Consider the following 72,089-nt stretch of genomic DNA (forward strand, 5'->3'; position numbering starts at 1 on the left):
TAATATTATAAAAATGTAATGAACATATATTTATAGTGAAAAAAATACTATTAAAATTTAATGTAATGAACATATACTTAGAGTATAAAGAGCAACATATTTGCAACAAAAAAGAGTGAAAAGAACATGTTCATGTTTTTTTATTGTCAGTGTAATGTACTTTTAAATGTCACATAATGTCCATTGTTTATTGTGAAATAACTTCTTGCCTCTCTTTGCTGAGACACCCATCTTGCACAAGACTACCCCTCTTCCCGAAAGCTTCCCGGAGACTACTTTACAACGACGGACGACCGCCCGTAGGGGGTGATTACTGCCACTAGTAACAAAGCTCAAGGCTATAAGTAGGCCGTTTTCTATTGCTATAAGGGCTGCTCGCCTAACCGCTCAAATCTTGTGCTCAAAGAGGTTCCGATACCTTATTCTTGAAGCTAGGCTAAAACTCGCGGTGGCTTGATCCTTATGTTAGACAGTGACCTAGTCGATCACTTCTTCCACAAGTCTGTCATAGTTGCCCCTGTCGCTCTTTGTGACCCTCAGATTGCCACATCTTCTAGAGCCTTGAGGAGTACATCCGGAAGGTAGTTGGAGAATTTCTTCTTCCACTTTTCCGGAACGGAGTTTGCCATGAGTCGAGAGACTCTCTTGCAATCATTCCACTCCTCATGAGCCTCATCGCTCATAACCCCTTTTGAGTAGAAACTCGGGATGGATGTATCCAAGATATGCTCTAGGTAGCCATTGCGGAGGGTCAAATGGAGTTCTTCTTCCCATTCCTTGAAGTTTACAAAATTCAAGCTAAATGGTAACTTCTAGGGAAGTTCTGGGAATATTAGTGTAGACACCCATTTGTGTCTCCCCAAAACAAAACCCAGTGATGAGTACCTTTCACGTCAAATCACAATCGAATGAAGCGAAAGTGTGGAAAGTCTAGTGTTGCGGATAAGTTTTAATTTCTTTTCTCTTCTCTCTGTTTTTGAAAACTTATTTTAAGAAAACAGCCAATCCAGTTTTGTTGGTCTATGATATGGGTCCAATAGTAGTGTAGTTGGATGGGGCTTGCAAAGACCTTTCCAACGATATATTATAAGCCCAACTCCGATGAATATTGAGGAAGTTATGGCCAATTTACTAAACTAGGCCCGGTTTGAGCCTTATACGCGGCCCAATGATCTAGGGGAGGGCCTAATATGATTTATCATTCCTAATGCAATTAGGAATGGTTTTATTCTTCTAGATTCTTCTAGAAGGTTCTTTTCATTCCTAATTCAATTAGCATTGATAAATTGACTTTTGTTGACTTTTCAGAGTTTTAATTAAAATCAAATAGCATTTTCGAGGAAATTATATGATTTTATCCTCCAGTACGGCAAACTTATCTGATTTTCGAAAACGCGTTAAAAACAGGCTTGGCGCCTGAATTCAGGCATTGGTGCCTGGAACCAGGCCTGGCGCTAGCCATTGGCGCCTAGATTCAGGCCTTGCGCTAGCCATTGGCGCCTGGCGCTAGTGTTGGTGCCTGGCGCTAGTTAGCCAGGGTTTGCGCCAGCTCTGTTTTTTATGCGTCAGACTCTGTTTTGTTTATTTTATCTTTTTTGGCTGATTTCTCTATAAATAATGTTGTAAAACTCCGTTTTCGATAACCATATTTCGCCAATTCTCACGAATATTCATCTACAATCAGTTTTCATTCATCAATTCTCTCTCATTCTCTTCTATAATCATCTGTTTTCTTTCTCTTCTCTTCAACTTGCTTTTTCATACAAAAATTCCGCATTCGTAAGATCTAGAAACACCTAGCCATATTCGAAGTTGCATTCGTCCTAGACGTGAAAGGTTTAATTTCTGAGAGTTTGGTCCCAAATCTCTATTCCAATTATTTAATTTAATTGTTTGTTTATTATTTTCCTTGAAGTTACTAACGTGTGTATTTTGTTATTAGAAAGAGGTACGAGGCATCAAAGTAAGTACTTTAATTGATTAATTGATATTATGATGTAGAAATCATGTTTACATTGTTATTATGATATTCCTAGTATCATGTCTAGGGTAATTTTAATATTATATATGATTGTTATGATGCTTCCTATGTTCTTTCTAATACTTATGATTGTTAGTATCATGTTAGGGCTAAAGATTTGATTGTTATTGCTTAGTGACATGCTAGGGTTTGTTATTAATCTTGTTAGTATCATACCTAGGATCTTGCTATTTTTATTATGCTTTAATATTAACATGAACATGATTATTATTACAATTGTTATGATTTATGATGATTATGAATGTTATTATTATTGTTATTATGATGATTATAATTTTATTGTCATGATATTGATGATTATTTATGATGTTGCTTGATATTTATTGTTATTGCTTGATCACACCTTTTATGCATGTTTAAAGGGAATTAGTACTTGTAATCATGCTTAATAAGATAATTAATAATCATGTTAGGGTTAATGTGATTATAATTCAAGTGATCGCCAATAATAGTTTTATTTGTGCATTAATATTCAACCAACATAGATAAACAGGTTTAGGGTTAATCCTATTGATTGCATGTTAGTCAGAAAGCGCACATGAATACGATCAGAATAAAGTAGAGGCCTATTATTAGGGCAGGTTCAATCTCTTTTAGGTTGGATTTGTACCTTCATCCCCGAACCCTTATTTGGTTCTAGACCTTATGGAGTTGACGATTTCTTGGATCGTTAATTAAGGGGTGTAACCTTCATCCTATGAACGGTTTACAAGTTCCTAAAACTTGTTGGCGACTCTTTTGCTCTATCTTCTTCCCTTTTGGACGCCACCGTACTTTAGTGTATGATCACAGTGGGGTTCAAGCTAGGGGTTTAATGCTGTAAATATTCCCTACAATTAGATTGTTGTCGATAGTTGAAGACATGATTCTACAATTGAAAGAATTTTAATGAAAAACCATTCATAATACTTAAATAAGATTGAACTTAATTCATGCATATTTCAAACTTATTTAACGTCTTATTCACACTTAAAATTTGTCCCCTTTTAGTGAAAATAAGTCGATTCCAAGATCCAAGGAAACAAAGAGTGGCTAAGCATGCTTTGGCTTGTCTTAGCACTGAATCTCCCAAGCTAAGCAACGCTTTGCTAATGGCTCTAAGCCACTCTTGGTTTAATAAATCGTCTCATCTAATGCTCTCTCAACAATTTATCCACTTTGCCACGACATGTTAGGACTCCATCACTCATATCGTTGAGTACAACCAAAACCAACTTGCATACCCGGTATGCCTTATGAGTCTAGGGAGTAGTAGTGATTCCTCGCTTTGGCGTAGCCCATCACTACTCTCAATAGGTCGATAAGTGTTGTTCTAGAATGGCAATTTTTCTCAATATTTAGGGACCTAAGGTTTCTATGTTGGTTGATTTAAGTGAACTTAATTAATCATCACAACATTCAAAATCCTAAACATGCATCTAACATATAATTCATATATAAATAATCATGAATATGTAAAGCATAAGCATTTTGATGCATATTAGCAACTAGCATGACCCCTTGAATTCTTCAAGTCTTCAAAAAGTCTTATTTTGCAACTTCATGGCTTTGTCTTCCAAGAACCTCTGTCTTCAAGACTTGACCATAATTATGCAATACTAGTATCTACAATTAGGACTAATATAAAAATTAAGGTACAAAAATACTCAACGGTACGCAGACCGTATTTAGATTTACAAAAATACATTACGGATCGCAGTTTGTATTTTCTATCCTAATCGGGCCCCACTAGTTGCCATTTTTATTAAACCAGTGATAAAATATACATTCTATTCATCCATTCAATATTTGTAAATGGCCCTTGCATTTTACAACGATAAAGGTCTATAATGCAAGACTTAGACCCAGGATGCCACTTCAAGCCCATGTGAAAAAATGACAAGGTTATTTAACCATCTGGAATCGATTGGTAGACCGGTGGAAGATGAGCAAGCGGCTCATATGCTTTTAAGCTCACTCCATTCAGGGTACGTTGCAATTAAGATGCAACTTACCAACAATCTGAATAAACTGTCCTACAAGGAAGTTGTCCAAGAGCTCCAGAAAACCTATTCTTACAAGGCGGCTAAGTTTGCTCTAAGGCCCAAGAAGAAGGATTTCAAGAGAAAGGATAAGATGCGATGCTTCTATTGTAGTAAGCAAGGTCACTACAAAAGATAATGTAGCGAGTATCTGGAAGATGAGGCAAGAGGAAGAGAAGCCTCAATCTCAGGTATCATCTTGACACTTGAATATAAGTAATTTGTAAGGTATTAGATACCAAAAAATTGACTCACTTTATGCTCCTATTTCAGGAACAAAGTGAGCGGCGCTTTTCAAGTGGATATGAGTACACAAGTGGAAGATGAAGAAAATCTATCCGGAGAAAGCTTGTAATCTCATGTATTTTGTCTAAATTCTTAAACTTGTTGAGTTTTATCTACCATACTTTGATCTTGTGACGTTGGACGTTATTTTAACGTTGATCACAAGACTTTTGTTTCATGTCTTGATTATATTTATGGAAATGGCACTTTTGTGTGTTTAGACAAAATTGTTTATTATGATACCAAAAGAGCTAAGACCATGGATTCAAATCAAACTTACTTGTGGCATTGTCGTCTTGACCACATTAACATCAAAGCATCAAGAAGCTTCATCAAGAAGGCGTTCTTGACTCTTTCGATTTAGAATCTTTTGAGAACTGCGAAGGATGTTTATTAGGCAAGATGATAAAGCAGCCATTCTCCAAATTGGGAGAAAGATCAGGTGACTTATTAGGTCTAATACATACCGATGTATGTGGACCAATGAGCTCCGCCACAAGAAAAGGACATCGATATTTCATCACTTTCACAGACGACTATAATAGATATGGCTATGTCTACCTAATCTCGCACAAATCTGAATCGTTTGACAAGTTCAAAGAATTTCAGAGTGAAGTGGAAAATCAGCTTGGCAAGAAAATAAAAGCCCTTCGATCGGATTGAGGTGGTGAATACTTGAGCCAAGAATTCGATGACCATCTGAAAGATCATGGTATACTTTCTAAACTGACACCTCCACAATGGAACGGAGTATCCGAACGGAGAAATCGAACCTTATTAGACATGGTATGATTAACCATGGGTCTTAGTGATCTTCCTATCTCTTTCTGGGGACACGCACTTTTAACTGCGGCACTAACACTGAACCGTGCTCCATCGAAAGCTGTAGAAAAGAATCCATACGAGTTATGGACGAACAAACCTCCTAGGTTGACTTTTCTAAAGATATGGGGATGCAAGGCATATGTCAAGAAATTGATTTCTAACAAACTTCATCCCAGATTTGATAAGGTTTACTTTTTGGGCTACTATAGACACCCAAATGTGTCTCCCCAAAACAAAACCCAGTGATGAGCACCTTTCATGTCGAATCATAATCGAATGAAGTGAAAGTGTGGAAAGTATAGTGTTGCGGATAGTTTTAATTTCTTTTCTCTTCTCTCTGTTTTTGAAAACTTATTTTAAGAAAATAGCCAATCCAGTTTGGTTGGTCCATGATATGGGTCCAATAATAGTGTAGTTGGATGGGGCTTGACAAGAGCTTTCCAACGATATATTATAAGCCCAATTCCGATGAATATTGAGGAAGTTATGGCCAATTTACTAAACTGGGCCCAGTTTGAGCTTTATATGCGGCCCAATGATCTAGAGGAGGGCCTAATATGATTTATCATTCCTAATGCAATTAGGAATGGTTTTAGTCTTCTAGATTCTTCTAGAAGGTTCTTTTCATTCCTAATTCAATTAGCATTGATAAATTGACTTTTGTTGACTTTTCAGAGTTTTAATCAAAATCAAATAGCATTTTCGAGGAAATTATATGATTTTATCCTCTAGTACGGCAAACTTATCTGATTTTTGAAAACGCGTTAAAATCAGGCTTGGCGCCTGACCCCAGGCTTTGGCGCCTGGAACCAGGCCTGGCGCTAGTGTTGGTGCCTGGCGCCAGTTAGCCAGGGTTTGCGCCAGCTCTGTTTTTTGTGCGTCAGACTCTGTTTTGTTTATTTTATCTTTTTGGCTGATTTTCTCTATAAATAACGTATTGAAAACTCCGTTTTCATTCACTTATTATCATCATCATTCACCAATTCTCACGATTATTCACCGATAATCAATTTTCTAATTCTCTCATCTCTGTCTCTTTCTCTTAATTCTTACTTTGCTTTACATACAAAATTCCGCATTCACAAGATCTAGAAACACCTAGCCATATTCAAAGTTGCCTTCGCCCTAGACGTGAAAGGTTTTAATTTCTGAGGGTTTGGTCCCAAATCTCTTTTTCAATTATTTAATTTAATTGTTTGTTTATTATTTTCCTTGAAGTTACTAACGTGTGTATTTTGTTATTAGAAAGAGGTACGAGGCATCAAAGTAAGTACTTTAATGGTTTTAATTGATGTTATGATGTAGAAATCATGTTTACATTGTTATTATGATATTCTTAGTATCATGTCTAGGGTAATTTTAATATTAAATATGATTCCTGCGATGCTTCCTATGTTCTTCCTAATATTTATGATTGTTAGTATCATGTTAGGGTTAAAGATTTGATTTTTATTGCTTAGTGACATGCTAGGGTTTGTTATTAATCTTGTTAGTATCATGCCTAGGATCTTGCTATTATTATGCTTTAACATGATTCATGATTATTTTTATAATTGTTTTGATTATGATTATATTTATGATTATTATTGTTATGATTATAATTTTATTGTTATGATTATTATGTTGCTTGATTATATTTATTTTTATTGCTTGATCACACCTTTTATGCATGTTTAAAGGGAATTTGGTACTTGTAATCACGCTTAATAAGATAATTAATAATCTTGTTAGGGTTAATTATGATTATAATTCAAGTGATCGCCAATAATAGTTTATTTGTGCATTATATTCAACCAACATAGATTAAACAGGTTTAGAGTAATCCTATTGATTGCATGTTAATTAGAAAGCGCACATGAATACGATCAGAATAAAGTAGAGGCCTATTATTAGGGCAGGTTCAATCTCTTTTAGGTTGGATTTGTACCTTCATCCCCGAACCCTTATTTGGTTCTAGACCTTATGGAGTTGACGATCTCTTGGATCGGTAAGAGGTGTAACCTTCATCCTATGAACGGTTTACAAGTTCCTAAAACTTGTTGGCGACTTTTTTGCTCTATCTTCTTCCCTTTTGGACGCCACCGTACTTTAGTGTATGATCACAGTGGGGTTCAAGCTAGTGGGATTAAAGCTTGAAATTATTCCCCACAGCTACCCAAAAGGAACCAAAGGGTATCACTTCTACAACAAATTGGAGAACAAAGTGTTTGTTGCTCGCAATGGTGTCTTTTTGGAGAAGGAGCACCTTTCCAAAATGACAAGTGGGAGGAAAATCGAACTCGATGAAGTTCTTGAGGATGAGCAACAAAATCAAAATGACAGTCAAAGTGCTCAAGCAGCATCTGTTGACGAAGGTCAAAATATGCAAAGTCGAACAGACAATGCAAATGCTCAGTCCATTACCCTACGTAGGTCTCAAAGGCCGATATCTTAACCTGATAGATATCTTGGATTGTTTTTAATCGAGAATCAGGACATCCTAATCATGGATGGAGATGAGCCGGTAACTTACAAGCAAGCGATGGCAAGCACCGACTCTGCTAAATGGCAAGAGGCCATGAGATCTGAAATGGATTCCATGTTTGAAAATCAAGTCTGGGACTTGGTTGACTTACCCGAAGGCTACACACCTATCGGATGTAAGTGGATTTTCAAGTTGAAAACCGACAAAGATGGAAATGTATTCATTTACAAAGCTAGATTGTTAGCAAAAGGTTATAAACAAGTTTATGGTTTTGATAACGATGAAACCTTTTCTCCAGTCGCAATGCTTAAATCCGTTCGGATCCTCCTAGCGATTGTTGCATATTACAATTATGAAATATGGCAGATGGACATTAAAACTGCCTTCCTAAATGGTATTTTGGAAGAAACTGTGTATATGACACAGCCTGAAGGTTTTGTCGACCAAAACAACGCTGGAAAGGTATGCAAGCTTAAGAAATCCATTTATGGATTAAAGCAAGCAAGAAGAAGTTGGAATCTGCGATTGTATGAAGCCATTAGTGAGTTTTGTTTTATCAAGAATCCAGATGAGTCTTGTGTTTACAAGAAGGTCACTGGGAGTGACATCGCCTTCCTAGTACAATATGTCGATGACATTTTTCTCATTGGAAACAGCATTCCATTGTTAGAGTCTGTAAAGGCTTGGCTTGGAAAATGTTTTTCAATGAAAGACTTGGGAGAGGCTCAGTACATACTAGGCATCAAGATCTATAGGGATAGATTAAAAATGATGATAGGATTGAGTCAAAGTACTTATATTGATAAGGTACTAACTCGATTCGGCATGGAAGGAGCCAAGAGAGGCCACCTACCCATGTCACATGGCATAACCCTAAGCAAGAAGCAGTGTCCAAAGACACTTGATGAGCGAGAAAGGATGAATCAGATTCCATATATATGCTTCGCTTATTGGATCGATCATGTATGCCATGATATGTACTAGGCCAGATGTGTCGTATGCCTTGAGTGCTACGAGCCGATACCAATCAGATCCAGGAGAGGCGCATTGGACAGGGGCCAATAATATCCTAAGGTATCTGAAAAGGAACAAGGATAAATTCGTGGTCTATGGTGGCAGAGATGAATTAGTCGTTGAGGGTTATACCGATGCAAGATTCCAGACACATAGAGACAACTTCAAGTCACAGTCTAGGTACATATTCTGTCTCAATATAGGAGTGTTTAGTTGGAAGAGTGCTAAGGAAAGCACAACTGCATATTCTACAACTGAAGCCAAATACTTGGCAGCATCTGAGGCAGCTAAGGAGGTAGTTTGGATTCGCAAGTTCATTGGTGAACTTGGTGTTGTACCCTCCATCGAGGGACCAATAGATCTCTATTGTGATAAAAATGGAGCTATTGCTTAGGCCAAAGAACTGAGAGAACATCAAAAGGTCAAACATGTCAAGCGGCGGTTTCACATGATTCGAGAATGGAAATCAGAAGGTGAAATCAAAATTTTTAAAGTTTGAACAGATGACAATGTAGCTGATCCACTAACTAAACCATTGCCTCAAGTGAAGCACAACAAGCACGTTGAGGCAACGGGATTCAGGCACATTGGAGATTGGCTTTGATTTCCTTATTTTAGTGTTTTAATTAATTTTGGACAATTTCAATGTAAAGCACTATGATGAACCATTCAGTTTTTGGAGTAATTAAATTTTTCACGCAATTTAAATCACTCCGTTGACTATATAATTGTGGTTTAGAATTAAATAATGAGTCCATTCGATTTTTGGAATATTCAAAATAGGGTATCAAGACCAGTCTTGGTAAGGAAACACCTATTAAGTGAACGTTGAATATTATAATCGAAAATTATCCCTAATCGAGGACATTTAAACGATGGATGATTAATGACCAGTTGAGATTAGTGTGTAGTTTTATTTATAGCACCGTTTCATGTGCTACAAGTACATGATTGTCATGAATCATTTGCACAGGTATTGGTTTAGAACCATACTGGATCGACCTGTGAGAATACTTTAAGAGATTAAAAATCGTCATAAATATACTTCTCATTATTGCTATCAGAACCTTTTTCCTTGACCATGAGTATTGTGAGCTTTCTTGTTTGAGTACTAGTCCGCTTTGATGATTGTCAAACGTCTTTCGTAATAGGGGATTATAACGGCATCACTCGGGCGGCTAGGTCCTCTTAGTAAGAGAAGCTACATTACTAAAATAGGGAAGATGTCTTTGTTGTTTACAAGGCCTCTCGTAGAGTGAGACTGTAAAAATGCATGGTCGTGCTCGGATGGATTTTAGAAATCATTTTTTTATTGACAGTCGGAATCAGAATCGAGAAACACTTCTGGACGTAATAAGGATGACAAAATAATCTTACCTTATAGTTCATGAAGAGGCATTAAGCGACATAAGAAAAGGGCTATACGCTAAAAGCACACTTGTCCGGAAGGACAAGTGGGAGATTGAAAGGAATAGTGTCCTTCGAACAAATGTATTATTCTGATAGTGGGTTCAGAATTATTAGAAAGCTAATATATTCAGTAAGGTCAAGTGATCGGAATGCCTGGGTGGAGGCCGCTTCCGATCAGTAATATTAATGCATAATTAATATTACAGCTTAATCTTGACTTAACCCTTCGGGTTACACCCAAGCAATCAACGAGCCGAAGCGACGAATTAATTCGGAAGGAATTAATGAGTCAACCGAGTAATATTTATTTAGGCGTCGGAATTTCGAGCTCAGAGCGTCATAATCGAGCGTCGGAAGTCGAGTCGAAAATAATTGTAGACGAGACGTGCAAATAGTAATAAATCAACATAATTCCCAAAATACCCCTAGCATCGGAGGGCCATGAGTAATCCGAGTGCTAGGGGCATAATGCATAGCATGGTGGCTAGCATGCGCACCAAGCCGAGCCTTGGCTGGCTAGTGCGTGCTAGCGCACCATTGCTAGCAGCCAAGGACCAGCCTCGGCATATAAGGGCACAAGCTGCAGCAGCCCGCACTCGGAGTGCGCAGCATACTAGCAGCGAGCAGCAACAGCCGCACTCGGAGTTTTACCATCACCTACAAGACGGGCTTTATGCCTCTCAAAATCACCGTTAGACTTGACTTTATGAGTAAAAATCCACATAGAATGAATAACATTCACATTAGGTGGGCGGGGCACCAACTCCCACGTCTTATTTTTAATAAGAGCAATATATTCATCATCCATGGCCATTTTCCAATTAGGATCATGTAAAGCCGTGATCGGATTACGAGGTAAAGGAGACCTCGTGACAACAACATCGGAAAAATACTTTTTATTAGGCTTAACAATGCCATTTTGACTTCGAGTTACTATGGTTGGCTTTTGGACTAGAATATGGGAAGGAGTAGGTGCATTAGGGCCGTGTTGTATCTGGGCCGAGGGATAGAGAAGAGGTGAGGCAGTATGTGGGCTGGTAGGTGAGGGAGGCCCATGCGCCTCATGGGAACCCATGGTAGAAACGACAGGGGAGGGAGTGGGTGATTGGAGCTGGGCCGCAGGTGAGAGTTGGGGAGAACTGTGTTGGGCCGTAGGAGAGGGTGGAGGAGAATTGGGCTGGGCCAGAGGTGTCTGCTCACTAGTTTGGGTTAATTGGTGAATAACCAAAGGATGCAATCCATCCCCTAAAAAATCATACGAGGCAGAAGTTTGAGTATGAAGTTTAGAAAAGGGGAACACATTCTCATCAAACAATACATGACGACAGATAATGATTTTATTAGATGATAAATCAAAACACTTGTAGCCACGATGATTAGAAGGAAAACCTAAAAATACACAAGGAGTAGACCTTGGTTGTAATTTATTGATAGTGGTAGAAGGAATAAGAGGGTAGCATAAACACCCAAAAACCCGTAAGTGTGAGTAAGAAGGAACCCGTTGATAAAGGATCTCTAAAGGTGACTTATTACCCAACAACTTACTTGGAAGAATATTAAGGAGGTATGTAGCCATTTGCAAAGCATGATGCCAAAACGATGGCGGTAGGGATGCATGAGCAAGAAGAGTTCTAGTGACATTGTTAATAGTTCTAATTTTTTGTTCGGCTTTCCCATTTTGAGAATAAGTATGGGGGCAAGAGAGACGAAAAGATAGGCCATTGCGTTTGCAAAATTCCCAAAAAGGACCATTATCAAACTCCCTCCCATTATCACATTGAATATTTTTGACATTTCGTTCAAATTGGGTGTGGATATGGGCTTTAAAAGCTAGAAAAGTGTCATAAACATCTGATTTCTTGGCTATAGGAAAAGTCCATAAATAATTCGAAAAATCATCCAATAACACAATGTAGTAACGATGGCCAATAGAACTTAAAATAGGAGATGTCCACAAGTCACTATGAATAATATCAAATGGCATAAGAGTAGTAGAAGTAGATGGAGAAAAAGGCAATTTAACATGTTTGCCATAAACACAAGAATCACAAATGCTAGAACTAGAATGTTTATTACAATCAATGCTTTTATTATGCGTAAGAACATCTGAGATAGGAGCACCCGGATGTCCCAATTGATCATGCCAAAGCTTAGGAAAGATGGCGGCAAAAGTAGAATGAGAAGCTTTATTTGTGGTAAAAGGATAAAGGTCCCCATGGCTATCACATATCATGATTGGCTTCCCCGTCCAAAAATCCTTCACAGAAAATCCAAAAGGATCAAACTCAACTTTCACAGAATTATCGGTGGTGAATTTTCTAACAGAAATTAGATTTTTAATGAGTTTAGGAGCATGTAGAACATTCTTTAAAGTAAGGGGAGTAGTAGGGGAAGACAATTTAGTGTGACCATAACCAAGTATAGGAATAGTATCAAATGGCAAAGAGTAGTAGAAGTAGATGGAGAAAAAGGCAATTTAACATGTTTGCCATAAACACAAGAATCACAAATGCTAGAACTAGAATGTTTATTACAATCAATGCTTTTATTATGCGTAAGAACATCTGAGATAGGAGCACCCGGATGTCCCAATTGATCATGCCAAAGCTTAGGAAAGATGGCGGCAAAAGTATAATGAGAATCTTTATTTGTGGTAAAAGGATAAAGGTCCCCATGGCTATCACATATCATGATTGGCTTCCCCGTCCGAAAATCCTTCACAGAAAACCCAAAAGGATCAAACTCAACTTTCACAGAATTATCGGTGGTGAATTTTCTAACAGAAATTAGATTTTTAATGAGTTTAGGAGCATGTAGAACATTCTTTAAAGTAAGGGGAGTAGTAGGGGAAGACAATTTAGTGTGACCATAACCAAGTATAGGAATAGTATGACCATTACCAGCAACAATGCCATTATTAAGATGAGTGCTCAAATTAAAATAAGGCGAGAAATTACCGGGAGAGGAGGTCATATGAGAGGTAGCTCCAGTGTCCATGTACCACGCCGAATCAGGTTAAGAAAGAGTCATAGTGTGCATGGCGGACTCGATGTCAGTTGGAGCATATGAAGAACCATAGGAATCGGGCTGCCCCTGAGTTGAAGCGGCATAGGCCTGCTGACTTTGTTGTGGGCGTGGGCCCAAGATACCAGGCTGCTGCCTTGGTGAGAAGTTGGGCCTAGCCCAATGCTGAGTGGGGTAAGGACATGGTGGTACGGCCCACCCTTGAGGCATCCACCCCCATGGGGGATACGGTTGCTGCCAGAACTAAGACGAAGGCTGCTGTCCACCTGAACCTCGAGGCGCACCACTGAAACCACCATCGGAACCCTGACCGGTCTTGCCACCGCCGGAGCCGCGTCCGGCACCACCACCAGAATTTTTGCGATTGCCGGAATTCTTCCCCTTTTTCTGATTTTTCCCTTTTGATTGGCCTTGAGAAGCGGAATCAAACTGAGAATTATCAGACGACGCATCAACCATAGCCGAGTCCGACCCTATTGAAGCGTCCTTGGACATGCCGACCTCCTCTAAAGTGAGCATGGATCGCGCTTGATAAAACGCGGGTAAGGGACTGCTCTACCTAATAAGCGTACCCACACCACTATACACTTTCGTAAGGCCCCCAACTAACTGAAGAACCATTCGACTGTCAGACACCGGTGCACCTACATTCTTGAGTTGATCCGCAAGAGACTTTAAACGCTGGCAATAGGCTGAGACATTTGGAAAGTCCTCTAAAGTTGTGGTTGAAAACTCCTACTCGAGAGTAACAGCCCTAGAATGTTGATTATCTTGAAATAGGTCGCGTAACCGATTTCATATGTCCATTGCTGTTGCATCAGGTTCAATGATGGTGTTGATGAGGTTAGTCGAGATAGTACCATAGAGCCACGATAAAACCGCGGCATCAAGGGTTTGCCATAGTTCCTGTTCCTCCTCGGTAGATGGAATTTTCTCCTTGCCTTTGGCAGGGGGAATGATATGGTGAAGGGCCCAATGAGATTTTGCGTGGAGTTTGAACAACTCCGCCCACGTAGAGTATTGCACATTCTTCATTTCTAGGGTAATGGGAATGGTGCTCTTAATGTTAGGGACGGCAAGAGCCGGATGAAGGGGAGACTTAGAATCACCCATGGTGAAGAACAGAGAAGAGATGAGAAGAAGAAGATAAAGAACAAAACGTGAGCAAGGTAATTAACCGGAAAGCAGCGGAAGAGATGAAGAAAATCGTGCCCTAGGAAACTGATACCATGAAAGAGTTTATGGAATGTTTTCCTCAAGGGATTTCATTTACTGACTTCCCATTATATACAAGTTAGGCGCATCGTGCTAGCCATAATACAAGGCACATATCTAGGAAACTAATTACAATCATATCAATCTAAATATACGCTTAGCTAAAATACAATAACAGAATATATTTACATATATATCTTGACAAATTCAAAGAACCCGAAATTAAGGCGAGTGACGCCGGTCCAGAGGTGGTGCCAACGATGGGATAAGACGGAGGTGGAAGCGGCGGTATTAGTTGGGAGGAATGAAAGAATTTCGATTAGGATTTCGTCGAGAAGTAAACTCAAACGGTCTTCTCCGTCATCGTTTAAGGTCCTACAGAGTATTTTTTGCTGGTTTTCGACCATTTTTTCCGTGGATTTGCAATGGTGATTCGAGTACTAAAAGTCTAAGAATATGAGGGGATTTGGCAAATGTATGAATTTTCAACTAAATTAAATTCAAATTTCAGATGTATGATTTTTTAAGTGGATTGCTAAATACATCCAACAAAATTTATTATACCACCAACCTTTCAAGTAAAGGGACAACATTTCCATTACTAAAATCTTCCTCATATTCTTTTTTTAATTTTATTCAAAATTTCCATCCACCACTTTTAAAACAATTAACCACATCAACCACCACCAATCACACCACCGGTACCACCCACGCCACCATGTCGACCACTACAACCCACAACCACCACGTCAACCACAACTATCTACACCAGACTACTAATAATAATAACAGTAAATCATTAAAATTATCTACAGAAATAACAATAAAATTAATTATAATTATTTTGTAATAATAATAACAATTAATTAGAATAAGTTAAATACTACCTCCATTAACAGTTATTTGCAACATTTACCAAAAACAGGTGCCAACTATTATTTGCAACAAAACTATTTTTTTTCTTAATATAGTAACTTTTTTATGATAAAATGACCAAAATACCCTCATTTAAAAATTATTAACACATAATAGTACACATAATTACAAATTATTATAACTCTAATCTAAATCAATTATCTAAACTATTATCCCAAAAAAAATTTGATTCATCCCTAATTTCATCTACCCACCGTCTCTCTCCTCCATCTTCTTCCTTCTTCATTTCTCATTTTCTTCTTCATTTCTCATCCCTTATTTCTACTTATTTTATGGGTGGTTTCAGTAGATCTAGTTTGTGTGTGGGTTTCGTTAGATCCGTTAGGTGGTTATTTCGTGGGTGCTGGTGATTCGTGGGTGTTGGTGGTTCGTAGGTGGGTATTAATGGGTCGTCTGTGGGTGTTGTTGGTGGTTCGTGGGTGTTGGTGGCTTTTGTGGGTAGTTTGTGGCTTGCTGTTTCGTGGGTTTAGGTGGTTCGCAGGTGGTTGTTTCGTGGGTTTAGGTGGTTCGTAGGTGGCTATTTCGTGGGTGGGTTTGGTTTTTGGGTTTCAAATCTGGTGGTTTTTAGGTGGTTTTTGTGGTTCTTAGGTGAATTTTGGTGGTTTCGGCGATTTGTGGGTGGTGGTTCATGGGTTTTGGGTGGCATGGGAGGTGGTTCTGGGTGGCATGTCGTGGTGGTTTAGATGGTTTTGGTTTGATTGTAATTATTTTTAATAAATTTGATTAATAATTAATTACATGTCCATAAGTTTTAATAATCATGTTTATAAGCTTTCCTTAGGAGTCCGCGCAGGCCCCTTTTGTTGCAAATAACTGTTAACGGAGGTAGTAAAAAAAGTTGTTGGCTGTTAAACAACGCTCAGAACCGGTTGGCCGCCACCGATAACCGACGGTCAAAATCGATTGACAAGTGCGGTCAATCGGTTTTGACCGTCGGTTACCGGTGGCGGTCAACCGGTTTGACCACTGGTTACCAGCTATCAGAATTTTTAAAAAAAAACAAAAATTAAATTCAAAACAAAAATCTAATCGGTAAACTTACCTCCTTCCCTGGATTTCTAGCTAGGGGTGTTCGTAAATTGGTTCGGACCGAAAAAATGGACCAGACCACCCCGGACCGACCGAATTAATCGGTCCGGTCTTCGGGCCTTGAAATTCATTTTTCCGATCTTCGGTCCGGTCCGGTCCAAAATCATATAAAAACCGGTTTTGGACCGGACTAATTTTTTTATTACAAAAATGCGTGAAACCTTAAGTAATGGTTTAAATTATCCTTAATAGTCTTAGAAAACTTTAACCTTATAAGTTTTTTTTGTACTTAACATACAAAAGTAGACGTAAAAATATAGTTTTTCCTTTACTTTTTTTTAGTGTTTTCCATAACTTTATTAAAAATTTAGTATTATTTTAAAAAAATTATTGGTCCGGGTTTTGGACAGATTCTTTTAGTCCAATCCGGGTTCGGTCCCTTCTTAATCGGTCCAGTTTTCGGTTCTTAAAATTCTAATTTTCGGTTTTCGGTTCAATCCGGGTCGGTCCGGTCTGGTCTTGGATCGATGAACAATTCTATTTCCAGCCATGTCGTCACCGTCAACCACCCGACACCGATGTTTGTTCGCGTCGCCTGCTCTTGAACGCCGCCGACTAGTACGCTGGTTGTCTCTGTTGTGGTGGTGGTGGTGGTTGTATTTGGGGATCTTGGGGGGTAATTGATGTGAGAGAAAAAAGAAAAGAGGAGAAAGGTGGGTTTGGGTTTAATATTTTCGTAAGGGCAATAAATACATTTCGCTTGAAATGTTGGCAGTTTTGATAATTTTTGTTGGTTTTTAATATCTTACCTTTCTTAAATAATCTTTTTTATAAGAACTTACGGAGTATTATGGTTTTCTGAAATAAGATTAAGGGCTTGTTTAATTCACCCTATATTTTTCTTATTTGATCCGATCTATTCTAATTTGATTTGACCTGATTTGATTGTTAAAGATTTGACTAAACTTTGACTTTATGTGCATGACTTATATATAAAAATAATTATTAAGTGAGTCTTGTTTGATTTGTAATAATGTGTATTCTACGACAAATACAAAGCCTTAAATGAGAATAAAAAAGATGTTTTTTATTAGACAAATAATATCGAAATTTATTATTATTTCAATGGAAAGGAAGAGATGGAAAAGGTGAGGAAATACAAGATATAAAGGAAAATATAAATACCAAGCGAAAGCAAAACAAACCGTATTATATTAAGACACGGTTAGACTGTTTGAGTCCAAATGTCTAAAAAGTAAAAAATTAGGACATGATTTTTTAGTGTGTCAAGATGTATTGTCACGTATTCAACACCATATCCGAAAGTAATATAACATGAAAACACTAGCCAGTAGCATGTAATAGATACTTTAGAGTAAAAAGAGGAGAATGGAAAGTCGACTATAAGCCAGCAAGTTCTGTTTCCTTCCAGTCTTGTCTTGTTCAATTCATTCACCATCTTCTGTATCCAATTATGGAACTTCCTTTCTCCCTTTTTGACTCGAAATTGTTTCTGTTGAGAAATAAAACAACACATAAAAAGTAATATAGCAAGCACTTTGAATTGTGTTTCATCTAACATAGAACAAAGTGTTGTAGTTATGATACTAACCTAGATAAGGAACTCAATTCTCCCTGACTGCCGTTTCTTATCTGAATTCCAGCTAACCTGCTTGACAAAGATTCTGCAGGATCGATTTCAGTCTCGAGTACTGCTGCTGTCATTGCTCTATCAAGATCTTTATCCTCTTCTGCATTGTAATAACATCCTCGCATTTTGGCATTAATCACAAGCTGCTTCCACACACTTCCACTTTTAGTTAAGGTAGCTCCATTCCCTACTACCCATAGACAGTACCTACAATATCAAAAACCATCAACAAAACACTCAAAACAGAAATTTTCAAAGTAAAACATCATAACTCTAGCCTGCTTAACACCTACCTTGCTCTCGTTAGAGCTACATTTGTCCTTTGATGATTCGACAAGAAGCCAACCGATCCTTTCCCATTGCTTCGAACACTTGAGATTATAATTACGTCCTCCTCTCCGCCTTGAAATCCATCAACTGAACGAACACTCACTGAGAAACCGCTGTCCTTGTAACTCTCATACCGCCTTCCTATTTTTTCTTGAATCAGACCAACTTGACCCTTGTAAGGTGAAATTACTCCCACACTTACTTTTTTCCCTGTGTTACAATTCTCTGCACAATAACACATTGTGAAAATTCAAATTTTTGTTTATGTTATTGAAGTCATATTTAAATACTAAATAGTTAGTACTTAGTAGGCTCACCCTTGAAGAGCTTTACAACAATCTGACACACAACTGCTGCCTCTACTAGATTTCTGGGGCTATGACCTTTGTCGAAATTCTCATTTCCTCTAGATACATTGATGAAAGAATAAGTTCCATAAATTTTTTCTTGAAGAAAGTTTTTACAGTAACTTATTTCTTTCACATTTGGACCATCTGTAATCTGATTTCCATAGAACTCTTCATTCGGAAACAAACTTATGGACGGATGCATCCGGTATTGAATCTTAAGAAGATGCTTCTTTTGGCCTAAATTTGCTAATCTTTCGAACAAGCTCCGTCCAAAATCAGCATTTTCAGCAACCTTAAAAAAGATTTAAAGAATAAGTTAACCAAGAAATAATAATAATTAGTAATACTATACAAGACTAATTTCAGACCTTGCTTTGAACCATTGCTGGAAGCTGTTTATCATCGCCTATCAAAATGGCGTTCTTGAGACCGGGAATCTGTAAGGGAATCGAGGATTCACATTCTTTAAGCTGCGCGGCTTCATCAATGACTAACAATTCCACTGGTTCCATGCCTTCAGTTTGCATTTTAGCAGAACTCGAGGCAGTACAGAAGATTAAATGAGCGTTTTTTAAACAGAAATCCTTGATTGTTTGTATGTCAGAATAAGCTAATATTGGAACAGAGAAATACTCAGGAAGGGACTTGAGAATTTGAAGAAACTCGTTCCTCTCCATCGTCAACTTATGGTTATGACCAATTTTTTCTCTTGCATCTCGAAGAATATTAAAAAGTTCAATCAGGCTAATCATGCTCTTTACTGCATCCAATGAAATAAACGATGTTGGTAGATGGGTGTAAAGATTCTTCATTAAGAACGCTAAACGTTCTCCTACATAAAAGAACCTCTGCTTCACAAACTCTTCATATGACAACAGATTGTCATAAGATCTATACTTCTGATCCTTGGAGTTCTTGTTGCTTCGTTTCATTGATTGATCAATTACTTCTTTCCAGTGCTTTCTTCTGTCATCCCTCTTCAACCCCTTACATTTTGCACTATCTCTTTCGCTGCTATCATCACTGTCATCGTCGCTCTCATCCTCCTCCTCTTCCTCCTCCTCATCATCATCGAGAACAGTTCTGTCCCGCAAGTATTTTTGGTATTGCTCTTCAGGCTCTTCAAGTAAAGATATCATTGAATCTAAAGTATGCTTCCAACCATTTATAGGAGAAAGGCATTTAGACAGAACTTCTGCTCGATAATCTAAAAACACATTTAACAGCTCATCATGTTCATCTACCTTCATTCGCTCACCATTACCAAAAAGAACAACATCACCCAAGCCATAAGTATCATACTTCAGAGACTGTGAGAGTATGTCCATCAGCCTTTTCGCGACTTGCAGAACTGCAATGTTGGTCGGAGCACAGGCTAATGTCCTGCATTTCAACCTGAAAAGTGAAAATAAAAGCGAGGCAACTGTTTTTGTTTTCCCTGTCCCTGGAGGACCCCATATGAGCTTCACATTGTCTTTCTTGTGTGAGCATTTTCTCATCAGAATACTGCTAAAAACAGCAGTTTTCTGTGACTCGTCTAACTTGAAAGAATCGATTGCCTCTCGTATACTTGGATTCACACTGCTAAAGTTACCACCAGACACGCATATAGTGCAATCCTCACCTGCCTGTAACCACAGACAAGACCGTAGAAAAAGAAATTCAATCACTATCAGTACTAATGTAACAAATGCCATTTTAACTTCTGAGTGCAGGCCATTAGGCCAATCCTCATAATTACAGATGACTTGAAAATTTTCGAGTTAATGATAATGTCGAAAATCATTATCATGATTAACAAAAATTGCCCTGAAAGCAAGTTTTTTCTTCTTTTCAGATACCATGTACTAAATCTAAATGAAATTTGTAATATCACATCCACAATTAACTCTTAAAGTAACGAAATATTGCAACTTATTCATAACAGATAGAGAAATATTGTTCCTTACATGAGAGTTAGGTTGAAGAACTTTAAGAAGTAGGTTCATGCTCACACCAATAGGATCAGGATGAAGTGCTTTCCAAATCCTCGTATTTGTTATCAAGTTGATCAAGTAAGTCGCGAAAACTCTTACACCCATATGACGCTTAGGTAACAATTCCGAACCACCAAGTTCCTTTGATGAGAGAATTCGAGTCATGTCAGAACCATCCTCCATCGTCGCAACCATGGAAACAACAAAGGTATGTCCAGGCCTATTCAAATCTTCAATCCTTCTTGGCTTAATATTCGAAAGAACAATGATGTCCCCTGGCTCTGGCTCATAATGTCCTCCATTGTTCTTGAAATCAGTAAACTTTTTAGTCAAAATGTTGTAATAAAACTCCTTAGGAGGCTTATAATCTTTAGATAACTCGATACTTGATATCTCACAAGCAGGGGCATTGCCAACAGATTCCATTCCTGAGCATAAACTCGCTCGAGTTTCCTCCACAAGTGGGGTTTTGAACGCATTTGTATACTGAGTAGTTGATGAAAACACCTTTGGAATACGTTTCACCTGTTCATGATCATAATTTTTCAAATGATCTGTTAATATGCACGTAAAAAAGTATTTGTTTTTCACTAGGTATTGCCGTATTGCAATTAAAAAAGCAAAATTGAGACTACTACTACATGATCTCCAACTCAAAACATATTATTAACGGCTTATTTGGCATTATTTTTTATTTCCAATTTTCACTTTTTCAGAAAACAAAAAAATCAAAAATATGAAATAAGAACAAAGTGTTTTCACTTTTTCTGTTGTCAATTTTCAAAATTATCATGAGTAAAATAAATTTGACTAACTTTTTTATTCATTATATGACATATTATAACATATGATTTTGAACAAAAAAAAATCAAAAAACTGAAAACTATAATGATGCCAAACGAACAAGTTTGCATTTAACACAATATGCCTCTTCATGGTAGCCATTAATTATACTATTGTTGATATTGTTATATGTTTAATTCCTCCAAAATGCTTGAGTATCAATCTTAAACCAAAACATATAGATTGTCAAATTAATATATAATCGAACATAAACACTGTCAAAGAAACTGGAATTAATCAAAATGTCACACAACTGACGCAAGAGTACAAGACAAATAGTAATCAGGGACGAATTTTTTAAACCCGTATTTTAAATTTCCTAGATCCGTCATTAGACATTTAGACCTATATAATAAAAAGTGCACACGGAGTATACCAATAACTTGTATAATGATTTTTTGAATTAGTCAATTAGAGGATATGATGGAGTAGAAATGTAAAATGGTACCTTATCCTTGTACAAATCCTTGTTAAGCACGTCTCGAAAAGACCAAGAAAACACCAAATCTAGTAACCCTGTGCTAGCCCCTTCACATTTATTTTGGCTATTAGACTTCTCCATTGCCAAATGCATGTAGATGACCAAATTCTGCTTCCACGAAAATTAATGTGTCAAAATTTCCAATGACTATAAACAAATAGAAACTAACCTCAGAATTGAAACAAGAATGATTTGCAACAAGTGTTAAAGAAAAAGTTACGTTGGTACGACTGTACGAGGTTGACGTTGACTTGGAGTAAACTCTTAGTCAATAAGCAAAATAATGTTCCTACAAAGCAGATTAAAAAATATAAATCTATCATAAAAAAGAAGATTATGCTTTAGACATTAAAGAAGAAAAGCAAAGGCACTTATGAATAACTTACATGCTAGGTAAAGACTGAAAATGTAGATGAAGATGCTTTAGATTAATTTGTGATTAACTTTGATTTATAATTCTATAACTTTTTATAGGTAAAAGTGAAAGTGAATGGTTATAATAATTACATTAGCAGCGGAAGTTTAAGAGGTTTATGGAAAACCAACTGGACTTTGAGTACGTATATAATGCATGCAATGTAATTAATTTTTTTATTAGTACGGAGGCTCCGTATTAAGTTTCATTGGTAATACAATATACTTTTTTTTTTTTTTTTTTTTTTTTTTTTTTGTGTAAGTTTCAGCCATATCTTTCTTTTGGCCTTTTGGGTCTTGGTGGACAATGGACATAGCACAATATTTAAATTCAGTATTTGTAGTTTAAATTGGGTAATTTGTGTAGTAGATCTGGTTCTGGAATTCTTAATGAGTGGCTTTGTTTACTGTTTCTACAATTCGTCTTCAGAGGATTTGTTTAATGCTTATTTTCAAGTCTATTATAATGCCTTGGTTCACGATCTTTTCACTCCAATCATGTCAAGTAGAAAATATATTGTGTGGTAGAAGAATGAATTTTATGAATTTGCTTTGATGGGCTGAATAAATTGCTTTAAGTAGTCGATTTTAGTTGATTTGATGCTTGTTTTAATTGATTATTAGTCGGATTTGATTAAGAATTTTGTCGAATAAGTAATCCGTTTTAATTTCAATAGGGTATGTTTAGTAATCCATTTTAATTTCAATAGGCTAATTTGTATTTAGTAGTAATCAAAGGAATGCTTTACTGTAATCATAAAAAATCGTAATATATAAGTCAATTAAATAGCCTTGGTAGCCTTGGCCAATTATAAAATTTGGTTATATGGATTTGCTTTTATATATGAATAAATTTTTTCAAGTACTTTGGTGGACATTGTTTTGATGCAGTGTTAGTTTGTTGGTCGAATTTGATTAAATGGTATAGTACATTAGTTTCAGTATTCTGATAATTTATTATCTTTTTCTTTAACTTTAATCAGTAGGTAAACTGTAATGTGTTGTCCTTTATTTACATTCCAGTTCTTTGTTGTCCTTTTTTTTTTTTTTTTTTTAAACTATAATCAGTTCTTTGTAGGTTTGATCAAAATAATCTTTAAGTAATGGAAGAGAACACTTTTGGGTTGACTGAGATTGAGGAGGCAGGTCATGTTAGCATGAGTAATCCTTTGTCAGACACTGTTGTTCCCTTGTTAGACAGTCTTGCTCCTGTGGTGGCTGATGAGGCAAGGGCATCTGTAGATTTTGTTCCTAATTCTTTGTTAACTCCAATGAAGACCATAGAGACTGTGGAAACAATTGTGTCAACGAATAAGTGTACTCTAAAATTGAAAGTCCTAAAGTGGTATGATGTTCAAATCATGGCAAGAGGTTGAGTCCTATTATAAACAGTATGCTGAGCAAAAAGGATTTGGTGTTACTAGATAGGGCTCAAGGATATACGTCGAAGAAGGATAAGGAGAGGCGGGGGACAACTTGGAGGTGTGAATGTTGGGGTCATCTAGATTCTGGGGCTAGACGGGAAGCAAACAAGAGAGCAAAGTGTATGGATGTTAGCGAGACATGTGGCACAGTTGATGGAGTCATAGGGGAGGATAAACTTGCTCGTTGTAAAAAGACATCAAAGAAATGTTTATGCGATGCCAAAATAAATGCTAGTGTGAATCAAGAGGGCCTATAGGTGGTGAGAAAGGTTGTCTTGGACCATGTGCACAAAGTTTCCCCTACTAAGTCCAAGTTAGTGAAGGAATATCGTATGAACAAGTTGACAACCAATGTCAAAAAGAATTTGATAAACTACTATGATGAAGGTGTTCCAATTACTCAAATTCATGGTTGCTTGGGACTAGATAGAAGTGAGGATATCATGCCTACAGTTAAGGATTCACAATAAGAAGTCTACAAAGAGAGGAGGGCTAGGTTGAATATGGTAGGTGGTGATTGTGCTTCTATGATGGAGTATTTTGAAAAGATGCAAGCTAATAATTCTAATTTCTATCACACACTCCGCCGTGATGAAGATGGTCGTATGAAAGATGTGATTTGTGTGGATGCTCGAAGTAGGGTGGCTTTCGAGTACTTTGGAGATGTGGTGTGAATGGATGCCACTTATCTCACAAACGAGTTTGAGCTTCCCTTTGTGAATATTGTTGGTGTGAATTACCACGGCCAATCTATTTTGTTGGGGTGTGCTTTAGTGTCACATGAAGATATGGACACGTACTCTTAGTTCATTTGTCAATGATTGGCTTGCATGCGGAACAACCCACCAAATGCAATCTTAACTGATCAATCAGCTGCTATTCGTAGGGTACTATCCTTAGAGATGCCTACAGCTCATCACAGATAGTGCATTTGGCATATAATGCGTAACATTCTTGAGAAGCTCGGGAAGTGTGATGGGTAAGTAATGACCTGATTTTCTTTTCAGCCCTTTTTGACATTTCTCACCATGTTTTATGCTTTCTATCACTACATTCTTAAAACTGTTTATTTTTCTTTGTTCCCTCTTTATGTCCTTCAACTTTAAGTCTCTGCACGATTCCATTAAGTTTTATATCATACATAGTTAGTAGGTGAACTTAATTATATTAAACTGTATGTGTATGCTCTCATGAATGCTGTTTCTTTAAACAAAGCATTGTTGCTGTGAAATGGTATATTTGAATATTGTTTTGTTCATTTTTTTATCCCTCTGATGGACTTTACATACACTATGTTGACAAGGCTCATACTTCTGTTGTCTGGTAAAATGATGTAGTACTCTTTTACCTGCCAATATTTCTACTGTGATAGTAATCTTAAGTCCTTTAATGCCAACCTTCTCTGGCATATGTGATCCTCTAGTTTGTGAATAATGTCTTCCTAATTCTATTACACCTAATGATTATTCTATTTGACCAAATGGATTCAGTTACAATGACTTTAAAAGCCCCCTGAAGACTCTTATTTATGAGAGTTTTACAACATAGGAATTTGAGAGTAGATGGAACTAACTCATCACTAAACATTACTTGTTGGAAAATCATTGGTTATCTAACCTTTACAATGAGAGGCATATGTGGGTTCCGGCCTTCATGAAAGAGCATTTTTAGGCGGGAATAAAAACGACTCAACGGGTTGAAAGTTTTGATAGCTTCTTTGACGGTTTCGTCAATAGGAAAATAATGTTACATGAGTTCCCTATGAAGTATAATAGGCCATGACAAAGAGGGTAAAGGACGAAATCGATGCGGATGCTAGGTGTTCTGAGTACTTACGTCGTCTTGTAAGTGGGTTTAGGGTGGAGAAGCTTTTTCAGAAAATTTATACTGACTAAAAATTTCAATAAATTCAAACGGAGTGCGCATGTTTGATGTATGGTTACCCTAGGGAAGAGCGACTCCTAGGAGACAATGAGGTCCAATATTTGTTGGAGGATAGGATTTGGATTATTCCCGAAGGATCTAAGTAGGAAAAAATAACCTATCGTCGTAGGTTCTACATAGTAACCTACAATTCTAAAACGAATGATGTATCTTGTGATTGTAGGAAGTTTGAAACTTTTGGAATACTGTGCAAGCATTGCATACGTGTGTTAGACCAAAACAATGTTTTAGAGATTCCAGAAAAGTACATTCTAGACAGGTGGATAAAGGACATTGTCAGAAGCCACACACGGGTGAAGGACATTGAGACGGTGGAATGTAAATGTTTTAACCGAATGATGACCAAGTTTGAAGCTATTTGTGTAGAGGCTTCTACATTTGATGATTCCACTGTTGATATGGTTTTAGACAGGCTAACCGAGTTGTCCACTGATGTCGGAAAGGCTAGGCTTGTGTTTCAGGAAAAGCATAATTCACAGTCTATGCCGAACAGCAACATCAGTACTCCATCTGTGATCGGGTCTAACACTGCTGTTGTTGTTGTTGTAACCCCTCCATCTGTCACAAAATGACAAGGATGAACCTCTTAAGGATCCTAAGACTAGGAAAAAACCTCGAGGTCGTCCTAAGGGGTCTAAGTATAAGTCGTTTGCGGATATAAGGTACCAAAAACAACCTCATGGAAAGAAGGATACACCAACTAATCCGCACACCAACATCCAATCATATGAGATCTGGTGAGACACTGATGCTGCTGATGTAACTCCTCCACCTGCCTCAGAACCTAACGCAAATGTCAACAATGACAACATTGACCCTATTCAGGATCTTATTCAGGATCCTAAGATAACAAGTAAACCTCGAGGTCTTACAAAGGGTTCTAATTACAAGTCCTTAGAGACAATATACAAAACTCAACCTCAAATTCAGAATTCTGCACCCGTTGCTGCTCCTAAAAAAAGCGGTCTGTCCAAATCTTATATTTTGTTCAGTTTTTAAATGTTCCCTTTATGTATTGGTAGATGTTAATTGTCGCGGTGATTGCCTCAACAGGTCAAGCGAAGACTAAGTGTTTCTAAGGAAATTCCCTTTGAACAAACCCCAATGATTCCGGTCAGTTCATACATTAAACCAAATGGAATTGCCTTACGTTGTATTCTTTATATTCATGAAATTATCTTCTTCTATTACCCTAACCCAACTCTAATGTTATTAGGAAGATCAAGCGAACAACAAACAAAAAAGCTGGAAAACATGCTAATGTTGAGGCAGCTATCCCTGCTGATGATGAATTGCTAAGGAATTTTGTTGGATGCTCTTCCCTATCTGAATTGGCCTGACACAGAGTTTGTGGGCTCTTATTCTCCATCCGACTATCATATTAATGCTCTATGTGTAGATGCTACGTCCTAGACTGATTTAAAAATCAATATCCTATGGTGATGCAATATTAAATTACCAATTTGAACTTCTAATCTGTTTGTAATAGAATCTATGTAATGAATGGTACGTTGTTATTTCAGGTTCTGTAGAACTACAAACATCTCGTGTTGTATCGAAGGATTGTAGGTTTGCATGATTGTTGCCGAATCGAATGGAAGGATAAAATTTTAGTCCATATATAATATGCAGCTATTGAGTATATGTTGCCCAATATTTAATTGACTATAAGAAATTTATTCCACAATAATAATAGTTATTGAGTAGAACAATTTATTCCACAATTATAAATTGACTATGTTTGTGGTCCTTTAATAAAAAGAAATAATAATAATAATAATAATAATAATAATAATAATAATAATAATAATAATAATAATAATAATAATAATAATATTAATATTAATATTAATAATAATAATAATATTATTATTATTAATAATAATAATAATAATAATAATAATAATAATAATAATAATAATAATAATAATAATAATAATATTTGGGTGGAAAGGGGTTGGGGAAGAATCTAACCCTTGACCAGTTGACGTGATGTTTGCTAGTGTGTTGTTAGTTGTGTACTATAAAACCATTGGGACAGTGCTCGCACCGTGATACATTGGCCCAAAAAAAAGGTATATATATTTCGACAAACAACATTAGTCTTTTATAAATTTATTAACGTTCAACCACCGTAGATTACGGAAAAAAAATGGAGGGGGTGGGGGTTGGAGGAATCGAACCCTTGACCTTTATGCTTGTTATTATGTTAAGAGTTGTGGAGTAAGTTACCATTGGAACAGTGCTAGCACCGTGTTACATTGCCCCGAAAATATGTATATACTCCCTCCGTCCCCGAAAGAACGACCCATTTGGCCTAATTTTAGTTCCAAAAAGAATGATCAATTCGCATTAAAACACCCACCAATTTGCAACAATATTTGTGCAAAATTAGCTTCCCCATATAAAAATTTGATTTTCCATGTAATTTTATTACTTTCTCTCTCAATTTTTTTACAAACCCCATGTAAATTTATATTTTTAATATACTTTACTTCTTTTTATTTAACTTTCTTAATACTCGCGTAATCAACCCAAATGGGTCATTGTTTCGGGGACGGAGGGAGTATATACTTTGTTAGCAATTTTATCAAAAGAAAAAAAATAAAAACACAAAAATAAACTTAGACCTTTATGCTTTTAGTATGCTGACAATTGTGGATTAAGTGACCATTGGGACAGTGCTAGCACCGTGTTACATTGCCCCCCAAAATATTTATATATACATTGTTAACATTTTTTTAAAAAGAAGGACAAAAAAAAAACTTTTTAACATAAAATATTTATTGTCATCATCGAAATAAAAAAATAAAAAAAAAAAGCAAAAATTTAATTAATATGTTAAGAAATTTTGCGAAATTCAGCAACCATAATTAAATAAATAAATAAATAAATTTGAGGGGGGAAGGGTTTAGGAGGATTCAAACCCTTGACCTTCATGCTTGGTAGTATCACTACTACAAAATTGAGCTTAAGTAACATCCATTGGTAACACTTTAAAATTTTCATGATTATTTGATTTTTAAGTAACATTTTTGTAACATTGTAGTATTGGGTAACATTTTTTGTAACACTTTAATATTAGATAACACTTTATTATAACACTTTAATATTAGGTATCACTTGGTTGTAACACTTAATTTTTATTTTTATTTTTTGGAAGAAAAACACTTAATTTGATACTCCGTATTCTTTTTTTCCTTGTCAATTATTTTTATTGTATCAAAATCGACCCTCATAGCCTCACAAGTCACAACTTTTTTCTCCCTTGTATTTCTCCATCCCTCAAGCTTTCACCGTCTCTTTACGCTGCACCTCCTTTGATCGGCTTCCACCGCCACCACCTTCTTGCTCCCGGTGCTCCACTATAGCCCGCGACAACCATAGACTCCCTCCATTGCAACCTGTGCTCCAACTTGAAGACATACATAACAGCCCATGCTCCAAGTTGAAGAGACGACAATTGCCACCTACTGGCCTTCATCCTCGGCAGCTTCCACCTAAAGTTAGGGTGGTTAAGGTTAGTTTAGTTCCCTCTCCCTTCCATTTTTAACAAGAATTAGAGCTAGCTAAAGTTAGGGTTTCAATTCCCTCTCTCTAATCTTATTGATGATTTGTTAATCTGATGTTGAATTTGCCTATTAATAGCTTTAATTTCATTATTTTCATACTGAATTTGGCATGGATCTAAATTGGTTAAAGTATTTAGATGAGTTTGGGAATTTTGTTTTTTCTTATTTTCGAAAATTTTGATTACTACAGATTTTATATAAATTGGTTGAAGTATCTAGATGAGTTTGGGATTTTTGTTTTTTCTTCCGAAAATTTCGATTACGGCAGATTTTGATTTACCTTGTAATTTGATGTTTGTTGACTACTCTGACCAATTTTAATTTAATTATTTTCTTTTCTAAATGATTCATCATAAGCTTGTCGAGAACCCAAGTAATTGTGGGCAAAAGAAATGTAGAAATCTAAGGCAATGCCAATTATAATTGGAGGAATGATGTTTATTTCTTGGTCAGATTATGCTCTTGATCAGATTATTATTATACAAAGTATTTTTAATAAGCTGTTTGGAAATTCATGTAATCGGTGGAATACACTACTATGAAAATGTTACCTTGATTGGGGACGCAGAGAAGGGGTGAGGTTGGACTGGTGGTGCTACTGTGTAACTAAGTGTTGCTTAGTGATTCATAACATCAATAAGAGGTATTTTGTTTTGTGTTATTTTTTTTTTAATGGGCTATTTAATTGTTTTTCAATTAATCTGCTGAGACATATTTTCTAATTTATACTTCATGTGTTGATTAGTAAAGATTAATAATAAGTCTAATGTATTTGTATTTATGCTCAGCGCTCCCTTTTTTTGTCATGGTTTTGAAAGTTAACTATAAAAACATTTACATTAGATAATTTATTAATCATTACTAATCAACACATGAAGGTGATTGTTATCGAGGGTATTTGTTACTCGTGATATGAGTATTTGACAAAATGGGATTGATCAAGGGCGCAAAAAGAATTTTCCTTGAGATGTGAAATGAATGTTACTTCGTACTATCCTTGTGCAAAGTTTGTGAACAAGCAATTGTCTGATGAGATTGGGATTATGGTCATTGTATTAAGGAAAATAAGTTAAATGCTAGCATTCTAATTTTATTAATGAAAAATAAGTTAAATGCTAGCATTCTAATTTGACAATTGTTATGCTATACATGTGCTGACATAAATAATGCTTACACGTGGACTTTTATTTTGTGAGGGTTACTAATGAGTTCCGTTTGGGAAGAAATTTTGGTTGTGCTTTGCCAATTGCTAATATTTATAAATCCAACACGTATGAGATTGATATAGAGAACTTGTGACTTTCACTCTCGACTCTTTATGCCATGGCAGATTAGATAGGCTGTGAGTATTGCCTAGCGTGTATCTTTGTTATATGGAATATGTGAGAATATATATTGTCAGTTTAAGCTGGTTGTTTTTTTTTACCACTTTTTTTTTATAGGAATATGATGTTTTGCAGGAAGGTTTCACTAGTAGAAAAAAGTAGATGGCAAGTTCAAAACTTCAAACTAGACTTTTTTTATATGAATACTCTTTCTACTAAGCGTTGTAAGCAATTAATCTAGACTTTGTTTTATGTGCAGTCAGGTGCTGAGGTGCTCTTTATGTGCTTAGGTGCTATTTATGTGCTCAGGTACTTGAATCTACAGTCAGGTCTCAGGTGCTGCTTCTTTGTTCCCGTCTCTGTCTATTATTTTTCCTTTTTCTACTTATATTGAAACCAGCATGTAAAAAAAAGAATTGATCATGTATGATGGGAACTGTGTTTTGTTTGTACTTACTCAGATAAGGTGCGGTTTATGCTTTTGTTCATTTTACATCATATATGGAACACATTTGCAAAGTAAATTTGTAGCTGATCGACATGTTAAATTATTGGTCCTCTGAGCACCCCATTTGTGATACAACTTGAATAAAATATACTGAATACGACCAGTTAAGACCTGTTATGAACATCCCGAACAGGCAAGCAAGTATGACTCTGAGCCCCAGAAGAATTTGGTAGAGACAATAGCTAAAAACTGGTTCTGTTATAGATTGTGATGATGATATAGCCTGATATTGCTCAACTTGTCACTCAAATTGAAAAATTCATCGTCAATTTATATGTTTGAAGACAAAAATAGCTTTACCAGTGGAGTTTGATCATAATTAACCTCAGTATTATAATGTTCGGAAGCATTAATTGAAGGAGAGAGCATCTTTATAGAAACATCTACCCCATCTTTCAAGCAACGAACCATAGTAATAACCTGCAAATCCACCTATTCCTAGTTCTCTCAAGAACCCTTTTGTCAGGTTTGTTTATCTCTGAATAAGTAAATTGTGCTATTCCACCCTTCCCTTGACTAACTACTAGACTCATGTATGTTTATTATAGCTAGAAGTTTCTTAGCTTCTATTATTGATGATTTTGCATGTAATGATTCAGCTATTATCTTCTTGGGCACAATGTTGTGGCTAACTAAATAATGAAAGAAAGATCAACATTAGAATATATAAAGTTTCATGCTTTGCTTCTTTCTTCTTATGTAGACCAAAAATGAAAGAAAACCATGGCCAGCTGTAAGTAAGACAAAGAGAGCGACATAGGCTGCTACAGGTGCAATGAAGGCTTTCTTTTTCTTCTGTGAAGTACGTGATGTGCTCGAGCAAAGAGCTGGGTTACGCTCCACACTTTCATTGCAAGGCCGGTAACAAAGTTAGTTTATATGAATGATTTGCTACAATTGACCCAAAGTAACATTGGAAGGTGAGGCAAATTTCAGAATGATTAGAGGAAAGGGTTGTTATAAGCTGTAATATTATTGTCTATTCTTCCAACTTATTATAATCTGTAATATTAAGCTGTTTCCTTATAGCCCTGACTTCCTCATAGCAAGTATATGTCCTAAGGTTTTGATGCTTGCTTGATGCTACTGCTGCCGTTGCCTGTTGCTGCTGTTCCGTCTTTGTGCGCTGTTGTTCCGCTTTTGTGCTGCTGTTGTTCTACATATATGTTGTTGTACTGCATATGTGCTGCTAATGTTCTACTACTGCTTCTGCAGTTCTGCTTATGTGATGCTGCTATTCTGCTTATGTATGTGCTGCTGCTGTTCTGTTTTCCGAGCTGCTAATGTTCTGTTTTCGAGCTGCTGATGTTCTGTTTCCAAGCTGTTGTTGTTCTGTACATTGTAATTTTTTTTATTTAATTTTAATGAAATTCTAATATTACAAGCATTTATTAATAAAAATATCTAAGTTTATATATATATAATGTTTTGTTTATCAATTTTACATTTTTTTTAAGCATAAAAGCTAAGGCATCTGTTTGGCCCTTGAACCGGTGCCCTAAGTCGGTTTTGAACTAGTGCGGATTAAACTTTTTCAACAACAATATTAATATTATTAATAATAAGCTGCTATATTAGTTCGCAAAAAGTGATACATAATTTCGAATATAGTGATACTATATGTCAAAAGATGATTTAAAAATGTTACCTAATAATCAACAAGGTGTTACATTAGTTCGTAAAAGTGATACAAAATGTCGGATAAAGTGTTACTATATGATTGAAAAATGTTACTAAACATAAGTAAGTGTTACATAAGAATTAAAAAGTAACACTCTAAAAGTGATACCTATAGTATAAATAAGTGTTACATAAGAGGGTTTATGATAACACTTTAAAAAGTGTTACTATACTTTACCCAAAGTGTTACATAAAACCTAAGGTAACATGGGCGAATGTATCACCCACTAAAGTGTTACCTATTGTCTATAATAACACTTTTACCACTTTATGTAACACTTTGTGGGTGTTACTTAAGGTTAATTTTGCACTAGTGTATGTGGAGAGTAGTGGAGTAAGTGACTATTGGGACAGTGCTAGCACCATGTTATATTGCCCCCAAAATATGTATATATACGTTGTTAACATAAAATACTTATTGTCATCTTCGAAATGAAAAAACAAAAAATAAAGCAAAAAATTAATCTGTAAAAAATTTTGCAAAATTCAGTGACCATAAATAAAAAAAAAAATAAAAACAAAAAATTGAGGGGGGAACGGTTTGGGAGAACTCGAACCCTTGACCTTCATGCTTGGTGGTATGTGGAGAGTAGTGGAGTAAGTGACCATTGGGAAAGTGCTAGAACCGTGATACATTTCCCCAAAAATATGTATATCTATAATTTGCGAGCATTTTTTGAAAAAGACAAAAAAAAAATTAACATAAAATATTTATTGTCATCTTCGAAATGAAAAAATAAATACAAAAATTGGGAGGGAGAGGGGTAGAGGAGGAAACTGGACCTTATGTATCTTAATGAGTTGAGAGTTGTCAAGTAACTGACCAATTGGGACGATGCCTTGTGCTTGATATACTAGATCCAAAAAAATTCTTTTATACCAATAATAACATATTCCGATTTTTTTTAAAAATGACTTTTTTTTAAAAAAAAAAAAAAAATCAACCTTCCACTTTCGCGTGACTTTAACAAAATCTGATTTAAAATTATCCGATTTAATTAAAATTCTGACTGAATTGTATATTTATTTTCTTAAACTAAAAATACAAATTTGTTTTTTTTTTTTTAATTTTGCAAACTCCTTCTACCGGAAAAATTGATCGTAGCTAACTAGATCAAGTCTTTTGTCAAACTAATATACTTTGCCTATAGATACAATTACCGGGTATAGACATAAAAAGGTCATAATTTATATTAAGCAACAAATTACCTATAATTTTAATATAGTGATATTTCTTTTTTATCACTTCATACTCTCGACACACTTTCTAATTCATTTATTTCGTTTATTATGTTACAAAACTTACGCACACTCCTTTTGACATAATATATATATATATATATGTGAGATCCTATCAAATTCGTCTAGAAATTTTTTGACAAAATGTTTATTTAATTAACTTCAACACTCTTGCATAAAATTCTTTCAAGGTTTCTTTTCATGCCCATAATACTTGTAATTCTTTTATTTCTTGAAAAAAGAAAAAAAATCAACAATTCTCATTAAAATGATAATAACACAACCAAAAATAACACCTAGATTCGAACGAGTGTATAGTGGTTTAACTGAAACAGTTGTAGGATTTCGTATATACAGTAATAAGTAAAAACGAGAGTGGTGATGTATTTGGTTTAATCAATTAGACTAGAGACTAGAAATTTATATTTCTCGGTCATGAAACAAAACTCGAGAATTGTACTTGTTCGATCGATCTAATAAAATTGAATCTAAAATTGAACCTAAACATGAATCTAAAATTGAACCCAAAATTGGTGGCTAAAATCGAATCTAAAATTGAACCTAAATATGAAGCCAATCTAAAACAATCCTTACATGTCATCATCTACTTTAAGTGTCGGATAAAATCGAATCTAAACTTAACCAAATATAAAATCCAATCTAAATCAACCTAACTGACATTTAAATCTAGTAATAAAAGGAAACCACTAATTATACTTTTTACTAGTACTAAAAAATACATCCAAACATGAATATAATAACTTTGATCATAATTCACATTAACAATTTAACCCCATAAGACACCATCATCATAAATCAGATGTATATAATACTTTTTTGTTCAAAACAAGTCGGACTTGATCATCATAACCAAAATATTTAACATAATACTTAATTGTTCTAATTAACATCATCAAAACAAGGGTGAAATCGTTCAAAATAAGCAAGAAATTGTTCAAAACAGATACAACCATACCAAACTACTAGTAAATTGTTTAAAAACCACAGAAACAAATTCATATTATAATTAATCTAAGCCAACTACATACATAAAGGCTAAACCTTTTTCCAAACACAACATCAAAAATCAAATATAGTTGGCTTAGATCAATTAACCTGTTGAGTCAAAATTTTCGATGGTGGACATAGAGTGACCATAATCACCAAATCCCTGCCCAGAAACCTCCTTTGACTAGTAATCACGGACGTGATATGGAGCAAGGGGAACTTCAATGCTAGGGCTGCTTGATCTCCTCTGCCACACTGTCCACTGCCTCGGCCTTGGCCTTCCTGCCACTGGTGCCACAACCTCCACTTCATCACCACCAGGCCCACTGGCTCCTCAAGTAGCAGTGCCTCCTTGTCCAGATGCTGCTTGCCCAACAACAACCCTCTTGATAGCCGCTGACTTTGTGGCCCTGGTGGCTCTGTTCCTTTTGTCTCTCTGCCTCAATGTTCAGGGCCTTTTCCTTGTGAATGTTGGAAATGGCCATTTCAACATCGGTTAATTGACTCTGCAAGCTGTTTGCTATGTACTTCTGGTCATTCAGTAGCTCCACTAACATCTTCTACCTCATCTCAAGGAATTGCAGTTCCGAGTATTTGGGCTCATCGTGTTGTGACAGTACCATAGGCTGCTTTCCCTTGTTTATTTTCACCATTTTTGGAATAAAACAGAGTAAATTTTTTTTGTAAAATTAGGAGATAGAGTGAGAAAGGAAGTTACTAACACCTTAAGAGAAGTGGAAGATTTAAAAGAATATTGGGAAGAGGGAGAGGTTACATGATCATGGGATGACGTCATGCAAAATCTTTCAACTCCCTCTCTTCCATTACCTCTATTTTTGCGCAAATTCAATTGAAACAATTAGAAGTTTTTAAGTACACGTGGACCAATTATCAATTTTCATATCCCTCCCCCAATTTCATTTCATTTTTACGAGTATTTAGTACTCTGTACCTAACTTATTAAGGGTGTGACGAAATCAATTTTCGATAGAAGTTGTGTAAACGTCAATAAGGAGTACATATTATAAGGAATATAAATACTACTTTATTACAAGCCAAATAGGGGGTCTTATAAAATTTCACAATTTTAAAGATATTTGTTAAGAAAAATAAAATTAAAAAAAAATCGTCCAATGCTGTGAAATAATGGGAGTCATGGACGCTTCATCCAATTGTCGTTGGACACACGATGACACATCTTGGACCGTATTACACTATGAATATGTTATTGTTTTATCTAGTAAAATACATGCACAATATTAATTTTATTAATCTCTGTTCCAACTTAATAAGTAATGATATAGCTCTTTGGTATTTTGTAAGAAATGCGCTTTGGTAATACTCTACATTTATTGATTGGAAATTATGACTTACACAAAAGAAATTAATCACAAATATTATAAAAACAAACATTGTTAAGTACACGTGACCCATTATCAATTTTTATTTAGTACCTAACTTATTAAGGGTGTGACGAAATCAATTTTCGATTTAGAAGGTGTGTAAACATCAATAAGGAGTACATATTATAAGGAATATAATTAATACTCTATTATAATCCAAATAGGGAGTCTTATAAAATTTCACATTTTTTAAGATATTTGATAAGAAAAATAAAATAAAAAAAAATTCGTCCAATGTTGTGAAATAACGGGAGACATGGATGGCAATCCAGTCTGGATCTGATCCTACTCCGCCCTGATCTGAGGAAAAAAAAATCCGCTTCGAGTCCAAGAAAAAAGTAATCCGAGTTCGAATCCGTTAAAATAATCCGACTCTCAGTCAGAGGAGGGTCAGGGTCGATTCCTACATAAAATTTGAGAACAAAATCTAACTTTTACTAATGTCCGACTCTGACACGTTATTCGACTCCGACTCCAATAGATAGTGGATTTTAAAATACGTGTACAATATTAATTTTATTAATCTACGTACTAAATGAATAAGAAATGATATAGCTCTTTGGTAATACTCTACACTTAATGTTTGGAAACTATTACATACGCAAAAGAATTTAGTCACAAAAATTGGAAAAATTATACATTGTTATTGTACAAATAACAAAGAAGGCTCAATTCTAATTAAATAAGAAATGTCAACATAAATTAAGGCTCGTTGGTAATTAATGATCTTTAGTAATACTCTACAATCAATGTTTATACATAATAGAAAATAATAAGTTCAAAAACATAACAATTATTAATGGAATGACAATGATCACCCACCAAAATAAAATCAAATCAAATTAGTGACTTTCAGCCACCAGATTTTTTTAAAAAAAAAAAAATAAAAGTAAAAAATTAAAAAAAAAAGTTATGGGGGGTTGGGAGGAATCGAACCCTTGACCTTTATGCTTGTTAGTTTGTTGAGAGTTGTGGAGTAAATGACCATTGGGACAGTGCTAGCACCATGATACCTTTCCCAAAAAAATGTACATATACAACATTATAAATCAAACCACGTACTAGTATATTTTTATTTTTGATACCGGGAAAAATGAAATTTCAAAATAATTACATAAAAACAGCGAAAAATGAAAAATTCCTAAACTAATTTCATAATATTAAAAAAAAAGGCGAGGGGGGGGGGATCGAACTCTTAACCATTGTGCTTGGTAGGGTGTTGAGACATGTGTAGTACGAGAACCATTAGGACAGTGCTCGACCATGTTATAATGTTCCAAAAAAATTTATTTATATGTATTTAACTCGAAATACATACAAGTATTTTTTTTTTTTTTTTGAAGCCACGTACAAGTATATTTTTTTTGGGGGAATTCCCATTGGTACACCCGTGGTTTTGACTTTTTCCATTGACAAACTCCTAAATTTTTACCATCCCATCGATACACCCATGGTTTGGTCTTTTCCCCAACCGTGACTAATACCGTTAAAAAGTATTTCACTAAATTAAAATACGTAAGGAAAAGACTATAATAACCCTTTTAAACATCTAATGTATCGATTTGCCTGTCGAAAATTGTTTGGTTAAAGTTTTGGGAGTCATGTTAGTTCATAATTATCCAAATTCACCTCGAAATTAGCCAAGCAAAAAAAAAAAACGCAAATGTCTCATATGCGTGTCAATAATGTCTCAATTTGCGTGCCCGTTACTTTTTTGTGATGGTAATTGTTCGGTTACGATTTTAGGGGTCATTTTGACCTTTTATGGATCTATATCGAACTCAAAATTGTCAATAAAATAACAAAAGTACCTCGTTTTGCGTTTTATCAAAATTAACCTCATTTATGGTTATTTTCTTTCAATTATAATTGATACTGTGAGTATCATCTATAGTGCTGCTTTCATGTCAGTTCATAATTATCCAAATTAACCTCAAATTATCCAAGCAACAAAAAAATAACGCAAAATGTCTTATATGCGTGTCAAGAACTATCTCGATTTGCATGCCCATTACGTTTTTGTGATAGTAATTATTCGGTTAAGGTTTTAGGGGTCATTTTAACCTTTTATGGATCTATATCGAACTCGAAATTGTCAATAAAATAACGAAAATATCTCGTTTTGCGTGTTATCCAAATTAACCTCATTTATGGTTATTTTCTTTCAATTATAACTGATACTGTGAGTATTATCTATAGTGTTGCTTTCATGTTAGTTCATAATTATCCAAATTAACTCAAATTAGCCAAGCAAAAAAAAAAATAACACAAAATGTCTTATACGTGTGTCAAAAATTGTCTCGATTTGCGTGTCCGTTACTTTTTTGTGATAGTAATTATTCGATTACGGTTTTAGGGGTCATTTTGACCTTTTATGGATCTATATTGAACACGAAATTGTCAATAAATTAACGAAAATGTCTCGTTTTGCGTGTCGTGACAAAAAATTAACGACACGCAAATCGAGACATTTTTTAACATACATATGAGACATTTGCGTTAATTTTATTTTGATAATTTCGAGGTTAATTTTGTTCCTTAAGGTCTAAGAATTTTGTGAAATTAAAATTGAATGCTTCCAAAAAAAAAAAACAAATTAAAATTGAAGTTCATTGGTTTGCCTGAAAAATAAAACTGAAGTACTCTTTGGTTAACGTGCACTGCTGCGAAGAGACATGAAGTTGAAAGGTTGCAATTGTTGTTCGTGTACTTGTACAATTTAAAGTACCAAATTCTCTTTGTTTTAAAAAAAAAAATCCAATTCTCTCTGTCCAAACCGCCTTCTTTCTTTTAGTTTGCCAAAAATAGAGTTTTTCGCTTAATTTCTTGGTTTGAAATTTCAAGATTGCCGGAAACAATGGAGGATCGTCGATTTCTCAGGCATACCGTTGATTTCTTGAATAGAAGAAGGCGAGGGGTGAAAAAGAATTAGATGAACTTCTTAACCTTAGGCTTCAGATAGTTCATAGGTTGGGTGTTCTGGTGGAGGAGCTTGTGTACCTAAACAAGAAATTAGGTGTTTCAGACAAGGCCGATGAAGACAAACAAGAGGGCAAACCACCAACAAGATTTCACCAACATCTAAACTAGCCTAAACTACCTGAGCTACCTAAACAGTATAACAACAACAACCACAAACACTAGTAGACAGCAAAATGCAGGGAGCATGAATCCATGGCTCTTCATCACTGTCAATTGACCCTTGAGTGCTTCATTCTCATGTTCAAGGCGACCTTTTTCAGCTTTCACATCATCCAACTCCTTCTTGAGCATTCTCAACTCAATCTTTTGCATTTTCACATTAGCCATTAGTGAATTAGTCACATCCTGTTGCTATTAAGTCATTTCAATGTTCACCCATTTAAAATAGTCACAACCCTTGCTATCAGGCTCGTAAAATTGGCAACCTTGAAATCTTCTCCCTGGATTCTACTTAGTCCATGAAGTCAGATTGGAAGCTGGATATCCACACTTGCAGATGTGAAATTGTGTCTACACAAAATCAAACCTTTGCTTAGCTATAACTGCATATAACTTAGAGAATCATGTCATAATTAACAAATTGTTGTTAATTAGTTCACCAATTAACTCTCCTAACCCCTTATTTGAATTACAAAACCCTAATTTCAACTACACTGATTTATCCCCAAATTGAAAATAAAAAACCCTAAAGTAAATTGAAACCCCCTAACTTAAAGATGAACAACATACCTTTCTTCGTGGAATCGTTATCATGTTGCAGCAACACCAAATAATGTTCGTGAATTTTTGTTTGGAGCGAGGAGTGAATTGAAGTGTTTCTAATTTCTTTGAGGAAAAAAAAGTGAAGGGGAAATGAAAATCGAGTTAGGAATGAAAAATGGGAAGGAAACTAGGAGGGAAGGTAAAGAGAGGGGCCCAGCTAACATCATTAGGCAGTTAGGACTTGGGAGTAGAGGTGTCAAAACCTAACCGACCCGAAAAAAAAATCCCGTTTCGAACTGTAATCGATTCAGTTTGATCCGAGAAAATCAAGACCCAAACCCGATCTGTAATCGAATCAAACTCGTTCTGAATCCAAACTTGACCCGATCTGAACTAACTCGACACCGATTTAATACGAATTGAACACAACCTGAATCCGATTTTACCCGACCTGAACTTAATTCGAACCGATTTTACCCGACCCGAGCTCAACCCGATCCGAAATTGACCCGAAAATAACCGATCTAATCCGATCTGTTTTGACCCGAACTGACATCAACCCGACCCGATTTTAACCCAATTTTATTTTTACCCGATTCGAATTTAACCCAACCACAATTAATTACCGACTTTTTTATTCCAGTTCTTATACTACTATTTTACTAATTATTAATAAGTCATCTTATTTTACAACAAATAAAAAATTCGAAGTAACAAGTTTACTTCATGTACATACCAATTATATAAAATTACTTTCTAAGCTTAATATTCGTCTCATCTAAAAGATTACATTAAATATTGTACAATTGAAGATTTATAATAACCTTAAAAACAAGACATTCTTATTAGTATACTATACACCACCATATGTAACTATCATTTTTCAATAATGAATGAACGGTACGGATCAACCTTATTTTAATCAAACCGAACTTGACCGAATCGAAATCATCCGAACTGAAATCAACCCGACCCAAGTTCATCTGACCCAAAATAACCCGGTTAAACCCATTTTGAACCCGATCCAAACGAACCGAAAGTGAACTGATCTGAAGTTGACCTGACTGATATCCGACCCGGAATCGATTGACCATGACCCGGCCTTGATCCGACCCGAATTTGACCTGACCCGACTCAATCCGAGTTAAAAGAATAATTTTGACCCGAATATATCCAATCCGAACAGACCCGACCCAACCTCCATCCAGTTATCCCAATTGACACCTCTAGTTGAGAGTAGGGGTGAGCAAGACCGGGTACCCGGTTGATTTCTTCGGAACTGGTCTTGGAACTGGTTTCACCGGGTCCTAAATTTTCGAAACTGGCACTACTACAAAGTTGGCCTAATATAACACCTTATGGTAACACTTTATAAGTCAAGATATAAATAGATATTTAAGTAACACTTAGATAATAGGTAGCACTTGTATGTAACACATATATAATTTGTAACACTTCAAAGTAACATTTTACATAGAGTAACACTTTCAGGAGTAACACTTTGATTATGGGTAGTAGTCATAGCACTTATATGGAACACACACACACACACACACACACAAAAAATCTCCATTCACTTTCTGCTAGCTCTCTCTCTCTCTCCTCTTTCTTCACTTTTCCCTCTTTTCTCCATATACCTCTGCGATTCACACTTTCCATATTCTTCGATGGAGAACCTCAAAAACTCTCTGAAATTTTTACCCCAATCTTTAGATCCTTACTCCTCTTAACATCATCACCAAACTTCTTAATAAGAACTCAACGACCAAACCCTAACCCTAGCTCCAACTCAATCTAACCATCAAACCACGAGTAGAAGACAACCCCTACGGCTGACGGTGATCAATTCGGCGGCGAAGAAGATATGACGAGTAGTACAAAATGTCGTCTTCATTCGTTTGAGATGGTGTTGCTGCTGCCGGAAATCCTTCCCTCCTTCCGGAAATACGACGAATTTTATCGGTTAGATGTCTTTTCCTGTTCTAATTATGTTTGGAATTTGATAATTTTTGAACTTTTTGATTAATTTTTCTGTGATTCACTTTTTTGAATTAAACCTGATTTGTAATGTGTTTGATTTTTTCATCAGTAATGTCGTTCTTTGTTCTCTATATTTTGATATTGCCTAGCTCAATCGAGCTTGAAATTGTTTTTTTTTATTTTTTTTTTCTTTTTGTAGAATTATGAGTTTTGTAGAGGAAATTGTTTAAGAAAGTTGAATATTTGAGCATTTGAGTGGATGCATTCTCTATATTATCATAATACTACTATTAAATAATATGACGAGGCTATGAAATTTTGATTGAATTGGGTTTGGGAAATGCTAAAAGGTGGATTACTTTTTAATATGTTTGTTGTTGTTTGGATATTGTTGTGTATGTGTAGTTAAATTGAGAAGCACTATTACTACTGCTAATACTACATGCCTACTACTATGGGGTTTGAGGAAAGATTTGAAGAAGTTCTTTAGTATCATTTGCTTGTCTTTTGAGAGTATCTGAAGCACCTCATTGCTCTTTTTGTCCGTTTAATGGACAATTTTTCTTCCAGCCAAGTACCAATCATTAAGGTGCTTTTGTTTTTCCCCTTTTATTTCTATATTTGCTTATTTTTATTTTTACTAGTTCAAGAATTTTTTTATGCATTATGTATTATGGATAATTTGTGAATTTTTTTGATTTATGCATTATGTATTATGGATAATTTGTGTATTCTTTTGAGTGTGTACTGTATTGGTCATCAAATTTGCTTACTTGTACATAAATGTTCTTAGAAGCACGTACTAGTCACATATTTGTTTGTATTCTTTTGAAGTACTATAGAAGTGAGTAGTGAATCACCCTCCTGTTGAGAGTATTAATAAGGCTCCAACTGATCAAAGCTCCGAAAATTCGACGAGTTAGCAGTACATGACTCTCCACCATAATCAATTGTGAAATTTCAGATTTTGTAGAATTAATAAATTTGTTTTAGAATTGATGATTTATGTAATTTAATTGATGAATGTCTTAGCTTGTATTGATTCTATTCAGAAACTGATTTAGGATAAATAATTGTTGAATTTCATTCGGCTATGAGTTGTATGTTGGTAGCCGAATCGATGCAGAGTTTGACTGGGCTTGGTTTAGGATAAATGCTTATTGAATGAGTTTGAGTCTGTTTGGGTGGGGGGATCATAATATCAGCTAAAATCAGTTGCACTTTGTAAAATGCAGTTATGAGCAAAAATCTATATCTGATTTTAGTGTGTGAAATTAGTTTTAATCTATAAAAATAAATATAGAGAATAATAAGGCCTTGATGATTAGTGTACTATTGTTACCCTTGCATTCTTGTTTTTGCTTTTACTTCAGTTTTCTTGTTGTTTTTGGTGAATAACTCATATTTTGCCAAGAAATAGGTTAGCTTCCATTTTAATTACTCGAGGTGATCTTCTCATTCCCTTACTGATTCATTTTGCTCCATGATAGCTTAATATAGTTTCCCTTGTTTTTTTGTTTTTGCTTTTACTTCAATTCTCTTGTTTTTGGTGAATAGCTCATATCTCCCCAGTATTGGTTTCTACTTGAACATGGAATTCATACCTGAGATAGTGAGATGATCATCATCGTTTGGATTGTGAGATTGTGCACATTGAGTGGGTTGCTATTGGCTTTAAACTTGTTTCAATTCATCTGATATATATGCTACTGTCTAGGAATGTAGAAAGCAATTTTTTTTGCAATTAAACCATGCATTGTCATGAGCAGTTAAAATATGTAGCCATATGCCATGGTGATGAGCTGATGACCTTCAACCATGTAAATCAATTTTGTTTTTAACAGGAAGAGAAACTTATTAGAGTTTACTACTTAATACACTTATACTGTATGTTTTTCTCTAGAATAACTGGCAGGAAGTCTTAGCTTATTTCCATGTATCAGAACTGCAAAAGTATGACATTTGCATATTGGAAAATAATCTAAAGGTTTGCTATTGTGGAGTGGTGTTATATATATGTTTGATGAACCTTCAAGTTATTTGGATGTGAAACAAAGGCTAATAGCTGCCAAAGTTATCTGATGATTGCTAAACCCAAAAAGGTATATTTTCATACTTGATCTTTCTTGTCTTCTATTTATGTATCAATTTATGCTCTGATTAATTAATGAGAGTTTTGATAAGGGAAGAATTTATGCTCTTATTAATCAATTTGTGCTATTGCATTCGATTCTGATAATGTTGTTAATTAACAGAAGTACATCAGTAGTTAGGGAGGTTACGTGGTGTTCTCAAATGTTTTATATTGCTAAAATATGACAATTGTCCACAATATGTTTTTATGATTGCATTCATTGCGACTGAATTGCCTCCCTTTGTAGCCCTTTTTTTTTATTTCTGTTTGGGAGGTTACTAGGAATGGAAGCAGTTGGAGAGGTGGCAAAAAGGTGGGTGATCTTGTTGCTTATATTAGTAGTCCAATGGGTTTATATGCACAGAAGCTGATCCTTCCGACTGACAGAGCTGCTGCTGTTCTGTTTCTGAGTTGATGTTGTTCTATTTCCGAGCTGCTGCTGTTGTTGCATGTTGCTGATGTTCTGCTTCTGAACTGTTGTTGTTCTGTTTCGAGCTACTACTAATTTGCACATTGTAATTTTTTTTATATGAAATTGTAATATTACAAGTATTTATTAGTAAAAAATATCTAAGTTTTTATATGTATTATGGTGTGTTTATTAATTATACTGTTTTTTTAGGCATAAAGGGCACTTGTTCAACCTAGGAAAAAACCGGTGTCCTTTATTGACGTTAAGGGCGCCAGTTTGGCCCCATCGGCAACCCCCAAAAAGGCACCGGTTCAAAACCGGAGCCCTAAGCCGGTTTTGAACTGTTGACCATTACATTCTTTAATAATAATAATAATAATAATAATAATAATAATAATAATAATAATAATAATAATAATAATAATAATAATAATAATAATAATAATAATAATAATAATAATAATAATAATAATAATAATAATAATAATAATAATAATAATAATAATAATAATAATAATAATAATAATAATAATAATAATAATAATAATAATAATAATAATAATAATAATAATAATAATAATAATAATAATAATAATAATAATAATAATAATAATAATAATAATAATAATAATAATAATAATAATAATAATAATAATAATAATAATAATAATAATAATAATAATAATAATAATAATAATAATAATAATAATAATAATAATAATAATAATAATAATAATAATAATAATAATAATAATAATAATAATAATAATAATAATAATAATAATAATAATAATAATAATAATAATAATAATAATAATAATAATAATAATAATAATAATAATAATAATAATAATAATAATAATAATAATAATAATAATAATAATAATAATAATAATAATAATAATAATAATAATAATAATAATAATAATAATAATAATAATAATAATAATAATAATAATAATAATAATAATAATAATAATAATAATAATAATAATAATAATAATAATAATAATAATAATAATAATAATAATAATAATAATAATAATAATAATAATAATAATAATAATAATAATAATAATAATAATAATAATAATAATAATAATAATAATAATAATAATAATAATAATAATAATAATAATAATAATAATAATAATAATAATAATAATAATAATAATAATAATAATAATAATAATAATAATAATAATAATAATAATAATAATAATAATAATAATAATAATAATAATAATAATAATAATAATAATAATAATAATAATAATAATAATAATAATAATAATAATAATAATAATAATAATAATAATAATAATAATAATAATAATAATAATAATAATAATAATAATAATAATAATAATAATAATAATAATAATAATAATAATAATAATAATAATAATAATAATAATAATAATAATAATAATAATAATAATAATAATAATAATAATAATAATAATAATAATAATAATAATAATAATAATAATAATAATAATAATAATAATAATAATAATAATAATAATAATAATAATAATAATAATAATAATAATAATAATAATAATAATAATAATAATAATAATAATAATAATAATAATAATAATAATAATAATATGTTACCTATAAATTAACAAGGTGTTACATTGATTTGCAAAAAGTGATACATAATGTCAAAAATATTGATACTATATATCAAAAGATGATTGAAAAATGTTACCTATTAATACATAAAGTGTCACATTAGTTCACAAAGGTGATACATAATGTCCGATGAAGTGTTACTATATGATTGAAAAATGTTACTAAAGATAAGTAAGTGTTACATAAGAAATAAAAAGTATCACTTTAAAATGATACTAATAATATAAAAAAGTGTTTCCTAAGAGGGTTTATAGTATCACTTTTAAAAGTGTTACCATACGTTACCCAAATTGTTACATAAACCTTAGGTAACATGGGCGGATGTATACCCATTAAAGTGTTACCTATTGTCTATAATAACACTTTAACCACTTTACGTAACATTTTTTGGGTGTTACTTATGGTTAGTTTTGTACTAGTGTGGTCTTGGAACTGGTTTAACCGGGTCCTGAATTTTTAGAACTGGTTCCGATTCCGGGTACCCGGTTCCTTTTTTTAATTTTGTTTTTTCGGTTTAAAAGTTATAGTATTAAATTGCTTTTTTTTTTAACCTAGAATTTGAACTGTAAGTCTTTAACTCGTTGTTCCCGACTTCTTGTAACCCTAAATCTTAAAAATAATTGAAAAAAAACTTGTTTATAAAAATTTCATTAAAATTACAATAAGCAAACATAATGTCCACAAAACTACATATAAGCTCCCAAAATTTATTAGGATAGATTTCTTGATTCCAAACTTGAAGCACACCTTTGCCGCATCAATTTTTGCCAACGTGTGTCATACCACTATCACCAAATTCTGAAAAAAAAAATAGTAAACAAGATAAGCAATAAACTTAATAAGAAAAAAAAAAAAATGACTTTTTAATCAAATAAACAGCCACACACACAAAATTGATGAAAGATGAACAACTTAATGTACAACAAGTTGTCAACCAAAATATAATCTCAATTTAATTAAAAAAAAAAGAGCACAATTTTCATGAACATGCAAAAGTAAAAGAAGTCTCAAGAAATCTAAATCACCCGAAAATGAAAAAAAAAAAAAAAAAAAAAAAAAAAACACAGATCCGGTAGTAATTAGTAACATAACTCAAAAATTCAGAAAAATAATTCATGAATTTACATAATCAACATTGAAAATAACAAGCGGAGGAAGATATAGAGGAGAGAAGACAAACCTAGAATATGATGAGCATACGAGGGAATTGAGCCGGTTAGAGATTGAGATCTTGAGAAGTGACCCGTGGCGGGGCGGGGCGGATGTTGGCCTTCCTATCCCCATCCCCACCTAATATTTTCATCCCCATCCCCATCCCCGCGGCGGGTCCAATTTTCATCCCCATCCCCGCCCCACCGGGTACAACTCCAAAACCATCCCCGCCCCACCCCCCACTTGGATATCCATCCCCACCAAAGACCCCCCTAATCCCCACCTAAGATCCACCTAATATCCGTATCTCAAATACACAATCTTACATAATTAATACGAAGTATAAAATAAAACATTCTATACACATTTTTGTGTTATAATATAAATATCGTACCAAGTATTATAATTAGTATTGTATTTCATGTAATTATTTTATAAATAGAATAAAAGTATGTAATTTTGCTTTAAAAGATATATAGATGTGGGTATGAGGTGGGGATGGGGCGGGTACGAAGTGGGGCGGGTGGGGCGGGGCGGGGATGGGGCGGGTACAACTTAAAATCCACCCCCGCCCCTTCACCCATGGCGGGTATGGTTTTTATCCCCATCCCCGCCCCACCACCCGCCAAACATAGACCCATCCCCGCCTCATTGGGGCGGGGATGGGGCGGGTCTCCTACTTGACCCGCCCCACTGACATCCCTAGAGAGAATATGTGAATTGTGATAGTGGAGGATGAGAGTGTGAGTGGGATATTTTAGGGTTAAAGCATAAATTGTGGTTGTCTTATACATATTGGGCTTGTTGTACTTTGGGCTCACTAGTCACTGGATGCTCAACTATATTATCTAATTCAAGACCGGGTACCTAGTGGGTACCGGGTCCAAAAATTTTGGACCCGGAATTGGAACCGGCAAAACCAGGTTCGGGTTTGGACCCACCGGGTCTAAACCGGTTTCGGTTCTAAAACCGGTTACCCATAGTTTTTTCTCACCCCTAGTTGAGAGGTAAGAAGGTGGTAGTTTTTGATGTTTTTACAAAATAGAAGGTGGTAATTTTCTCACACACCAAAAAAAAAAAAAAAAAAAAAAAGAGAAGGTGGTAATTGCTAAAATGGACATAATAGATGGTGGTAATTGTCAAAATTTCCTACTGTGTATAATATTCTTAACCGAAAACATATACCATCTTGGGTCTTGTTAGGTTCGTACGGCCGGAGTAATAACGGTTTTATTAATATGCAACTTTCATAATTATTTTCATTACAAAATTAAAGACATTTAACAATAAGAAATTATTTAGCGTTACTTAATCACCGTTAAATGAAACGTAACTTAAATAACTGTTTTTTTTTGTTTTTTTAAATGAAATAACCGTTTACGTTGACACTCATACACCTATTTTACGGTTTTGTTTGACAATATTACACATCCTCCAATCACGTGAGAGGGTGTATTAGAAAAGGGTGTATTTCGAAAGTCAATCTAATGCCCCCCCCCCCCCCCCCCCCCTTTTTTTTACTTCACTTTTCAAAACATAAAAAACCCTATCCCTTTCATACCATATCTCCTCTCTTACTTCTTTTGTCGGCGACGGCACAGGGAACAAGGGAAGATATTGCAACCTCAACACCGCATACACTTTCATCAAGTAGTAAACACCTCTCTCATGATTTTGGAGCAAACAATCACATATTATCTTTTGTTATATACATGCATCAAGTACTTTACATGCCTTGTTAATTTGTTTAATGTTTTAATTTTCAATTCCAAGTTTCAATTTCTTAGGAGTTGCAAAATTCCGTTTGATAAATTCTTATTTGAAATGATTTAATTTTGAATTTAATTATATAAATTTTTTGAATTTAGATTTTGGCCTGGCTCTATAGTTTTTTGATGGTATTAATGATTAGTTTGTTGATGTGTGTTTGGTGGATTATTTTAATAAATTTTCTTTATCTTATTTAGAGGCGGAAATGGTTGTGTATGTTTCTTGTTTCTGCTTGTTGCATGTCATGTTTTTAATGATTCTTTTCTTTATTGTTAGTAGTCAATTTGGACTTTGATTTTGTTATTGTTTTATGTGGTGAAATGTTAACTGTGAATTGGCATGTTTATTCTCCGTTTTTGTAGTTTATATATGATTTTATTATTTTTTTTTATTGTGATCTGGGAGATGGTTGTTTCTGTTTTTGGTAGTACTTGAATTGTACTCTTGTGGTTTTGGCCAACTTGGCAATTGTTGCGCTTTATTTTGCCAATCTATACAGTCAATATCAGTGTTTTAATTTTTTTTTAATCTTTTACCAAATATGTCCTTATAAATCTTGCATGCACTATGTCCATTTCAAGTGAGTACATATTTTGCATTAATTATGTCTACTTTTTTTTCTACTGTTCATTGAGATTTTTTTTATGGTTAATGAGTGTATTTGTAAATTTTGTGTTAATAATACTAGGCATATATGCAAGAATAATATTTTAAGAGGTTATATGTCGCCCAAATGATATGTATGTTGTTATTTTATAATTGATTTATTTTACACACCCTAATTTATTGTGGTGTGTTAATATTGATCGAATCAACTTGGTGTATGTTTAGTGATAGAAGGATATGGCCAATTCAGGTGGAAAAGTGTTTACCATCACGGTTGATGATGATGAGAAATTGTCTTATATTAGTGAGCATGTTTTAATCACTATAATAATGTAAGCATATAATATAATTTGATCTTCAAACTAATATCATCTAAATAAATTTTTTCATAACAGTGTCTTTCAGATTATATAAAGTAGGGCATTCGTAATGGTATAAAGGAGGTTGAAGTTTAACGGGGCGATGATGACTCCAATACTTATGGTGTTCATCTCATGAAGGTCAGGACTAAAGCTGGGAAGAAGTTATTTTTTGGCGATGGTTGGGAGGTCTTTGTCGAGGAAAATGGCGTGCTGATGGGTGATACATTAACCATTACGTTGTGTGGTGGTGATTCATTTAAAGTGGATATTTGGAGGAATGGAGTTGAAATAACCGGTGATGTTATTTTTTATCTCATCTAATTCAAGTGATAATAATTGTGATGACACGGCCCAGCCTAGGCAACCACCACAGCCGACCCCCTCCTTCCAATTCAAGTTCATCCCAAGCTACATATTCAAACCAACAATTGTAAGTTGAATTTTATCACGTGTTAATATTTTAATGGGTACATTGCTTGATTTTATACTATCGTATCTTTTTTTATTGTGTTATGTTTTAGAACATTTCTTTACCCTTTGACCAAGCAAATTTTAACGGCCTCAAAGACCCCTATACTGTTCAGTTGTATTACCATCAGATATGGCAAGCAACAATGCACATTAAATACAATCGACATGGGAAGATTATGGCTTGCAACATCAAGAAAGGCGTCCAAAAATTCATAAGGGGTGAAAGTGTTAAGGTGGGTGCAAAGTTTCTTGTTGAGTTGGCTGGTATGGATCCCCCAACTCTAAGATTCACATGTTCTTGATTGATATGGACCCCCCTTTTCTAACATTAACAAGTATTTTGTAGTTTAAGATTATATTGTTTTGTCTTGGTTACACTTTCATAGCTCTATGGAACATTTTATGTGTAAATCTAATTTAGTAAAGGATGTTTAGTTCCTAGGACATTTTAAGAACTACCACTAACATGTTATTATAAGAAGTCTTTCATTTCTCAAATGATGGAATTTTTTTTTAAAGTGGTAAGAGATATATGACATTGCAGAAGCATAATTGTACAACATTAAACTAACAATGATAATTACAAGGGTAAGGCCCAACATTAAACTTATCATGTCCAGTATACCAAAAGAAATAAAATATTTAAAACACAAATAAGTTGGGCCGACATCACATAATAGGGTAAGGGCCAATTTCAGAAATTTCATTACACATTACAGTTACTGGATCACACATGCATAGATAACAAGAAATTAATTTGAGTCGGCCCAAGTACAAAACACAAACATCAATTCTTCTACAAAGCACAACACTTAGAGTTCACTACAACTATTATAACACTAAACCCTTAATTAAGCATAATAACATGGATTAATTACCCACCATCACACTCTAAAATACAACAAAATTAGGTACCTACACAATATTAAAAGTAAATGCTTAACATGGGGACTCATCAACACATAATATTTTCCAAAATCAAACTACAAGACCCAATTTGAGTAGTCCATACTTAATGTCCTTTGGTGCCCAAGCCACTATTTCATCTCCATTTTTAATCTTTGCCCCTTCAAATGTTTCAATACAACCCAAAGACCTCCTTTCATGCAGGAAAACCACATTACTAGGATCAAGATTGGCGGCCTCACCCCATTTGTGAAACATACTCTCCAAACGGTTGTCCAATGTACCCGATACCTTAACTTTAATTGGATCTCTTGACACTTTAGTAATGTAAAACACCTTGACCCTTGTTTTAAGATTTAGGATACTAGGTTGTAATATAGTTGTAACACACATTAGATTAATTAAAATATGAAAATCATGCAAACTTATGCAATATATTGTAATGCAAATCATACACTCCTTCCTATCAAAATTAAGGGGATACTCAAACTAGATATCGATTAATGCAATATATACGATATGATAAACCATAGTTCATATATTACCTTGCTAACACATATATAACATTACTGGTTTTCAGCTTAACATCCTCCGACTTTTGCCAACGGAGAGCAGTACGGTCATCAGACCACATCAACAAGCTAATATCACTTGGTAAAACATCAACTTTCCCAGCATAGTTGCGGTAGATTTTATCAAATGGATCGTTGCTATGGATGTTGTATATGACACCAACGTCTCCTGGACGGAGGCTCCTAACAACCATCGAGAAATTGGTGTGTCCTTCTTCCGTAACAGGATGATCCACTACATCAAGGTCGATGTCAACTAGGACCTTAATCAGATCCTCCTCATGCATGGGCATATCTTTAATCGAAATGAAGGTGTTCTTAACAGAATAGGATGGAGCAGCAAATGGACCTATGGTAGGCATCACCTTTGGCACTTCGCCATTGTCTCTTGCATTTTCAGCTATTGGCGCACAAAACGGCTCTATTTCTAGCTTGACATTGGGAACATCCTCAGCGTCCATATTCTTTGTGCCAGAGGGCTCACCAAACTCTCCCACATTTTGCTTCACATACGTTACTTCATTCTTATGATCAGGGAATTTAATTGAGGCATCCGCATTCTTCATAAGGGTATTGATCAAGAGTGATCTGGTTTTTTGATACTTTTTGATTATTTTCTTAGCCTTGTCATCGGCTAGGTTAAAGGGAGAACGGGGAGGCTTATTTGTGTTTGTCATTTTGTATTTTTAGATTTTTTATTTTGGTTTGATGTATTGTACTTGGAAAAGAGAAAACCTCTCAATATATTATCTTAAAATACATGTTGGAGATGTTGGGTAACTACTCCTTCCCAGTCATTCTTTTTATAGGCGCCGCGTCATCCTACATTTCCCTCCATGTATTCCACCATGGCGCCAAGATATTATGCTATTGCTGTTAAATTTATTCACTTGATTCAATTATACATTAAAAACAAATACACTTCGTTACATGGTACTTACTTTTGCCATACGTAAGTACATAATAATTAACCATTAACCTTAATTATTTAAAATTACTTTCCATTAACGTCGGGTAAAAATCGGATCGGGTAAAAATCAAATCGAGTTACAATCGGGTCAGGTTGATATAAGTTCAGGTAAAAAACAGATCGGATTAGATTGGTCATTTTTCAAATCATTTCGGATTGGCTTGAGCTCGGATCGGATCCAATTGGTTCAATTTATAATATATTATGGAGTTGCTCACGAGCTTATCAACTTGAGTTAGAGCTTGCTCAATTTGTGCTCGTTAACATCTCGAGTCGAGTCGAATTCTAGTGGAGCTAACTAAAGTCGAGTTTTGACCGATCGTTGACCGTGTTGCTCAACTCTATTAGCACCCCTAGCGTAATGTTTTTATTTGGACATGAATTATTTTTACATGTAATGTTAAATGGTCATTGCATAAATGCATGGAATTGAATGATTTAATCAGTCGAACTTTCATTTAATAACTAATAAATATTTTTAGATATTATCGTATATTACTTTGATATGATGGATTATACGAGGACTACAACTTTGTAAGTATTTTATATTCCCATCATATATATATATTTGTCCGGACCAAAAACTAGTTTATATTAAATTAAACTTTCAATATTACGTAATAAGTCTCAAACATTACACTGGGGTTAGAGGTAATAACAGCGTTGGAATAACATTAATAACAGCTATAAGAAAATTTAACGCACACTTTTTACATCCATTAACTGTGCATCTAGTACAACTGTGCCCCAAAAGTACTACATGCTACATCAATTGAGTTGTTCTTCAGCCACAACTAGCTCTTCTTCTCCGACCCCGAGGATAACCCTTCACCATATAAACATAAAAATTTAATTTAGACACATGCAATGATAACATGGTGCTAAAATTTTTGCTGAATTAAAACATAACTATCAAGTTTCAAATTATTAGTAATGAATTTAATATTAAAAACATTAGATAAATTTAATATTATTAACCAACACTACCTGTACCATCACGTCCATTACTCTTTCTGGTCCTGGGGCCAGCAATCGGTCGCAACAACGACCAATGTGAAATTTTTACAATTCACACAAGGGCAATAAAGGGCATTGACACCCGTTCTGAGCTGATATTATGAAGTAGTCTTGCAAAACTTATGAACACCATTAAAGAATCCCAATATATCACGTTTATCATACATCCAACCGCGATCCATCGACGTTTTAAATTACCTTTAAGCATATCAATACATATATGATTAAGCATACCAACACATTTATGATGTCAAACAGAGTACAATCCATATATATCATCATATTGCGTAAAAATGAATGCTCCAAAAAGGTCCTTATCACTCCAACCTAACCCATCCTTGAACGTTTAATCTCACTAGTGAATGTATGTCAACTTTCCAATTTTAGGGAAAATCCGGCAGCATTTTCCCCCAGCTCTCCAAGTACACTATGTAGGTAATAACTTACCTACATATGCACCCATAGAACAAGGTGGGAAAATGATAAGCTAGGATATTCCTTAAAATCGAAAAAGAGACATACATTCACTACCTAAGTGAGATCAAACGTCCAAGAATAATCCCAACCAGGGACTATTCAAGACTTTCTCATAATGAGAAAGACTCGAACGGGTATCTAGGCAAATGATGATGCAAGCATTTAATAATTTGCATTTATTTGACATTCAACAATACACAAGTCATTCATTTATATAGTGCTAATTAGAGTAACTACAAGCAAACTAATGTTACTTTACCATCCATACATTCATTCATAACAATCCATTCATAAATTATATTTTACTAACCAATTTTAACAAACTAACTAGTTAACTAACAAGTAATATATTTCATAAAATTACTTTAAAGCTACTTTAATTCACACAACATATAAAGATATAACATGTAAACAATTAAACAAAAAATTAACAATGTGAAATAAACAAACAATTAGTTAAATAATTAAGTAAAAATTGTGTTAACTAAATTTGAAACCCTAACTTTTAAGTTTGGAATAAACAAACAATTATATCAAATGAAAGTAAAATTGAGCAACAACTCACCCTAATTTGAGAGTGAGAAAGAGAATGAATGTGGAGTGAGAGAGGGAGATGTAGTGGTGGTGCTAGGTAATTATGGCAGGGAGGAGAGGTGAACCCCTTGCACAAACCCGAGCAGAAACACCACGAACACCACCAGCTTCCGACTGCAATGACCCACCCACATGCAGCAACACCACAACACATCACCCCCTACAACCACCTATGAGCACCAGGACCCCCGCAGCAACAACCACGACCAGTAGCAACACCGAAATGAGAGGAGTGGTGGTGGTGGAGTCTCGTCGGACTGAAATGAGAGGGGAACGAAAGTCAGAGAGGAGTGGAGGTGTAGGTGTCGTTCGAAGTGCGCCTACGTTAAAGCATGTGTGAATATGCTTGGCACTCATAGGAAGTGGGAATTGACATATTACGATGAGGGACAAAGAAAGTAGGGAGCCGCCAACAAGTTGTTAAGGAACTTGTAAACCGTTCACGGATCATAAAAGGCAACCACGATTAAGGGACAACGAAAGACAACAACAATTGACCCGTGAAGGTTACACCCCATTCATAATCCATGAGATTACTAACTCCATATGGTTCGGAACCACGAAAGGAGGATCGGGGATGATGGTACGAAGTGAGTCATGGAGTCACATTCGCCCGTATTGGCCTCTACTTGATTCTTATAGTGAAAAGCATTCCTGCAATCTCAAAAACATACAAACAAAGATTCAATTTAGTCCAAACTATTATTATGCTAAATTGGTTGAATATTAATGCAACATATAATTATAAAATATTAGTGATCACTTGAATTAATAACAAAATTAAAAAGGATCCTAAACTGGTTGTCCAAGTTATCTTATAAGGCGTGATTTTCAATTACATATTCCCTTTAAACATGCAACATGGTGATTATAAAATAAGCATTAATATTGGAAGCAATTTAACAATAAATCCAACAATATAAAATCATTAGAAAAATAATAGAAATAAAAAGAGCATAATTCTTACTTTGATTCTGTTTGCTTGCAACTATAAAATAATAAATGAGTTAGTAACTTCAAGGAAAAATAATAAAACAATAATTAAATCAAATTAAATTAAATTAAATAGAATTGATTTGGGGTCAAACCCTCAAACAGTTTTACCTTTCACGCCTTGGCTTAAGGACAGAACCATGAGTAAAGTATGGATTCCTTGGAGTGCTTGAAGAGGGAATTTTGAAAGAGAAAAGGTAGGCTAGTGTTTAGGCTAGAGCATAGAAGAGAGAAAAAGAGAGAATTAATTGATGCCCCATACATCAGAAATGAGGGGTATTTATAGAAAAAAATGAGTAAAGGGAACACACAGAACTCTAAAAAGATAAAAACCCTAAAAAAATAGCACCGCAACACGGAAAAGAGCACCGTGACACGGTGCTAGGCACCGTCAGACGCGGAAATTCACGTGACACGGTGGACAATAGTGTGACGCGAAAAATATTTAGGGTACGGGGAATAAAACACGTGAAGGTTTTACGCGGAAAGGATACGGAATTGCCCCGTGTCACAGCACAGGCACCGTGTCATGGGAAATCCCACCGTGGCGCAGCACTGGATCCAGTGACACGGTGCTTACTACTGTGACGCGGGAACCTGTAGTCCATTTTTCCGTCTAAATTCATTTTTACCCTAATTTCGTTCAGCATTTTTAAGTGCCAATTGATAATTTCGGGCCATTTTTTATTTATTATTTATTAATTGGGCCAAAATAATTAATAAAAAATAAAATAAATAAAAGGTTTAGACGAAAATAATAATAAAAAAAAGGTTTGGGCTGAAATTAAAAATAAATTATGCTTTAACTAAACATCAAGACTAATCCATGGACTATTCAAAAACTGAATTTAATTAAACACGATTTTTAAGCACTCTCGGGATTAAATACTGAACCCGACCAATAATGGCGGTGAAAGATTGTTCATTGTCGGATTTGGTTTTGGGGAGACTTTTTAGGTGACTACAGGAGGGAAATTTGAATTTTTTGGAATGAAAAATGAGAGGAGGGAGATCGAAAAACAGAGAAGGGTTTTGTGCTGGGCGGCAAATTTTTTTAAAAAAGGAAGCGGTTTGAACCGCTTCCCTTTTGATTTATGGAAGCAGTTCGGTTCAAACTGCTTCCCTTTGCAAATCTTTGGTTTTTTTTGGAGGGTTTTTGGAAGCGGAATTGAAAAACCCGCTTCCAATTTAAGGCTTCCAAATTGGTTTTTTCTACTAATGAATTAAAGGTACATTTTTCATCCTATATGCTTGCTAAATCAATTGGAAATATACGCTAAGGGTTAACCAGTTATGAGTGACACATGTCACGTAAAACTAAGAATCATAATGAGGAGAGTGACACGTGTCATGCATACTGATTTAGGAACGTCTTTTAATATATAGTATAGATAAATAGATATACATAGATTCCAGTGAATAGAATATTAATGGAGTAGGTTTAACTTTCATTCGTCACATGTGTTTAAATTTTTTATTATTATTTATTTTCAACAAATGCTTTAAGAGAAATTACAAAGTAATATTCTTAAATTAAATCAACCCACATTTTTGGACACTCCTTCAACAATCTCATACGCCACTTGAAATCATGGCAATTAGCCTGGTGTACGTTGTAACATTCAAATTTCGACCATTATAGTTGAATCTGGTTGAATGATTCAAAGGTATTTGACATCCCATGCCATAAGTTTTGTGACATTATTGTATCCATATACAGTTCTCTTTGATCATGACTTATAAGTAATTGGATTTTGGTCGAAAAAGTTTGTTGGTTTGAGCTCGAAACTGCTTCGTAGAGTGGCCATAATAGGAAAATCTTCTTGGCTAGGAACATGATGAAATCCCATTGTATACCACAACACAATGTCTTTGTTTTCTATCTTTCTATTCCTGCAACAAAAAATATACTATGTAAACAATGGATAATTTAAGTGCACATTGGTAAACTGAAGTAGTTAGTATGAGCATGATGAAAGCAAAATTAAATATTTATTTGGATTTTGGAATGGATAGAAATTAAAGATTTAAAAATACATGCCATAACAAATACTTTTTTTATTCTTGTAATTATATTCACATCTACCATTCTCTTATTATCTACAAGGACTACAACGTACTACATAAGTACCATTTAATTATGCTCACGTACTATAAGGGCATGTTCTCTTAAAATTATTTTCACTTTTATTCACTTCAGTTCAATTCATTTCAGCCCCAATAAGTTTATTTCATTTCATTTCTTAATTTCATTCTCTCATAAAATTAAATATGCAGTTCAATTCATTGCAGTTCACTTTTGTTCAGCTCAGTTCAATCAATCATAACAAGCTCTAACAATTCTATGATAGTCGTCCTTAAAATGACAATCATTATACTAACAATTATAATTAATTTTGATATTAAAGATAAATCAAAATCAATCAATAAAAATTTAATATAATAGTAGTCATTCATAGAATCATCCCATGTACTAGCTTAGAGTCTTATTATCATTAACATATTTATCAAAATATTTATAAAGAGGGTGTGCAAGTGTCTTCACTTTGTGCTATATAAATCTGTCACTTTCGTCTTCTATAATTCCTTATAATATATAGGAAGAAACTTTATAACATAAGTTAATTTAAATTTAGGAAAATTTCACACCAATATTCCAACCTTTTACTCATTCTTCCAAAATAATCCAACCTTTAAATTAACCTTGAATAATCCTAAGTTTACTTATTATTCTCTCCTAGAAACCCTAGCAGATCATCTTACCCTTTATGACCGGTTACCATCCACGTGACACTTTTTAATTGGTCAATTTTGTTAATTAAAAAAAATAAAAAATAATTGAAATAAAAATAATAAAAAAAACAAAAATAATTTCTCTTTTCCCCTTCGTGCCCGTTTCTCTCTCCTCCCCCTTCCTCCATTATCACCCCCTAAACCACTTACCACCATCTACGGACTACACCTACAACCACCTCAACACCACCAACATCACCACTCAACCTAACACATCCACTACCAAGTATCAACCCACAATTTAACCGCAAACGACGCCCAAAACATCAACGACCACCCACAACATCAACAATGTACTACCACAACCCTATTCAGTCCCAAATTAAATTGAGATAGAGAGAGAAGAGAAGGACAATGGTGCGGGTTGGGGTTTTGGTTTTTGGGTAGGTGGGGTTGGGGTTTCGAGTTTTGGGTGGGACATGGTTTAATGGTTTTGGGTTGGGGTTCCGGGTTTTTGCTGGGATAGGGTTGGTGGTTCGAGTATGGGTAGGAATGGAGGAAAGGTTTCGGTCTGGGTTTGGTTGTGGTGGACTGGTGGGGTAAGTGGTGGCGGAGGTTGTGGTGGCTGAGTTGCAGGTTAATCGCAAAGAGGCTTGCAGGAGCTGCATGGAAGGCGGGGAAAGGGAGTGGTGTGTAACTGGTGGCCGGTGGTGGGAGCGGCGGCAAACTAGGGAGGGTGAGGGAGTGGCTGGGGGGAGGTTATTGGGTGGTGGTAGTGTTTAAAGGATGGTGGGTTATGGCTCTCATGATGGTTCAATCCATCCTCCATTGATGTCAAGGTCTTGGAACTAAAGAGGAAGAAGGAAGAAAGAATAGGAGAAAAAAAAAAAAATCTAATGTTGACTTATTCAGCCGGTTGCAGGTAAAATAGATTTGCTAGGAGAGAATAATAGGTAAACTTAGGATTATTTAGGGTTAATGTAAAGGTTGGATTAATTTGAGAGAACTAGCGAAAGGTTGGATTATTCTTGTGAAATTTTCCTTAAATTTATTATTATACTATATATTTTCATAATATCAACCTTTTTTTTCCAGTAATAAATTTAGTAATACGAAGTTACCTGCGTGTCCATACGGTTAAGCCATCATCTCCATGACTTTGATCAGCATAAAATCCACCAGCCCATCTTTCAGACTTATCATAGGGTGTCACCCAAACTTGATACTTTGTATAAGCCGTACGTATTTGAGGATAATCATCATTAGCTAATAAAGAATAAGCCGATTGCCCTGTTACAAGTTGGTAACCAACAACGTTTCCTACATTTGTTTTCTTGTTAGAGTTCACCACCAATAGTTGAGTTGGTTTCGAATCGAGTCGTATTCTAGCCTCGGCTTCTCTTTTCAAGATTTTGTTTTTTACTCTCCAGTAACTTTTCCTAGGGGTTGTCATCCTCTTAACTCTCTTTGACTGTAACGACGATTTCATGAAGGAGTTGTTGTCGCCGTCTATGTCGAGGTCGAGATAGTAAGTGAGGAAATGGTCGTGGTTGATGGCAATAAGGTTGGGTGCCACCATGGTGCCATACACTTCTTCCTTGATTTGGTCTGTTGATGTGTAGGATGTTGCCTTCATTTCTAAAACTCCGGTTAGTCCAACCTGTGTTAAATGGTTATTAATATATATTGTATCCTTAACAAGTCTTGTACTTCATCCGTCTCAAAAATAATTGACATATTTGACTTATATTTTATCAATTTTGACCAAAATATAAAATAAAATTTTAATAAACAAATTGATATTACAATATATACATTAAGCTTAATCCAATAACTACTCAATTTTGTTTTATATAATAGCAATAACATATGGTCAAAGTTGATTAAAAAAATTATAATAAAAAAAAAAAAAAAAAAAAAAAAAAAAAAAAAAAAAAAAAACCAAGTGTGTCAATTATTTTAAAACAAAAGGATTACATCCTTCTACCCATTTTTTATGTTCTTTTAAGATTGTACAATATTTTTTTTTTTAATTTTGCTCTATTAGTTGCACCATTTTTAAGATTCTGATTTTTGGTTGAATAAAATAATAGCTAACTTTCTTTTATTATTCTAGTAGTTTAGTCCTGTCCATTGCACGAATTAAGTAGCTATTATTTGTTTAAAAAGTTGTCAAATTTATATTAAAAAAATCATAATCTTATTAATTAATGTTGAAAGTAGCACTGTATTTATTTAGTTTTGAAATATTAAAAAAAATGATGATGTCAAAATAATTTAGGCGGGAAAATTTTGAATTAGAAATTGACATGTGTCCTTTAATAATGTCAGCATGTTTTATTTTAGTAATAGTTAATAGATGTTCAAAGTAGCACTATATTTATTTAGTTTTGAAATATAGAAAAAAAAAATGATGTCAAAAATAGTTTAAGCGGGAAAATTTTTAATTAGAAATTGACATGTGTCCTTTAATGATGTCAACATGTGCTTTGGTAATAGTTAATAGATTTTAATACTATTTCTTTTTTTTTTAATTATTATTATTATTATTATTTAAAACCAAAGGAGTGATTTATACTTTGTATAAGACAAGAATTTATTTTCATTCACAAAAAAAAAATAAAATAAAATAAAATAAAATAACAACAAATTTATTTGTTGCAAATAAAAAGAAATGAATCAGTTATAACAACAGCCTAATCAAAATGAAATAAAAGAAAACATACCCCAACTGTAATAGATCCAGTTTGTCTAAATTCCCAGTCAAGAATGTAGTCATAATTTCCCACGGTAGCTATCATTCTCACAACTAGTGTAACTTCTGGCTCTCCATCTCTTATCTGAAAAAGACCAATGACACCATCAAAACTATGTACAACAATATAGTAACACTTTAGTAACAATAGAATTAACACTTTAGATAACCAGTATTTAAGTACTCTCATGTGCACTTAATAATTTGTGGATCTCTATTACCACAATCTAATAACAAAAAATAATCTCTGAAAACCAAAAAATTACTTACCACTCTTCCAGGAACACCAATCTCAGTATGCCTCCAAGCAACATCCCCTGAATATTTTTCAAAAATACAAATAGCTCTAGGAAGCAAATTAGGCATTCCAAAACCATCAATCAGGTATCCATCCATAAACCTTGCATTCCCTGGACAATCAACAAGGGGTTGAAGGCTATCTGCTGCCTTCCCAAACCCGAATTCGCCTACATCCATGAAAGTCCTATAATACCAATCTTCTGTAGGATCCATGTACGGTACAAACGTCTCCGAAACATGCCCTCTATATAAAACCCTCCTGTACTTATTCTCTTTTGAATCGAATATTGAAGCAGTAGATATAATTACCCCAGCTCTTGAGTTAAATGCAACATGAAATTTCCAATCACCCCATGTAACAACATTACCTTGTATGCTCAACTTGCTGTTTGTTGTGTTAGGAAAACTCGGGCCGGGTTGTAGTGGCCGTGAATGAAACTCTGTACCTTCGGCCTTAGGCAATGGAGCTCGGTACCGGTCCATGTATGTTGTCACCTTCAGTAGTTCGAGATCAAATATTATTGTTATCCCATTAATTGGTCTTCCATAAATGTTAGTTGTTCCGTTCCTATAAAAACATGTGATTTTAACTGCCCTTTTAGAAACATGTTCTCCAAACCAACCTTTTGTAAGAGGTAAGCATGAAACTTGAGAACTTTTCAAATTTCTTTTAGAAAGTGAAGTTAAAAATCGAGGGTCTTTTTGTGTAAGTAAACTTGCTTGTAACAATTCTTCAAATGTAAGAGGGGGGTAACCATGACCTTTGTAAACATGGTCTAACACAATCGACCTCTTCGATAAGTCTACTATGAGTTCGCGTGTTTGTTTCCCACCTATGACCACCACCTTAGCTCGACGAGGAAAAGATTTTGGTTGTCTATTTGATTTTGTTGATGATAGCCAATGTAGCACATCATCCTTTTCTGGCTCATCAACATCAACAAAGTGGTATGTTAAGTTTGTAAGGGTTTTGAGATGGGATTTTTCGATAATAGCTCGTATTTCATTGATCTCTTTAGGGCTTAAAGGGTCTAAAGGGTGCTGAAAACTTTGAGTATTAAGGAAATTTATTGCAACAAAGAATAATAATAAGATTATTGAGAAATTCATGGATAACATATTTGAAAAGTTGGTATTTGCATTATTTGGTTAATCTAAGATTATATATGGTACAAATTACTTGTAAAACACCTTATATCTTCATTTTTTTAATGTGGAAAACTATACATTTGGATAAATATTGTTTTGCCACACTTTGAATTATTTGTTGGATTAGTGAAGCTCATTTTGGACGCACAGTAATGTCTTGCTTTGAGAAGAAGGATAGTTAAGCAATAAGTTGAATAAGCATTTAAGAATTGTAATTGAGTCACTTGTGCTTGAGTTTATAGCAATCAGCCATCTTTTTGACAAAGCAAAAACATGTGTTTAGTTGCATTAGATATAATCCCATTTGCTAAGAATCCTACAATAAACAATTACAAAAGTATTTTAATATATCCGAGAATATCGATCAAATCCAGTGCATCATGAGCCTAAAATCCTTTTTTTCTACAAATGTTATGAAATGTTGATAACTGTAGAGACAGAAGTTGCTTGCACTAGAACAGCATTAAAGTGACCACATGCCGTTGATTGGCCACATGTTGATGCTTAATGAACTGTTCTTGAATTCCTTAGTCCACAAGGTTTGGTTACGAAATTCTGAACCACTTGGCTGTGCGGCTGTCATTGTGCAACAATCTTTCTGCATGGAGGGTTCTGTGTTCTGTCCATTGATTAATCAGATTTTGATCTTGAAAGGCGATCTGAGATAGCTAGTCGCCTAGTTTATATGAGTGCTACAAAATTTTTGCAATGAATTTTGACTGTGAACCGAATGAAATGTTGTATCAATGTGTATGAATTGGCATACATACGCATTATGTGTAATTTATATTCAATTCATCGCATGACAGAAGTTGCTGCTGTTCATTCATACATGATGTTAAATTTTAATATGAATTATCATCTATTGATGAAATTAATCAATGAGGACAATGACAGTCAACAGTCATACAATTTTCTGAATTTTCAGAACATTGGTTTCCTCTGCTTTCAGTATTTCACAATTCTAGGACGGTATTATTAATATGCAAAGTCCCATCTTGGGGGTAAACTCTCCACACAGCCCATTGCTTTAGGCAATTGCAGATTTCTCTTTGCAATCTAATGAACTAGGAGTCCATCATTACATCATACGAAGTATGAATAATACTACATTTACTCGTACCTCCAAACTTGGAGTTATCCTGAATACAAAAGCTCGAATTTATTTAAAATGGTCGCGTACAATAATACTTTAAGATAATAACTTGTGATACCTACTGTATTTTACAGATTTGCCTCTAGTTTTAACCACAAAACGAATGACATTCAACAATTGGAATTTTTCTTCTGTATATCAGTAAAATCATGAAAATCTTATGATTTCAACAACAGTTGAACTGCGTCCTAAATTACAGGTTTATATTTCTCTAAACGCAGGTATTTTAATAAATTTGATTGTTACATTGTCATCAATACACCCTTCCAAAACTCATGTCCATAGCTTAAATCTAATAAAATTACTACAAAAATCCAATCAGTCCAAGGGTGAGAGTTCTATCATACATTCCAGTAGACCCGAGACTATTCTATAGTGTGGGTTTTCCGGGTTCACCATGCACGTCAGTACATGATACACTTGGGTGTGTACAGAGATCAAATAAACCAAGTACAACACCACAACATATTATATTTTCCATTTAGGGAAGAAGCAGTTAAAAATTAATATTCCTCAGCTCTTAAAAAACATAGATACATTAGCAGATTAATCAGACACTGAAATTATTACTCTGTAATAACTTTGAGAGAGTTATCGAAATTAGAGACAGAGAAGGAAACGTGGTGACCTCTAGGAAGGTTCTTAGGATCCTTAACAGGAGAATCAGCACAATACGAACCTTTTGCATAGTGAATCAATCTAACCTCATACCTTATACTAGAGGATGAACCAAACTCTCTTCAAATAAGTATTCCTGAGTCCTGAATTCTAAATTTGAAGGTCCGACTCATGGATTTATATCTGAGTCAGAGCAACCCAGCTAATTTTTACCTGGTTGAGGTCTAATGGACAATAAAAACAGTGTTTAGTTATTGAGACAGCAAAAGCTGAGTCATATTTGCAACTCTTTAGCTTATATCAATTACTTTCTATAGTGACATTCCTCATTATTACTTATGGACGTATTTGAAATCATACAATCTCTGTAATTGCTTTCGTAGTTGCTCCTGGAAACAGTCTCTACTCATCCCACTCCCTACAATTAACATTATGTTAGGATAACAATTTACAAAGGAAAGAAGGGGAAAGAAAGGGAGCAGGAAAGTGAAGCTTCACTTTCCCTCCAAATCTCTCCAATCATGAAAGGGTAGTGTTTATTAAAAGAGGAGGGAAAATGAATCTCTCCCTCTCCCTCTCCCTCTCCCTCCCCTTCCCTTACACTTTGTTTGGATAGGAAGAAATGGAAGGAAAAGAAGAGAAGAGAAATGGAGGGGGACAAAATCTCTTGTTTGGGTAAAAGATTGGGGGAAGGAAGGGGAAGGAGAGGGAGGGATCCATTTTCCCTTTCTCTATAATAACCATAATCTCTCTAAAATTGGAGAGATTTGGAGGGAAAATGGAGCTCACCTCCCCCTCCCTTTCTTTTCCCTTCCCTTCCCTTCCTCCATTTTCCCTCCCCTTCTTTTCCTTCCTTCTTTGCTATCCAAACAAAACGTTAATCCGTTATCCAAACAAGGTGATTCATCCACCTCCCTTTCTCTTCCTTTCCCTTCTTTTCCTCCCATCCAAACAATGTGTAAAGAAATACAAAAAAAATGCAAGTAAACTACTTAGCAACCAGTATCAGTTAGAGCAATAAAATTATCCGAATCCCAATGCTAAGCACAAGCCACAAGCCTACTTTGAATAATTGGTTGAACTAAGCTACTATTTTAAAACAAAAATACTTGATTTGTTTAATCCGTACATGTCATCCTTATCTAGCAAGAAGCACAACAAAAATCCAAAAAACATAAAATTATATATTGGTACATGACTAAATGACAGAAAAGGAAGTAATTGATTTTACATATTAGTACATTATTTAGCACCATTTTAACCTTAAGTATTAGGTACTATAAAAATAAAGATGATGATGATGGTAATTCAATCAAAATGTGACACAACAAAACATCATAAAATGCCATAAGAGAATCTGACTCTTACTGCACATTGCACAAGATAAATTTGGGATTTCTCAAATTTTGGGCAGCCCTGAATTTGGAATTTATCATAATGTTTAGAATCATGATCATCAATCCCTGGAGAAGGCATAGGGTAGCGCATGTAACACTTTAAAGAACGAATTCCCCACAGAGAAAACAGAAATTGTATCTTTTAAGCAGATGTCCTCTTAGTGTCTCATTACATTATAAATAGCATCATTAAGGCATTCTGAAAGTGTTTGGAAACCACATACTCAGCCTAATCAATCAAGTAGTGTACTGTGTACACCCAATAACCTCAAAATAAATACTGTAAATAAAAGAATGAAACACTAGCAAATGCTTAAAAGCCAAAAAATACAATTATTTGAAGACCACTCAAAGCAATTTGACATAGACATAGAATTAACAGGACACATAAAGCATATGAAAGTAAGCTAGTTTCATTACTGAAGAATGCTGATCATATTCTTCGTACACAACACATACAGTCTGCTACACTTCATGCAACCAAAACTTGATGTAGGAAATCAATAATTGCATCAATTACGAAACAATGCAGCTTTAACTTATGTTACCTTAGTAATATACCTGCTTTGGTGTTTAAAGAGCCCAGAATCCTGTGATTGTAGTTGCACCATCTGTCCTGTAACTTTAAAAAAAGAAAAAACAAAGAAAAAGGACACACAGGAGATCTAGATTCCGGAAACTATCATCCCTCTTGTGGCGTGAAACATGACAAAGACCTTTCTGGCTTTGTCATGTTTGGAGGTTCAAGGGATAACTGTTATATTTCTGGCTCGTAAGACGAACTCATACAAACACAAAAATATGCGAATTCAAGATATCAATTTGATGAATACTAAACAAGAAATTTGCTAAAACAAATCCAACTATTTCCAATCAAGTAAAAGATTTATTATTCTTTGCCTTTGCTATAATGGCAAATGTTATTTGAACCACTTTGTGATCAAATCTACAATAAAAGAAATACATGAGACACATGATACTTATTAAACCTGAATAACAACTCGTATTCATTGCAGTAAGTAGACAAGTAGCTAAGTTTATTCACTAGTTTGCACTATCATCTACATTGCAGTAAGTAGACAAGTAACGAAGTTTATTCACTAGTTTGCTCTATCATCTACAGAAGATTAACAAATGTATAACTGTCAACACAAGCAACTAATTTTCACAATGTTTACATCAACACAATCATTTATTCTCCTTGCTCCGTGATTATGGCTAGAGGCGATATAAGGCTTGGAACATAATTCACTGCACTCCATCTTTCCACACAACCAATATGAAAATATTCAGGAGGATCATGGCTGAAGTCAGCAAGCATTATTTCATTGTTATTGTAGAACTTGAAAACCATTCCAGACCTGGTAAATCCATAAAAACTGCGGCAATAATGAAGCGGATTAAAACGAAACAACTTAGACCATGATTTCTTCCCTCCATATTCCTTCAACATCCACATCTCTACTACATTTCCACCCTCGTAATTCGCCCAAGCACACAAGCAATCATCCAAACAACACAAACAAAAAGCTCTGTCACTATTTTTAGCTTCTCCAAAATTACCATAAGGCAATTTCATCTTCCCCAAAAACTCTTCCTGATTAGCCAAATCAAAGGTAACAATGCATTTCTCATCATTTCCTAGTATAACACCCCAATGCAAAGTTTCTTTCACCAGTTTTCCAGGTTGATTATAAAATTGATCTTGTAATTCCAATGACAGTCTATCTTTCTTATCATTTCGCACTGTTTTATAACTTTCCCATTCTCGCAACCTCAACGAGTATACAAAAACAACAGCCTCAGGACTACTCAAACACACAGGAAAATTAATTGCAACAATGTAGTAATCATCACGAGACGAAACATAACCAAACCCAAAATTAAATTCCTCAGCAGAATATGCATCATTAGTAACAAGAAATTCATCAGGGTGTTCAATCTCAATATAAGCATTTTTACCAAGAACTGGGTTATAAACCACAAAATGAAAATCGAAATAAAGAAGAGAATCAGGAATGTTTAAGTAATCATATTCACAAGATTCTTCATCAGCAGAAAGCAACAGAACTAACCCATTACAAGAACCCAGAAACCAATTGAAAGTCTCACGAAAATTAGAGCCAAAATTACTGAAATCAAGATTGCAATCACTGTAATCAATACACTTGAAATCCAAGTAATCATCAAGGATTCAAGGGTAAGAATAGACCTTGAAGAGAGAGAAAGTTGTTGCAGAAGATGGGTTTTGGCGAAAAGGGTAGTTGAGATGAAGTCGTTCCATTGATGAGTAACACATTTCAATCGAACAAGGGATTTGGCGGGAAGATTTGGGAGGATTTTTTGGAATATTATGTCTTCTGGAATTTCTATCATCTTGATTTTTGCGGGGAAGAGAAGATGGTGAGTTGGGTTTTTTGCGGCGGCGATTGCGGTGGAGAGAGAAAATAGTGGTGGTTTGGGGTTGCTAAGCGGCGGCAACACTAGAGAAGATTATGGGAGGCGTTGTGTTAATTATTTGTAATGTGGAAATTATGGGAAATTCTACATGGTGGCGTCAAGGATTCAGTTTTTCTACGTGGAAGACGAAATTTTTTCCAACTCTCTTAAGTGGCCCTAAGGTTTTGAATAATTATGCATAGTACCCAATTTTTGAATTTTTGGCTAACTTTTTAAATTTTTGGTTAACCATATTGAATAATTTTTTTTTTTTAAAAAAAAAACAAAAATAAAAATAAAAAAACCACCTGCTAAAGTGCCCAAACCCCATTGCCACCACCACCTCGCCGGCCGGATCCCTAACCCAACAACCAACCGTCGGCAACTCCTTCTCCCTTCATCGGCCAGCCACACCCTTTCCTTTTCCCCTCTCCCGATTTGACCCCCTCCCTCACCGGAACTGCAGAACGAACACCCAAACCCCCAACCCCAACCCAAACCTCAACAAATTTGGGGTAGTTTAGGCTATGGGGATCTGGGTTTGGGTTAAGGGTTTTAGTTTTGGAGTCGCTGGCTCACAGTGGAGGAAGAGGAGGTCGAATCGGGAGAGGGTCGCCAGCTCGCGGTGGAGGAAGGGGATGTCGACTCGGGAGAGGGGCTTGAATCGGAGGAGGGGCTCACGGTTGTATGGTTGGCCGGGGAAGGGAAACGAAGTGGTTGGGGTTGGGCTGGTTAGTCGGTCGGCGAGGGGGGCGGCTGAGCCGTGGGGTTAGGGTTCCGGTGAGGTGGTGGTGGTTGGGTTGGTTATTGGGTTTTTTTTTTTGGTTTTTATAAATTTTATTGTTTATAAAATTATTTTTTAATAAAAAAAATCAAAGGCTAACCATTTTAATTGTAAAGGTTAGCCAAAAATCAAAAATTGGACACTATGCATAATTCTTCAAAATCTTAGGGCCACTTAAGAGAGTTGGAAAAAACTTCGTCTTCCACGTAGAAAAACTGAATCCTTGAGGTCACCATGTAGAATTTCCCGACAATAAAAGACATCATAGAAATTATAATTGACATTATATTCTTTACCCTAAACATGATACTAGGAACTTATTGTTGTCATTCTAAACATCAAATTAAGAAAAACATCCTAACATGATACTAGGAATCAAAATAACAACCTAGACATGATTTCTATATCATAATAACAATAAATCAATTAAAGTACTTACTTGGATGTCTCGTATCTCTTTCTAATAACAAAATACACGCGTTAGTAACTTCAAGGAAAATAATAAATCAAACAATTAAATTAAATAATTGAAATAGAGATTTGGGACCAAACCCTCAGAAATTAAAACCTTTCAAGTCTAGGGCGAAGGCAACTTCGAACTTGGCTAGGTGTGTCTAGTGCTAATGTATGAGGAATTGTGTTTGTAAAAAGCTAGGCTTAGAAAAAAGGGAGAGAGAATCAAGAAATTCTTGATGAGAGTTGGTGATTGAAAAAGGGGAGATATGGCCTCTATTTATAGAGAAAAAAAGAGGGTCGAAGAAAAAGAAGAGAATCCGAATTCAAATCGAAATAGAACTCGATGGACAACAGTTTTTGCGGATTTTTTTTATCATATCTTTTGATCTAGAAGTCCAAATAAGTCGTATAATATGTTGTTGGAAATCTATTGAAGTCTACTTTCCAACCCAATTGGAATTAGATTAAAATATTTTGTAGATAAAAATATATGGCCGAAATAGTAAGACAATGTCAGTTTTGGATAGAGTTTCATATCTCATTCATATCTTTTTCGTTATAACTCGGATTTAATATTATAATATATCATTGGAAAGATAACTTCAAGATATATCCAACCATATAAAATTTGGATAAATATTATGAGGCACGAATATAAAATCTGACTGTCTTTGAACATCTTTAAATTCGAATAGAATTAGGATTTAAGAAAAGGAAAGTTTTAAAAAAAGGAAAGTTTTTATTTAACTCAAATTCTTTAATCTTATCTTTTCAAAAAGGATAATTAAGATCTTTTAGAAACTTATAGAAGCTTCTAATTAATCCTAATTATTTTAGGAATAGGATAAAACCTTTGGACCCTCCACATGATCATTGGGTCGTAGGTAAGATTCGGTTTGGGCCCAGTTTAGTATTTTGGCCATAACTTCCTCATTATTCATCGGAATTAGGCTTATAATATATCGTTGGAAAGGTCTTTTCAAGCCCCATCCAAGTACACCATTATTGGACCCATATCATGGACCAAACTAAACTGGAATGCACGTTTTTCCAAAATAGGGTAAGAAAAGAAATATTTTCAAAATTAGAAAGAAGAGATATTTTAATAAAAACATCCTCATCACTAGACTTTTCACACTTTCGCTTTGTTCGATAATCAAATGACATGAAAGGTATTCATCACAAGGTTTGGTTTTGGGGAGACACATTTGGGTGTCTACAACGGTTAAATTTTATCTGAAATCTTAACACAACGCTGAAGCATGCCTTGTCATATCAACATCAATCATCATTGCATCACAAAGTATGAAGTACTTAGCCTTCGCGCCTAAGTCACCTAAATACTTTCATTATCGAGTCAAACTAGGATAGTCTAAGATGTTACCTTCAAAAACTTCGCTTCTTTTTTTTTCGCGTCTTTCTTTTTCGGGAGAAAGTTGGTACCCTCCACAAAAATAACGGAAAATTTTGGCTTTTTTACATTTTCGAGTTGCACGATCACAATACAATGCACACACGGGTCATGAGTCACACATGTCAATTCACCTTGGGTCAACCTCAAGTCAGTCAGTCACGTTGATTCAACCTCAAGTCAGTCAATCACATTGAGTCAACCTCAACTCAGTCCAATCACCTTAGGTCAACCCTAAGAAAAAATCAAGCCTTAGGTCAACCCTAAGAAAAGCACCATCAAAGTCTTTTGGCAATCTTTTGATTTTTACAGGATACCACCATTCAGCAAAGCTCCTGTTCGCAGCCAACCGAACAATTGCAACAAACATTCAAGTATCAAAGCTCTTTTGTTCAGAGACGCGTGGACAAATCATCAAAGCTCTTTTGTTCAGAGACGCATGGACATATCATCAAAGCTCTTTTGTTCAGTGACGCGTGGACATATCATCAAAGCTCTTTTTTTTCAGAGACGCGTGGAGATATCATCAAAGCTCTTTTGTTCAAAGACGCGTGGACATATCATCAAGCTCTTTTGTTCAGAGACGCGTGGACATATCATTCAAAGCTCTTTTTTTCAGAGACGCGTGGACATATCAAAAAGCTCTTTTTCTCAGAGACGCGTGGACATATTATCAAGCTCTTTTGTTTAGAGACGCGTGGACATATCATTCAAAGATTTTTTATTCAGAGACGT

The 72,089-nt window shown here is 34.7% G+C and overlaps 5 protein-coding genes and 2 long non-coding RNA genes across 7 annotated transcripts; 1 reads left to right on the plus strand and 6 right to left on the minus strand.

The window, feature by feature from the left end:
- Positions 1-13,879: 13,879 nt before the first annotated feature.
- LOC145632739 (uncharacterized) lies at positions 13,880-14,197 on the minus strand. Its single transcript, XM_081685081.1, has one exon. It carries the CDS (start codon positions 14,195-14,197, stop codon positions 13,880-13,882), a length of 318 nt encoding a protein of 105 aa, XP_081541207.1.
- Positions 14,198-17,422: 3,225 nt separating this feature from the next.
- LOC145630588 (putative helicase MAGATAMA 3) lies at positions 17,423-18,884 on the minus strand. Its single transcript, XM_081682827.1, has 4 exons — positions 18,563-18,884; positions 18,209-18,470; positions 17,877-18,122; positions 17,423-17,777 (listed from the first exon to the last, which is right to left on the minus strand). The coding sequence occupies exons 1-4, from the start codon at positions 18,795-18,797 to the stop codon at positions 17,717-17,719; spliced, it is 804 nt and encodes a 267-aa protein (XP_081538953.1). The 5' UTR covers positions 18,798-18,884; the 3' UTR covers positions 17,423-17,716.
- Positions 18,885-18,957: 73 nt separating this feature from the next.
- LOC145632740 (uncharacterized) lies at positions 18,958-22,109 on the minus strand. Its single transcript, XM_081685082.1, has 3 exons — positions 21,863-22,109; positions 20,545-21,096; positions 18,958-20,223 (listed from the first exon to the last, which is right to left on the minus strand). The coding sequence occupies exons 1-3, from the start codon at positions 21,986-21,988 to the stop codon at positions 18,958-18,960; spliced, it is 1,944 nt and encodes a 647-aa protein (XP_081541208.1). The 5' UTR covers positions 21,989-22,109.
- Positions 22,110-28,906: 6,797 nt separating this feature from the next.
- Positions 28,907-32,490, plus strand: LOC145630589 (uncharacterized). Its single transcript, XR_014112107.1, has 3 exons — positions 28,907-29,197; positions 30,834-30,910; positions 31,786-32,490. It is a non-coding gene; the product is annotated as an uncharacterized LOC145630589 (long non-coding RNA).
- Positions 32,491-46,855: 14,365 nt separating this feature from the next.
- Positions 46,856-47,716, minus strand: LOC145630590 (uncharacterized). Its single transcript, XR_014112108.1, has 2 exons — positions 47,447-47,716; positions 46,856-47,064 (listed from the first exon to the last, which is right to left on the minus strand). It is a non-coding gene; the product is annotated as an uncharacterized LOC145630590 (long non-coding RNA).
- Positions 47,717-57,576: 9,860 nt separating this feature from the next.
- Positions 57,577-63,054, minus strand: LOC145630591 (primary amine oxidase 1-like). The gene is made up of 4 exons (XM_081682828.1): positions 61,915-63,054; positions 61,616-61,729; positions 60,011-60,549; positions 57,577-58,049 (listed from the first exon to the last, which is right to left on the minus strand). Exons 1-4 carry the CDS (start codon positions 63,052-63,054, stop codon positions 57,887-57,889), a joined length of 1,956 nt encoding a protein of 651 aa, XP_081538954.1. The 3' UTR covers positions 57,577-57,886.
- A 4,402-nt stretch (positions 63,055-67,456) lies between these two features.
- Positions 67,457-68,640, minus strand: LOC145632741 (F-box/kelch-repeat protein At3g23880-like). Its single transcript, XM_081685083.1, has 2 exons — positions 68,477-68,640; positions 67,457-68,396 (listed from the first exon to the last, which is right to left on the minus strand). Exons 1-2 carry the CDS (start codon positions 68,638-68,640, stop codon positions 67,457-67,459), a joined length of 1,104 nt encoding a protein of 367 aa, XP_081541209.1.
- Between the last annotated feature and the right edge of the window lie 3,449 nt (positions 68,641-72,089).

The sequence above is a fragment of the Chenopodium album genome, chromosome 5 (assembly GCF_948465745.1).
Source record: "Chenopodium album chromosome 5, dcCheAlbu1.1, whole genome shotgun sequence".
Lineage (NCBI taxonomy): Eukaryota > Viridiplantae > Streptophyta > Magnoliopsida > Caryophyllales > Amaranthaceae > Chenopodium > Chenopodium album.

Bases quoted from the DNA above. Each gene is read 5' to 3' on its own strand.
- LOC145632741 (XM_081685083.1), bottom strand. From the start codon at position 68,640: ATGATAGAAATTCCAGAAGACATAATATTCCAAAAAATCCTCCCAAAT. The intron at 68,397-68,476 runs GTCTATTCTTAC...TCTTGATTTCAG, and splicing joins CAACTTTCTCTCTCTTCAAG to TAATTTTGGCTCTAATTTTC.
- LOC145632739 (XM_081685081.1), bottom strand. From the start codon at position 14,197: ATGGGTGATTCTAAGTCTCCCCTTCATCCGGCTCTTGCCGTCCCTAAC.
- LOC145632740 (XM_081685082.1), bottom strand. From the start codon at position 21,988: ATGCATTTGGCAATGGAGAAGTCTAATAGCCAAAATAAATGTGAAGGG. The intron at 21,097-21,862 runs GTACCATTTTAC...GATCATGAACAG, and splicing joins AGGATTTGTACAAGGATAAG to GTGAAACGTATTCCAAAGGT. The intron at 20,224-20,544 runs GTAAGGAACAAT...CTGTGGTTACAG, and splicing joins TTCTTCAACCTAACTCTCAT to GCAGGTGAGGATTGCACTAT.
- LOC145630591 (XM_081682828.1), bottom strand. From the start codon at position 63,054: ATGAATTTCTCAATAATCTTATTATTATTCTTTGTTGCAATAAATTTC. The intron at 61,730-61,914 runs GTAAGTAATTTT...GGTCTTTTTCAG, and splicing joins TTGGTGTTCCTGGAAGAGTG to ATAAGAGATGGAGAGCCAGA. The intron at 60,550-61,615 runs GTATGTTTTCTT...CATTTAACACAG, and splicing joins CTGGATCTATTACAGTTGGG to GTTGGACTAACCGGAGTTTT.
- LOC145630588 (XM_081682827.1), bottom strand. From the start codon at position 18,797: ATGCATCCGTCCATAAGTTTGTTTCCGAATGAAGAGTTCTATGGAAAT. The intron at 18,471-18,562 runs GTGAGCCTACTA...GTTATTGTGCAG, and splicing joins TGTTGTAAAGCTCTTCAAGG to AGAATTGTAACACAGGGAAA. The intron at 17,778-17,876 runs GTTAGTATCATA...ATTTCTCAACAG, and splicing joins GAATTGAGTTCCTTATCTAG to AAACAATTTCGAGTCAAAAA.